The 72,089-nt window shown below is 39.9% G+C and overlaps 1 long non-coding RNA gene across 1 annotated transcript; it reads left to right on the top strand.

The window, feature by feature from the left end:
- The first annotated feature begins 262 nt into the window (after window positions 1-262).
- Window positions 263-23,357, top strand: LOC109275057 (uncharacterized). The gene is made up of 2 exons (XR_002083954.2): window positions 263-364; window positions 22,930-23,357. It is a non-coding gene; the product is annotated as an uncharacterized LOC109275057 (long non-coding RNA).
- Window positions 23,358-72,089: the final 48,732 nt, after the last annotated feature.

Below are 72,089 nucleotides of genomic sequence, written 5' to 3' on the forward strand. Positions count from 1 at the left end.
TGGGATATGGAGCATGCTAAGAATTGGGTCCTGAATTGACTTTTCCTGAGTTTCTAAATGAATAGGCTGCCAATGCCACTGGGAACAGTGGGGCTTCTGATTCTGGTTCATCCAGTTTTCATTCTAGCTTAAGTTTCCACTCTACGTTGATTGTTCTAGAATGGATAATCCAGAGACTGGTAGTTTTTTCCCTGTTAGAGGAAAGAATAGTGGTATGTGCCACATCCTGTTTGTCTTTTTTCAGGGCCTAGGTCTGGAGTTAGTGGGATCTGTTCTAGCTGGTCTCACAAGATCTTGGAAAAGAGAAGGCTTGTGCTTTATCCATCTTTGTATCTCCAGTTCCTACAAAGATGCCTGGTCTATAGTAGGTGCTATTTTTTTTATTACTATTATCTTTTTTAATTTTATTTTTTAAAATTTACATCCAAATTAGTTAGCATATAGTGCAACAATGATTTCAGGAGTAGATTCCTTAGTGCCCCTTACCCATTTAGCCCATCCCCCCTCCCACAACCCCTCCAGGAACCCTCAGTTTGTTCTCCATATTTATGAGTCTCTTCTGTTTTGTCCCCCTCCCTGTTTTTATATTATTTTTGTTTCCCTTCCCTTATGTTCATCTGTTTTGTCTCTTAAAGTCCTCATATGAGTGAAATCATATGATATTGGTCTTTCTCTGACTGATTAATTTCGCTTAGCGTAATTCCTTCTAGTTCCATCCATGTAGTTGCAAATGGCAAGATTTCATTCTTTTTGATTGCTGAGTAATACTCCATTTTGTGTGTGTGTGTGTGTGTGTGTGTGTGTGTGTGTATGTGTGTGTATCACATCTTATCTATCCATTCATTCATTGATGGACATTTGGGCTCTTTCCATACTTTGGCAATTGTTGATAGTGCTGCTATAAACATTGGGGTGCATATGTCCCTTCAAAAAAGCACATCTGTATCCCTCGGATAAATACCTAGTAGTGCAATTGCTGGGTCGTGGTTCTATTTTTAATTTTTTTGAGGAACCTCCATACTGTTTTCCAGAGTGGCTACACCAGGTGCTATTTCTTAAAATGACCTGAGCTCAGAAGAGCGCAAGTTATTTTACATTAACATATGAATTATGAGGTTTTAGAAAAAGGCCCATAGGACACAAATGTCTTCTCTTAAGGTTATGCCTTCTATAGCTTCTACACTACTGTGTACAATGCAATAAGAATAAAGTGTGTTGAGGCACCTGGGTGGCTCAGTTGGTTAAGTGTCCAACTTTGGCTCAGGTCATGATCTCATGGTGTATGGGTTGGAGCCCCGCATCAGGCTCTGTGCTGACAGCACAGTGCCCACTTCGGATCTTCTGTCTCCCTCTCTCTCTGCCCCTCCCCTGCTCGTGCTCTCTCTCCCTCTCTCCAAAAAAAAAAATAAACATTACAAAAAAGAATAAAGTGTGTTTAGACCTCTTTCAAGAGCTTGCTCTGGACAAAGCATCATGTGCTTTCGGTAGGAGACTGTCTGAGTTACCGCTGATGGTTGGAGTGACACTGACATATAAGTGACTGCATTGGTAATGCAAGTGAGGACATCCAACTAATAAAAGTGCTCCTGAGCCAGCTGCTGGGGAGACATATAGCCCTGATCTCACAGGGATTCCATAGTTGAAAAAAAAGGCAACCCAAATGAAAACTCCCAGCTTACATCAGGGAAATACTGCTGCAGAGCTTTAATGAGATCCCTAGGTGAACCAGTTTTTTTTTATACGGGCCTGTTTGACTTCCAAAGATATGTGGCTAGACCTTGATTGATTGTCAGGCTTTTTAAGTAGCATTGATTTTTACTGCTGCAACATTGAAATGATGAGGTCATTGTATTTTGCTACGTTATTGAAGTTCTTGTTAAAGCAACCTGGAGGTTATAAGCACATCTCGCCACTGGCTCTTTGCTTGTGCTAAGTTTGAGAGATGGGAAACTCAAGGTAAAGTAAAATGACAAAGGCAAAAAAAATTCTCTTCTCTGAATATGAGGGGGCATTTCAGGGTTTTTTTTGAATTATAATGATAATTTATAGATTAACGAAATTAGTCATGGATGCTCCTTTCTTTTCAATATTAGCTTTCATTTATCGAGTAAGTCCACAGGCCCAGGGACTGTCCTAAGCGTTTTATACACATGGGCCTTTTATTCTCGCTACACCTCCATGAGATAGGCGTTATTATCTCCACTCTGTAGATGAGGAACTTGAGGCTCAAACAGGTAAGGTTGCTCTCTCGGGGTTAACTAGCCAATGGCGGAGCTAGGTTTTGTATCAAGCTGCACCTGACTCCAAAGCCTGTGATTTGTATTGCTGGTTTTCTAAATGATGGGCGTATGAGTAGAGATTCCCTTTGGGTAAGATCAGAGAGCAATAGTTGAGGCTGTTGCCTAAGTGATGACATCTCTAGACTGTGTGGACCTAGGTTCTAGGGAAAACTGAAAATCACACAGTGCCGTAGGGCACACCATCTTGACTTTCCCCCCTTATACTAGGCGACAACCTAAACTTCCCTTCTGCCTGAGGGAGGCCATGGCTCTGAAGGGGTTTGCGAGGGCTTTGCACATTTTGGGATTCCTCCAGCTACCATATATTGATCAGTGGCTGCCAGAAGCTTTAATCCGATTAGAGTCTGTAAAACTGGTTTCCATCTCTGGCGCCTGACTCAGGTTTCAGAGCAAGGGGAAAAAGTATGACATCACCCCTGCTCGCATCTGTGCTGGGTGGCTAATGAAATTACGTGATGGATTTGAGGACCATTAAAGTCAATGTTGATCCTTATTATTATTAAGAGTACTTTCAAATTTACTGCACCATGGGGCAGGCTCGAAAGCATCATTTTTCATAGGTGTGTTCACTGCTCTGGATTTTAGCGCACGGCTCCGTGGGATACGGACAATGCTAGCAGCACAGAGAATCAATTCTGAAATCTGCAGGATGAAAGCGCACGTAGCGCTTTTGCTGGAGGGAGGAGAACATTCTGGGATTTTTCCATAATGAGGAGTCCTGATGACCTCGGACTGAAAAAGTCTAAAATGAAGCAAGACATGCTTGTCAAAGAAATATGAAGTACCACTGTCGCCATTAGCATCAGCAATAGCAATTTTTAAAAAGTTTAAGTGGTTAGTGTGTAAAAAGAAAAAAAGTGCGCAGTTCAGGTCACCGACTATTTACTGAGCATAGATACTGAACTAGCGCCAGAGGTATACCATGCTAAGGGGAAAGACATGCCTGTTTTGATCATCAGTGTATCTCCAGGGCCCAGCCAAATGTCAGACATGCAGAAATAATTCTCTCTTCAAAACTATGCATATTGTATAACATATATTCTGTCAATTGCATAGATCTTACATGTACAACTCGATGAATTTATACACATACTCATGGAACACTCAGCTGTCAACTATCACCCAAATTAATTATAGAGCATTTCCCATATGCTAGAAGGCTCTCTTTTGCCCTCTCACGTTTTTCCAACAGAGATAACCACTATTTTGACTTCTGTATCCACAGATCAGTTTTGTCTGTAGTTCATATACTTCACATAAATCCATATAAGTTGAATCTTCATATAAATGGAATCATACAAGATGTTATCTTTTTGTCTGGCTGTTTATGCTCCTCTTTATGTCTGTGAGATTTGTCTATGTTGCTGCATGTCAGAGTATGTAAAAGTAGTTTGTTCTTTTTATTGCTCTGCGGTATTCTGTGGCATAACTATTCCACCATTTATTTATTCCTCTACGATGGGGATTTGGATTGTGCCCAATTTTTCGCTGTTAGAAACAAAGCTATTGTGAACATTCTTATACTTTCAGGAGTCAAATTTAGTGATTCATCACTTACATGTAACACCCAGTGCTCATCCCAACAAATGCCCTACTTACTGCCCATCCCCCACCTTCTTGTACATGTCTTTTGATTGACTTTTCTTTGAGGCATGTGCACAGAACTGGAACTGCTGGGTCATTGAAAATATTTTTTGAGTTGTTGAATTAAAAAATACAGTACTTTATTTGGCTGTGGCTCACTCAGGACTTGCAAAGACCCATAGTCACCTGTCCTATGTATTCTCAGTGGAAAATAATTCAGTGATAACAAAGAATTAAATTAGGATATATAGAGATCACCATTATTTACTTAATACAATGACAGTGTGAGTTTACACATGTGTTTTTTTTTAAGATTTTATTGTATTATTTTTTTAACATTTTTTTTTTTTTTTTGAGAGACAGCAAGAGAGCACAGTCAAGGGTTGGGGGGGAGGGGAGCGGGCTCAGAGAGAAAGGAGACACAGATCCAAAGCAGGCTCCAGGCTCTGAGCTGTCTGAACAGAGCCTGACGCAGAGCTTGAACTCACGAACCGTGAGATCATGACCTAAGCCGAAGTTGGATGCTTAACCGACTGAGCCACCCAGGTGCTCCAACATGTGGATTTAAGGTATAAGACAGTACCAAAAAGTTGATAATCTAATAATTTTATCCCACCAAACTCAACATTATGCTTCAGGTTATTTAGTACCAGTACATAGCATATTCACTAAAAAAATTATTGAGAGCCCATCATGTGCCAGGCATGTTCTAGGCATTGAGGCTATATTTGAGAACTCACAGATAAGGAGAGGTATCTTCCCTTAGGAGGTTTAGGTTCCAGTGGAGAAGATAGACAATAGATACCAAACCAATAAATATGAGCTATAAAACATCGCCATTGAAACATACAATGTGAATAAGTTTTGGGGAGAATTACCAAGAACATCTGCATTAGCCACAAATTTATGGATGATTTGTATTTGAATTGCATTTACCCATAGCTTAAAGCCTGGTTATTGGAAAATTAGAGGCCAAAGATCCTGTTCATGTGCATACTAATAATATAATAGTAATAGTAATAATAACAATAATAGCTAATTTTGTGGTCTAAGTACTTTACATGGATTATCTCATTTAATCTTCCCAGTTCACTGTGATATAGGTACTATTCCACATTTTATTTTATAATTTATTTATTTTTAAAATTATTTTTTTATTAAAAATTTTTTTAATGTTTATTTTTGAGAGAGAGACAGAGAGACAGAACATGAGCAGGGGAGGGGCAGAGAGAGAGGGAGACACAGAATCTGAAGCAGGCTTCAGGTTCCGAGCTGTCAGCACAGAGCATGACGCGGGGCTCAAACTCAGGAGCTGTGAGATCATGACCTGAGCCGAAGTTGGACCCTTAACCGACTGAGCCACCCAGGTGCCCCGATACTATTCCACATTTTAATGGTGAAGACACTGATGCACAAGAGGTTGAATAACTTACCCAAAGTCACACAGTTGGTATGTGGTGATATGAAGATACAAACTAGGCAATCTGACTTTAGAGCCTGTATTCTCAGTGCCTGCTTTACCCTATCCTTTTCCTCCCGGTGAAAAAATATGCATTACTATACACTGGAAGGTTACCCAAATGACGCGTAATAAACTACACTGAGAAAGATACTACACTAACAATCATTTATGAAGTAAAAGCAAAAACTGGATAGCTGGGGTTGAAAACCATGACCGATTGAAGATAGCATCACTGATACAATATTCACAAATTGTCTTTCCTGAAAACTATTGAAATTCTGTCTTGTATGTTCATGCCCAATGAAAGTTTTGCAGTATTTCCAAAAGAGTGGCTGCCAGACTTAACAGAACACTGAATTCAGTAAACTCTCTTCATACACTGGACTTAGAAAGTACTGCTAATTCACTTCGGAGGTTATTAGCGAGTAACATTCGGTTGTAGGCAAAAGTAAAAGCTAATGGAAAGTGTGTCATTTGCTCTCAGTCTGAAAGAAAGACTTGCATTTCTGAGTATGTGGAGGACAATTGGAAGGGCTCTCTAAAGGACCGAGGTCTACTCTGAGAATCACTGACCAAAGTGAAAGGAAGTTATACAAAGAACATTTCTACGCAACATGCCGAGTGCTATGGCTAGCTGTGTATGTCAGGGTTTAGTGGGGGCCTAATGAATAGCTTCCTCATTTTCCTCTAGGGCTCTGAAGCAATTAAGAGATAATCCAGAAGGAGGATAGAGATGAAAATATTACTGTTGTTACTGATTAAACTGATAATGGAGAACTCTGGAATGAGACAGATTTGTGCACCCGGGCAGAGGCAGCGCTGGATGGACAGGACTTTCAAGTAGTTGACAGTGTGCCCCTTATGGCATTGAGGAAAGCAGGAGGAATTACGCGTTCTTTGTGGGCATTTAACTCCCTGCTCCTACTCTAAGCTGCTCCATCTCCCATGAAGGAGGAAGTGGGAGTAGAGAGAAGCCAGCCCTGTTAGGGTAGCAGAACTCCTTTACATGGAAGGAAGCATCAGGCTCAGAGAAGAAGATTTTCCTGTCCCTATAAAATACGTTCGGTATATATGCTATGGGGGTCCAAACCTGGAACAGGAGAAAGCACTCTCAGGAAAATAACCTGGGCTGAGTCTTGTAGGAGAGCCAGGAGCTAGCAAGATGGAGGTTGGAAGGGAGGATTCTTTAGATCCGGCTTTGGCCTGCAGACCAAATCTGGTCTGTTGCCAGTTTTTTGCAATAAAGATTTATTGGAACATAGCCACACTCATTCATTTATATGTGGTCTTTGCATTTGTGCTATAATGGCAGAAATAGAGTAGTTGTGACAGAGACCACGTGGCCCCCCAAAGCCTAAAGTATTTACTATTTGGCCCTTAACAGAAAAAGCTTGCCAACCTCTGTTTTAGGCGAGGGTAGCGGTCGGGGCAATGAAGGAGGATGGTGTGCTAGGGACCTGGCGTCAGGCACTTTACGTAGTTTGATAACACTGGGACATGAAGCAGGAAGAGTGTGGAGGGGTGGGGGTAGGGGTAGAGTGGTGAAGGATACTTGCATGTTCCGCAGAGTAGTGCCACAGCCGACCACGGTAAGAAGGCTGGAAAAAGTGATTAAGCAGGTGGATCCCTGGTTCTCTAGGACTTTACAGACTCCTTAATGATTAATGATGTTGAACATCTTTTCAGGTACTTATTTGGCATTCATATCTCCTCTTCGATGAAGTGTCTGCTCAAATCTTTTGACCATTTTGTACTGAGTTACTTTTATTCTTATTGATTTTAAGAGTTCTTTATATATTCTGGATTTAAGTTCTTTATCAGATATTTGGTTTATAAATATTTTCTTTCTGTCTGTAGCCTGTCTTTTAGTTACCCTTAGAATGCATTTCAAAGAGCAGATGTCTTTAATTTTGAGGAAGTTCCATTTATTGATTTTTTTCTTTTGTGATTAGGCTTTTGATGTTGTACCTAAGAAATATTTATCTAACCTAAGACCTCAAAGATTTTTATCACAGTTTCTTCTAAAAGTTTTATAGTTTTGAGCTTAGTTTCATACAGTTTTAGGTCTATGAACCATTCTGAGTTAATTATTGTATAAGTGTGAAGCATGGATTAAAGTTTTACCCCATTCTCCTTCTCCTCCTTACGCTTTGCATATGGCAATATAATGGTTTCAGCACCATTTGTTGTAAAGACTATTCTTTTTCCTCTGAATTGCCTTTTCATATTTTTCAAAAATCCTTGTATGTATAAATCCATTCCTAGAATCTTTATTCTGTTTCATTGATCTGCTTGTCTACCATTATACCAATATCACAGTATCTTGATTATTATGACTTTACAATAGTTTTGAAATGAAGTGCAGTTAGTCCTCCAACTTTGTTTTTTTGTTTTTGTTTTTGTTTTTGGTCACAGTTGTTTTGGCTCTTCTCCTTTGTATTTTCATATAAATTTTGAGCTCAGTTGGCTAATTTCTTGTTTTTTTGATTGGAGTTGCATTGACTCTCTAGATCAATTAGAAGAGAATTAGCATCTTAACATTATTGAGTCTTCCAACTCATGAATACGGTTTTAATTAGGTCTTTTGAAATTGGTCTCAGCAATGTTTTGTCGATTTAGCACATTACATTTAGGAGCTTATTTTGTATGTGAGAACTTTTTGTTGTGTGTTTTAAAAATGTGTTTTGGGGGAATCATGCAAGTGGGGAAGGGGCAGAGAGAGGGGGACAGAGGATCTGAAGTGGGCTTTGTGCTGGCAGGCTGACTGATGTGCGGCTCAACTCATGAACTGCGAGATCATGACCTGAGCTGAAGTCAAATGCTCAACTGACTGAGCCACCTAGGTGCCCCATGTATGTGAGAAATTTTAATGAGCAAAATGAACAGGCACATATCTATAGGTGAAAGATAACCTTCTATAGATGGTTTGATGTTGGCTTTTTTTTTTTTAAGGTTTTATTTTTAAACAACTTCTATATCCGACAGGGGGCTTGAACTTACAACTCTGAGACCAAGAGTTGTATGCTCTACTGACTGAGCCACCCTGGTACCCCTGAAGTTGGCTTTTTAAGCTGGTCATGGATGCCCTCCATGTGCTCTGGGAACGCCTCTGTGGTGCTTCTTCCAAAACATATGGTCTTTTGTAGAGAATGGGTTGAGATAAAATCATAATGAGTGATTACTCCCAGACAGGGTTCAGGGGAAGTCCATTAAAGGTGCCCTGTGGTGGGTAAGAATAATGAGGATTTGCGTAGACATGAAAAGTATGTCCAAAGACATTCCTCACATACCAGATGGAGGTAGGTCTGCAGGGGATGGCATGCCACCCTTGCAAATGGTCACAGGAGTGACTGACGGAAAAGACTTCAGCATGACGCAGTATTTCTTGTCCCCTATGGTGAGAACATTTTTCTAAACCACCCCCAAGAGAAAAGGCTGAAGTGGGAAGAGTGTTAGCTCTGTCTATGTGATAGCAAATATCTAGGTGGTAACTGGAGATTTTAGCATTTGGAAGTTTATTTCACGTCCTGGATTATTGCTATTAGGTGGATTAGATAAATGGTAGAAATGAGTTTGTCTCTTTTTAGCTGCTTATTTCATGTCAAAGGCATAGTTGTAAAATAAAAACAGCAGGCAGTGGCAACAGATTGGTTATGGCAAAAGGAGGATTAAAATGAGTCAAACAGGACTCCAGTGTTTCTCTTGTGGGGGTTTGATGATATTGTCTGCAGTGAGGAGTAACCCTGGCATGGAAAAGGAGATATACAGATAAGGCCTACATTAAGTTCATTTGGGCATTCGGTTTGTTTTTATATTAAATATAATTTATTGTCAAATTGGTTTCCATACAACACCAAGTGCTCATCCCAACAGGTGCTGTCCTCAATGCCCATCACTCACTTTGCCTACTCTCCCACCACCCATCAACCTTCAGTTTGTTCTTAGTATCCAAGAGTCTCTTATGGTTTGCCTTCCTCCCTCTCTGTAACTTTTTCTCCCCTCCCCCTCCCCCATGGTCTTTGTTAAGTTTCTCAGGATCCACATACGAGCGAAACATATGGTATCTGTCTTTCTCTGCCTGACTTATTTTACTCAGCATAATGCCCTCCAGTTCCATCCACGTTGCTAAAAATGGCCAGATTTCATTCTTTCTCATTGCCAAGTAGTATTCCATTATATATATAAGCCACATCTTCTTTATCCATTTGTCACTTGATGGACATTTAGGCTCTTTCCATAATTTGGCTATTGTTGAAAGTGCTGCTATAAACACTGGGGTGTAATGCCCCTGTGCATCAGCAATCCTGTATCCCTTGGGTAAATTCCTAGTAGTGCTATTGCTGGGTCATAGGGTAGATCTATTTTTAATTTTTTTTTTAACGTTTATTTATTTTTGAGACAGAGAGAGACACAGCATGAACGGGGGAGGGGCAGAGAGAGAGGGAGACACAGAATCGGAAGCAGGCTCCAGGCTCTGAGCCATCAGCCCAGAGCCCGACGCGGGGCTCGAACTCGCGGACCGCGAGATCGTGACCTGAGCTGAAGTCGGACGCTTAACCAACTGAGCCACCCAGGCGCCCCTATTTTTAATTTTTTGAGGAACCTCTGCACTGTTTTCCAGAGTGGCTGCACCAGTTTGCATTCCCACCAACAGTGCCAGAGGGTTCCTGTTTCTCCACATCCTCATGCATCTATAGTCTCCTGATTTGGTCATTTTAGTCACTCTGACAGGTGTGAGGTGGTATCTCAGTGTGGCTTTGATTTGTATTTCCCTGATGAGGAGCGACGTTGAGATTCTCTTCATGTTGGCCATCTGGATGTCTTCTTTAGAAAAGTGTCTATTCATGTCTTCTGTTGGGCATTCAGTTTTATTTATTTTTAAAGATATATATTTTTTAATGTTTTATTTATTTATTTTGACAGAGAGAGAGCGCAAGGGAGGGGCAGAGAGAGACAGAATTCCAAGCAGAACCCAATGTGGGGCTCAAACCCACGAACTGTGATATTATGACCTGAGGTGAAACCAAGAGTTAGATGCTTAACCAACTGAGCCACCCCGGTGCCCCTGGACATTCAGTTTTCAATAAGACTTGGTGGACTGACCAATTGCTTGATGTTCTATATTTGTTCCCTAGAGTCTGATTGTGCCGAGGAGATTCTTTGGGGCCACTGTGAGGGCAAAGATGGTGGATAAGCCAAGTGGGCAGAGATGTAGACCCTCCATCTTCCTCCATCTTATCCCCAACTGTTCAACCAAAGGACATTCTCCTCCTTTCAGAAAAAGAAATCTGTGTTATGTGTCAGGATTCCATATCAGAAGTTGCTTTCTAAAGACGTGTGTGTGTGTGTGTGTGTATGTGTGTGTGTGTGTGTGTGTGTGTGTGTGTGTGTGTGTGTGTTGGAGAACCACTGGAATAGACTAGATCAGTGACGGTGATCCATGATGAATGCCTTCCTCAGAAATAAGAAGAAAAATGCCACACAAAACTTGGGCTCTTTGCCAAAATTGAAGGGAGTCACTCCCTTTCTAGCATGAGGTTCTGCTACAGTGACAAGTTACTGATAGCCCAACATTAGGGTTGCCAGCTATTGCATGGGACATACTTATGCTAAAAATTATTCCCTCTTTAGCTGAAATTTAAATTTAATTGAATGCTCTTTATTTTTATTTTCTAAATCTAGCAGCCATAATAAATGCATACTTCATCTCAAAATAATGAATGGATTGATTCTCCAATATAATTTTCTTAAACACTGACCTCAAAATTCTCACATCTTGGTTACATGCATCATAATACATTAATCCTTTGGCCTAACATGCATGGATTTCCCAGCAGCCAGCAGTTTTTCTTTGCTGGAATATGGGTAAGGGAACCCGTGTTGTCAGTATTTTTAGGACAGAAGGGCCTCACTCTCCCCCAGGACATTGAGGACAAATTTGTCCAAACTCTGCCATTGGACTGATTTTTCCATTTTTGTTTTTTGTTCTTAAGAATCATTCCATTTTTGAAATGTCAAGTTGCAAGTTTTCATTAGAATATCAGAGATGTCTTGGAGCATTTCATCAATATTATTTGCTTTTTCCTCAACAAGATAACCTTAAAAATTATTTTTGTTGTCTTTGTCACTTTTTCTTTGCAAACCTCAGTTCATTTCACATGTTATCGTGCCAAGAAGTTGGTTAATGCTACTAAAAACAGTTCGCTCTGGTTTTGTATCCTTCTTGCCCTTAAGGATAGGGCAATTATCCTTCTTGGTTCTTAAATGTCTGTTAGAGATCTGAGCATATCAGAGGACCCCCTAGATAGCTGCACTAGCATTTTAGATGTCTTTTGCTTGTCGTTCTCATTTAAATATCATTACAATAAAGACTGTTATAAGAAAGCTTTCTAGACAATGAAATTAAATCCAGGTTTTGGGTGATTCATTATGTGAATGGTTAAAAGCTGCTTTCAGGATGCGCTAAGTATTGTACATTTATCCTCACATTCAATTCTCATAGCCCTATGAGATAGGTGTTATGTTTTCATCTTATAGAAGAGGAGGCTAAGACACAGAGAGCCAAAGCAACTTGCCTAAGGTCACACAGCTGGAAATTTGTAGGATATGGACCCGTACATCTGTCTAATTTCACATTTTTTACTTATGGTTGTGGTGTTATGCTCTACATACTGGACTTAGTTGGTCTGGCTTCAGTCATTTATGTGCAATAATAATTTGATAGAATGACTGTCTAGATTATAGTCACTCCAATAATAAGAGACATTGAATGTGTGCTTCCTGTTTGTGAATAAGGAAAGATAGCCGAGTTCCTCCTAGCAGGCTTATTCTTCCAATAGAAGCAGTTTTTCTTCAGTAATTCCTATTCTTTACCCAGAACTAGTCGTCTAATTGGGCCCCATTACATGTTCCAAATAATTAGTTACAAAAACCACATATGACAAAAGCCCGGCAATCTAGTGAGAGAAAAGGGGGTATATATGCGTTTCTGTATTCATGACATTTTTTTTCCCCTGCTGGGTTTAATTCCCTTTGCTGTGGATTTGTTAAGCACAAGCTGGATGTTGGCATTCTTTCTTCTCCCGATCCTTCAACCTGGAACCTGGTTTCTAGCAATGTGTTAATTTTAGCACCAATTTAGTTAATTAAAATAATTGGCAAGTTCCTTGAGTTCATCACAATGGGAGTTTACCTATTTTTAACTGTCTAAAACTTAATGTGGTAGTGTTATTTTTACTCAGAAAATAATTCTTCCTAAGTTATTTCTGAAAAATTTTTTTTCTCCACGAAGGAGGTCCATTTAACCATTTCTGATTCATAGTGAAGAGAAAGTCTCAGGGGCACCTGTGTGGCTCAGTCAGTTAAGTGTCAGACTTCGGCTCAGGTCATGATCTCACAGTTCGTGGGTTCGAGCCCCGCGTTGGGCTCTGTGCGGACAGCTCAGAACCTGGAGCCTGCTTCAGATTCTGTGTCTCCCTCTCTCTCTGCCCCTCCCCTGCTCTCTCTCTCTCTCTCTCTCTCTCTCTCTCTCTCTCTCTCTCAAAAATAAAATAAACATTAAAAAATTTAAAAAAAGAGAAAGTCTCTGTGAAATTAAATGATCTGTAAGGGCTTTTCCAGAAAGCCTTCCACTGAGTGTTAGGACCTGCTGCTGTCATTCTGTCCTTGGCAACAAAAAATTATTCAACCCGGAATATCTGTAGCTCTCAGCCCTGCATTCCACGTTGAGCGCCAGTCATTGTCTTTTATAGCATGAAGGACATAATTATCACTACTCAGGGCCGATCAGACTCTCCTTCTTCAGGATATGCCCCTCACGAGGAAGTTTGCTCAAGTGTTGACTTGGCTTGCCTCTGCTCCCCTCATTGTGCACTCCATGCTGGGATGGCCGAGTGAGCAAAGTCTCGGAAAGGCCCGCAAGGGACACCCTCTCTCCCACTCAACCATGGCACAGTGGCAGTGCTCCTTGTTCTCCGGGGTGGTTTCTTTGACCCCTTCAGTATTCTTCTTGCTGGAGTGGCTTCGCTGAAAGGCCTTCGGCTACTTGCTGAGGTTGGCGAACAGGCTGGAAGGAAGTGCTGCTTCCCTGAGCAGGAAGGAGAGGCTCATTGACATTCCACTAGTGAATTGTCCTTCACTTGATGTTGAAGGAGAATAAGAGACACTATCTGCAGCAAGTCTAAGTTAAAGTGGAAATGTGATGTTTGGAAAGGGCAACCCAATATTTGAACTTGGACTCAGTCCTGGGCACTCTTCTCTGTCTGCCCTCACATCTTGTCCTATGCCTCCAAACGTCACCTCTCTGCAGACGACCCCCAGTCTCTCTTCTGAACTCCACACCTCTGTGTCCAGCTGCCTATAGGACATCCCGCTTCTATTCATAAAAGGCACATCTCACTGGCATGTTCAAAAAAACTCTCGACCTTCCCCTCCAAAGCTGCTCTTCTCTTTTTCTTCCTTCTTGGTAGATGTCTACTTCAATCTTTCACTTACTTGGCCCCCAAACCTGGGCCTCCTCTGTCAGTCCCTTCTTTCTCTCACATTTCACGTCCAATCAAGCCTCACATCCTGTCAGCAGTACTGTGACAATATGTTTGGCATCTGACCAATTTTCATTGCCTCACGTCTGTATCACTCTAGTCCAGACTGCAGCCATCTCTTCCCTGTGATATTATACTAGCTCTCTCCTTGCTTCTCCCTCTGCTCTGCCAGGTCTCTTCTTCTCCATGTACTAGCTGGACTGATAGTTTAAAAAACATAGACTATGGTCCTTTTCAGTTGAAAGCTCTTCAGTAATTTTCCATCTTATTTGCTGTAGGATGCAAACCACGACACGAAGGGCCTCCCAACCCCCAGATCTCTCAGCCTCTTGCCCCTTGTTCCCCCTTCAGGGCAGTCACAACGGCCTTCTTACTTGGAATATGCCAAGGACACGCTGCTCTGTTTCCCGCATCTGCCTGGGACACTCTTGCTGTAGAGACCCACGTGACTCCTTCTTCCCTTTACATCTCTGCTCAAACATTATCTTATAAGAAAGTCTTCCCTGGTCTGGATAAAATGCTATCCTCATCGGAGAGCAGAGTTTTTTGTGTGTTTGTTTGCTTTGTGTACTGTGAACCCCCATTACCTGCCACCGAGCAGACGCCCAGTAAATACCTGCATTGAGTAAGTACAAAAAACTTTATCAGTTCCCAGGCAAGAAAATAGTTTTGTTGGTTTTCCTTGGATATCTTTGATTTAGTTTGGGGTTCCAGTGCCACCTTGATTAGTATCTTATAGGATCACGGGACGATTCCATATCCTGATTTCTTCATCTGTAAAATTCCTGGTTGGACTTGGTAGTGTAGAAGGCAAGTTGTAGCTACATTTTGCTGGTTTTGTACCTGTGTGATCTCTCTCAAGATCAAACAGTAGCGTATTGGGGGGGTTGGGGTTTCCTCTGTGGTCGTACACCTGTGTCTGAAATGATGGTGACAACCCATTCTTCCGCACTTTCTCTCCACTTTGTGAGTCTTTTCTCCTTCTCTCCACGAAGCATATTACGCACTGGTGTCACTATAACACGCAGTGTACAAGAGCTGCCGTGAGATGTGTTGCCAGGCAGCAGTTAATAGCAACAGATCATCAGAGTTTGCATATAATTTACATTAAGGAGTCAGAGTGGACTCCGGATTCTCTGTAAAATAATCTGACCTTGTTCGTCTATATGCTGCTGTGCTTCCTCAAGTGGGGGAGAAATGGTGAAGCATGGTGGGAATTATGTATAATCCAGTGAATGCTTCTGGGGAATGTCTCGTGTGCGAAGTCACTGATTTTATGTGTTGTAGGGGAAAAACAGAAATTTTAGAATCACTGGTGTTGCAAAACTTGCAATATAGGGGTAAGATATGTCTCTGCTTTCACAGATTTTATGGTCTAGATTAAAAGACAGGACCTATTTGTGCCGTAAAAGTGTGCGTAAGAAGGTGAGTTAGTATGTACATGTGCCAGATGTGTGGTGCGGTTTGTTCTAGGGCTTTAGGGTGACATCCTCTGGGCCAGATTGTGGGGACTGGTTCATCAGAGAGGGTAGATTTGAACTACGTTAGGAGGAGCTTCTCCTCCTCTCAAGGCACAGCTCTACAAGATGCTCTCCCTCCCTCCTTCCTGTAGCTGATGGTGATGACAACTTGGTTCCATTACTATTCCTTGTGGTCCTGCTTTGTCCACACTGTCATAAATCAACTCTCTAGTTGTCCTAGTTCAGGAGGGTCATCCCTTTCCTCTTGGAAATCCTGTTGGGATCCTGATGATACATTCAGATAACAAATTTTTCTTTTAATGGGAACAGACAAGAATTCCAGATTATGGCTATTTTTCTTCAGCGATATGCAACCTTACAGAAAAAGAAGCTTGATATCTGCACTGAAGGAGAATGTGTACCATTTCTAGCCTGCTGCTTCAAGTCCCTGGACTTAGGCACCCTGTTTGTTCTTGTCGATGCATGTGCTTCTTTGGATGAGCTAAGGAGGAATTTGTCCTTGGTATCCTAAATAAGTAGGTTGACACTATAATTTATTTTCTGAAGTGGAACACTTTTGAGAGTGCAAGGAGGTACTCTAAATAACTACTCAGAGGCAATAGGTGTAAACCAGGATTGTTGGAAGCAAACACAACTGAATGGTTGTTCTACAGATAGAGGGGTGTTGCAATTGGCTTTCGTTAATCTGGAATCACAATGCTGCCCCCTGAGAAAATAAAGGGCACCCCTTCCGTTTGCTGGAGTGACCCTTTTGGTCATCTCCAAGGGCCCTATCCTGGGCTGCAGGGAAGAGTCTTTTGTCGTCTATCCAGTTGTTGAATGAAGAAGCCAGCTCATGGATTCAGGACCATTTGGATGATTGAAGATTCTCACTGTGGGCAGAGGCCAGGTGGCAGCATGGGTAATATCTGGGCTCTTCCTAGCATTGCCTTTGATAGGGAATTAAGGTCATGTGACTCTTTTTGAGAGGTCTGTTTCTTAGTGTCTTCAAATTCTATGTCATTGTGATCAAAAGAATTGAAGCATGGTCTGGCAGGCAAGAAAGTGATTCTAAGTCTGGCAGACCCACAATAGATGAGAAGGATGCAGATCCTCAGAGAAAAGGGCAAGAGCACTTCAATCAGAACTAGCCTTGTAAGCAAAGGCTAAACATCAGGGTGCCAGCTGCTACACAAAGCAAATTAAAGACCTGAGCCACATCACCGATGCACCCGTGTGTTTGCAGGGCTAGGCTTATTTAGAGGGATACATTTTCTTTATAAACCTTTCATCAACTCAAAATGTGAAGAGATGCTTCAAAGCATCTGACTTCCCCAGCAGCCTGGTGTGTGCGTGGAAGCTAATGCTCCTCGTTTGGCTTTGTGCTGTTAGCTCAGAGGCAGTGTTTGGGATTATCTAGCCAATTACTACGCTGCTTCTGTGTCTGCCTCTCAAGGGATGTCCCTTGAGACTCTCTAATAGAAACATTTCGTTTCCCTAGAAGAACAGTTTGGTCACCCTTTGGGTAACCACCTCTTGTAATCTGTGCCAGAGTTTGTGTTTATTTCCACGGCTTGAACATACCCTTTTCCTCTCATTGTCTTAGTACTTGGTGTTCTTGCTGGTAATTTATGGAGAGCCCTTTGCATCCTGCTTTCCAGCCTGGTGATCATCATTTCTGTTTTTTGCAAACACAGGTGTTTCTTACAGTGGATGATTCTTCATGTGCATTCATGAGTTTGTATATGGATATTTTGATTTTGTAAAAGAGCGGGAAGCTATTGTGGTTTGTTGGAAAACCACTTGCAGGATTAAGTGATGTTCTGGTAACATCAAAACAGAAGCTTCTAGCATTTGGGGACTATTTATTTTTAGTATGACTCAGTGTGACACTTAGTTGAGTTAGAGTTTCAAGTATGCAACAGAGATAATGGTTAATTACCTCAGCAATAAATTATGCCTAGAATTCTAATAGCTGCCATAAGGTGAAATCACTGTGGTTGAGATTATAGGCCTAGTGGCTTGGGCCTTCTTAAGTATGGTTGATGTACAGAGGTTAGATAGGTGAGCACATGCTTTTAGTTCCATTATGCAATATTTGTGAGGCCTTAACAATGGAGGTAGTATGTGGATCATGACTAAATTGAACACAATTGCCTGTATACAAATTGGCATCTCTTTGGTTTTCCATCAATTACTACTGCATACTTTTGTTTCTGACTGTCTTCCTGGATTTAGAAAGCTTCCCAGGGTGCCTTTGTATTTTTTTGTCTGTGTTTTTGGACCCTTCACTGAAATGCTTCTGTAGGTGAACTTTTGGCTAGCTGCCTGCCCTCAGCCAACAAAAGCATTAATTTGCCTCCTTAAGCCTTGTAATTCACTCTAAGGTACAAAGACAGCTTGTTGCTTCTTTCCTGGTCAGAATAACAAGGACTCCCTGTGCAGTCTCTTCTCTCAGCTCAAATGAAAAGAGGAACTCAAGGACTCTGAGAGGAACTCTACTATAACTCACTCAGGAAGATCCTCTGATAGTCAGAACATATATCCTATGACCATCACTCTTATTCCTCTTCTGTTTTAGTATTTTTGGAAACTCATGAGGTTTCTAGCAAAGAAATGGGTGTGGCATTCAAAAGGAAGATCAGGAGTTCATTGGAGGCGTGCTACAATAGAAAGAACCTTAAATACTCAGTATGAATCGCCTCTGACTCATTTCACTTGTTCATTCATTAATTTATTTGTTCATTCATTCTTAGAAAACTTACAAAGTGTTTGCTAAGTACCAGGTAACTACTTGGTGCTAGAAAAATTGATAGTTGACACTACATTTGTTTTCCTTCCCTTTTGCTGATGATCTAATAGTATACACTGAAAATTCAGTAGGCTCTAGTAAAAACTCATAAGAATTAACACAGTTTTTTGTTTTTTTTTTTTTTTAACGTTTATTTATTTTTGAGACAGAGAGAGACAGAGCATGAACAGGGGAGGGGCAGAGAGAGAGGGAGACACAGAATCCGAAACAGGCTCCAGGCTCTGAGCTGTCAGCACAGAGCCTGACGCGGGGCTTGAACTCACGGACCGTGAGATCATGACCTGAGCCGAAGTCGGACGCTCAACCGACCAAGCCACCCAGGCGCCCCAAGAATTAACACAGTTTTTGAAAGTGACTGGATTCAATAATAATTGAAAATGAATTTTTCCCCCTCTGCACTAATAATAACACCTAGGAATGGAAGTGGGAAAAGTATGTCACTCAAAGGAGTGACATAAAATTACAAAATAATTTTTTAGTTTACATTTTAATTAGTTAATATACAGTTCAGTCTTGGTTTCAGAAGTAGAATTCAGTGATTCATCACTTATATGCAACACCTAGTGCTTATCACAAGAGCCATCCTTAATACCCATCGCCCTTCTAGCCCACTCATCTTTGACAAAGCAGGAAAGAATATCCAATGGAAAAAGACAGTCTCCTCAACAGATGGTGTTGGGAAAACTGGACCTTGGCATGCAGAAGCCTGAAATGGATCACTTTCTAACACTGCCCACACAAAAAAATTCAAAATGGATGAAAGATCCAAATGTGAGACAGGAAACCATCAAAATCCTAGAGGCGAACACAGGCGGCAACCTCTTTGACCTTGGCCAGAGCAACTTCTTACTAGACATGTCACTGAAGGTAAGGGAAACAAAAGTAAACATGAACTACTGAGACTTCATCAAGATAAAAAGCTTTTGCACAGTGAAGGAAACGATCAACAAAACTAAAAGGCAGCCTATGGAATGGGAGAAGATATTTGCAAATGACATCTTGGATAAAGGGTTAGTATCCAAAATCTATAAAGAACATATCAAACTCAACACCCAAAAATCAAACAACCCAGTTAAGAAATGGGCAGAAGACATGAATAGACCCTTTTCCAAAGAAGACATCCAGATAATTAAAATTACAAAATATTTGAAAAAATTACAAAATATTTAGAAATAAGTTTGGCACAAAAGGTAAAGGGCCCATATGAAGAAATATGAAATAAATCTGAACAAATACAAGTACATACCGCATTCTTGAATGGGGACACATTATATCCTAAAATGTTAAATCACTCTGGTTTCTCTTCAGATCGAATACATCTTTTGCCTTTTACTAAAATGTCAAGTCATCCCAAATGATTGTATGAATTTAGTGTAATTTCAGTGGACTCTCAAGCCATTTATAACTGAACAAAAACATCTCAAGTTTCATATAGAAAAATAAATGCACAAGAAAAAGTAAGAAAAGTATGAAAAAGAACAGCTAGGGGATACTTTTCTTACTAGATACCAGTATATTCAACAAAACCACTATATTAAAAACTAATTGGCAAAAAATAAATAAGCCAGTAAACTAGAACAGAGAATCAGGAATATATCCTGCATATATGAAAAATTACCATATGATAAAGGTGGTACTTCAGTAGGAAATTAATGATTCATTTAATAGATAGTGTTGATATAGCCGCTTTCATTCTAGAAAAAAATAAAGTTGGACCCTATAACACAAAATAAGCAAATATAAATTCCAGATGGCCTGAAGGTTTCAATAAACAATAAAATAATCAACATTTTAGAAGGTAATCTAAGAGATTATATGCAACCAAAGAATAAAAGAGACCTTTAAAACCAATTCAAGAAACCCTGAGGCCATGATATATACCATCATAGATGATTTAAACATGTAAAAACTACAACACAGGAGAAATATGGTAGATTTGGAAGGAATATTTGCCACAAGCATAGCAAACAGGTGCTATTTATAATGTACAAGTAGGGTTGAGAATCACTGAGAAAAAAACAAATGACCTCCCCTCAACATTTGGTCAAGAATATGAATAGGCCACTCTCAGAAGAGCAAAATCTAAAAGCCTAGTTGATTAATCAATGAAAAAAATGCTTAAATTTACTAGTAGTCACAGAAAAGAAAATGAAGGTAACAGTAAGTATCATGCACTTCAGTTAAAAAGAGCAATGGTGGGGCACCTGGGTGGCTCAGTCGGTTAAGCGTCCGACTTCAGCTCAGGTCACGATCTCACTGTCCGTGAGTTCGAGCCCCGCGTCGGTCTCTGGGCTGATGGCTCAGAGACTGGAGCCTGCTTCCGGTTCTGTGTCTCCCTCTCTCTCTGCCCCTCCCCCGTTCATGCTCTGTCTCTGTCTCAAAAATAAATAAACGTTAAAAAAAAAATAAAAAAAAAAAAAAGAGCAATGGTATCTATGGCTGAAAAGTAGGCAGGGAGAAGGAGTTCTCAAACTCATGGAAATGTGAATTGTTACACGCTTTCTGGAAGCATCCTGGCAGCATCTATGAAATTAACAAAAATATATATGTGTGTACTTTTTCAACCAACAGCCCAAGTACTGGGAATCCTGTGGATATAACAGCACCAAGAGATAGGTGAAATAATATTTAGTGCAGGATCATTCATATTGCTACAAACAGAAGAAAACAGAAAACAAACTGAATGGACATCAAAGGGGCAATGTTGAATTTATAATGATATATCTTCACTGTGAAATATTACATAACTATTAAATGTAATTGGAGCTACCCAGGCTGATTTGGGGAGGGATTGCTATGAAGTATGGAGTAGGAAGAACAAGATTCAGAGAGGATGACCTAATGTGGAAAATTCTGAGTGAGCAGTAGAGATGAGGACAGGAGGCGAGGGAAGAGAAGAGGCAGACAAGGAAGGAGAATACAACACACTAAGATGATCCATGGTGTGTGTGTGTAGGTGTACGTGTAAAAGGAATTGGAAAAAAAGGTGAGTTTGATTTATATAAACTGACTTGTAGGTAGGCACTTTGGAACTTAAGACTTTGGAGATGGAGTAGGTTCCACAGCAAGACAAGGAACAAGATATGGCCAAGGTGCAGGGGGACAAAGGGATGCAGAAGTGGAAGCCTGTGGACCCCAGGAGGTAAAGAAAGGGGCTGAACTTCACCGTATGTGTGGATGTTAGAAGCTGCTTGGGTGGGAGCCTGATCTGAGCCAGCACTGACGTTTTGAGTCAGAGGGCAGAGTTGGAGGGGACTGAAGCTTATACCATTCTTCAAGAGGATGGAAATCATGAATGCTAAATTAAGCATAAAAGAAAATTTATTTAGAATGAGAAAAGAATTGTAGCCAATTACAAATTTGAAAAAGCTGATAGCACAAACAGCAAAAATAGACTCTTTGACTTCATAATCTTTGCCTCTTCATATGACACCAGTTTTGTAATATCCTTTTCATAGAGGGGAAAGAAAGGTAGCTCATTTTTCTTAATAACATGGGTGAAGTTAAAAAATTATTGATAGAAAAGAATTTTTTTTTCAGTGTCACAACTTACTAGGCTCATATCACATAAATTTTTAGAATTGTTATCAAATTCAGAAAAATATCTATCAAGGAGAAAACTTCTGTTTTGATGAGGTGTCAATGAAATCTGAGTCTGCTACTGATCTTTTAGTAGATCTGAAGATTAGAAGAATTTTTCATAGACTGGCTTTTGGTACTGTTTATTTCAAACCGGGTTTCCTCTGGTCTACCCAGCACACTCCTGGTCCTGAAACACATGTTTACATATTCCCTGATAAGAAAGTCCAATGAAATGATGAATTGATGTTCCTGAAATACATGTTCATATTGAGGTGAAGTCTTTTACCCTGTACCTCTATGTCGCTCCGAGGCCATCTGAGTACTCCTGGAAGCCATTATTCTACCAGGACACTAGCAATCACATAACCAACACAGGAATGACTGAGAACTACGTAAATATATTTTACCCTTGTACTAAACTTACATGAAACATACCCTCAACTCAGCTTTCTCTTAGCTGGATCCCCCATATGCTCATGACTTATCTAATGCCTTCCAATACGGAGGGGAAAATTGGAGTGAAGAGAGACAGCGATTGTAACCATTTTGGTTAAAATAGCTAGGTTTTACAAACTTTATAAAAAACCTCTGACCTAGAGCTTTGGAACTTAAGCTTCATTAGTTTACTATTATGTTATATTCCCTCTTTTATTGGAAACCTTCTTGGTATTCTACTAGATATTATATTAAAGTCACTGTAAGTCCGTGTGTGTGTGTGTGTGTGTGTGTGTGTGTGTGTGTGTGTATGTGTATTTATAGCATTTCTTATTTTCTTGCATTTTTTTGGGGGTCACACTACAGCATAGGTCCATGTAACTCAGTCTTGCTTTTCTGGCTTCAAATCATTTTTTTAAACCCTGGAATCCCAATACAGGAACATTAAACACTATGACTGTAGTAATTTTAGAGTCAATGTCCTGAAAATGAGAAATTCAGATGAAATGATGTACTGCACAACATCGTTTCCAGCCCCCTGCACTACCACTGAAGCTTTGCATACATTTTCCTCCTTCATTTTCATACATATTATATTTACCATCAATCTTGTGGCAAGTTGCAGAACAGGGAGGTTGGGTGACATGGTTCTCTGATGGGGAGATCAATCCATAAATGGTCCTTTCCTGCTCAGGGTGAAAAAACTTGAGAACACAGCATTGCTACTCATGGTTCTTTCTTTTAACCCCACTAGGAGCTTCAGTCCTGGTAACGGTAGCAAAACAGTCAGCCAAAGGTCTAAAGAGAAAAACTAATCAAGAGGAAAGAAGAAAAACCACGAGAAGTGATACTGCGTTCACTTGGGGATTATTTGTGATGAGATTGAATATAAATGTAAGAATCCCGGAAATGTCAAAAGAAGGCCTTGGATAAAGCACTCAAAGCCCTGTTTATCTGTGGGAAAAAGATTTGTATTTAGTAGTGGCCTAGTTTTTAATTTTTCCTGCTCCTCATAAGGTTTTTGTCCCCTGCACATAAGGGTTTAATGCAACTGGTTTTGAAATATTTCCCATTTTGAATTTGGAAGGCTTATACTTCAGACCCAGGCTTTTCCTCTCTCTTCTTCCTTTCCAAGAGATGTCATTGTACTTCTGCCCAAACACTGCACTATCCAGAAAAGAAGTGTGTGTCCACGTGTGCCTGTGTAAGACCACTCTTACCAAACTTTAGAGTAGAATGTACTGCGCGCGCGCGCACGCGCACACACACACACACACACACACACACACACACACACACACACGGTTTTGACATTACTGGTTTAACCACACTGCAATTGCAATAATGAAAAGCAGAACGGGGCAGAAGCCCAGGGGCTCTGGGTGTGTTTTCCAGAATGGATTACACAAATCGGTGGGAGAGAAATAGCTTCATGTAAAGAGAGGTGTTTGGAAATACGGGCATCGAGTGCTTTCTGGAAGAAATGTAAACCAGATGGAGGAACCCCAAATTAAGGGTGATGATCAAAGGAAAGAAGTAGCTGTTTCTTAGAAGCAGTGGGGGGAATGGGTTAATTCTCTATCACCTGGTTGTCGAGATAATGGTGTGGGAGGAAGGGTGGTGCAGTGCAGACATCACATTTGGAGCTGTGAGGCCCAAGTTAATGCACCTTTCCGGATGTGAGTGACCCCACCTTCTGGGCCAGTGCCACATGCTCAGTGGAAACCATTGGCCACCATCTTTCCCTATTTCTTAACGCCGTCAGCCCTCCTAGCCTTCCCAGCGTGAGGGCCCTGCTTGTGCCTGACTACACCATGCTTACTGGGCAGGAATTACAGCAACCCCACCCTCCTGGCTTTCTACCATGTCCAGGTTGGAAGAATTGCTGAAAAGTGGTGTAAGACCTGACTATCCCAGGGGGCTGACTCCTAGAGACAGGAGACAGTAAGGACCTGGCAGATACTTTGTGCTCCCTCTCTGCCACAGGACTATTTTGAGCTGCAGGGTTCCATGTGGTCTCTCTGGAGAAGTCCTACCTGAAGAAGAAACCAGCTTTATTTTTTTGTGAGCCTATGGCCAGCTCAGAAATAGACTATCTTAGATTTGTTTTTCTTCCTTTCTTGCCTCCCTTCAGGAACTGTGGAGATTGTTGATTATTTTAAATATTGTACCATTTACTTAGATGTGAGACATCTATATGGTCGTTTAAACAGAACACCATAATTTAAAGCAGAGATAATACCTATCCTTCTCAAGCTATTCCAAGAAATAGAAAGGGAAGGAAAACTTCCAGACTCATTCTATGAAGCCAGTATTACTTTGATTCCTAAACCAGACAGAGACCCAGTAAAAAAAGAGAACTACAGGCCAATATCCCTGATGAATATGGATGCAAAAATTCTTAATAAGATACTAGCAAATCGAATTCAACAGCATATAAAAAGAATTATTCACCATGATCAAGTGGGATTCATTCCTGGGATGCAGGGCTGGTTCAACATTCGCAAATCGATCAACGTGATACATCACATTAACAAAAAAAAAGAGAAGAACCATATGATCCTGTCAATCGATGCAGAAAAGGCCTTTGACAAAATCCAGCACCCTTTCTTAATAAAAACCCTTGAGAAAGTCGGGATAGAAGGAACATACTTAAAGATCATAAAGGCCATTTATGAAAAGCCCACAGCTAACATCATCCTCAACGGGGAAAAACTGAGAGCTTTTTCCCTGAGATCAGGAACACGACAGGGATGCCCACTGTCACCGCTGTTGTTTAATATAGTGCTGGAAGTTCTAGCATCAGCAATCAGACAACAAAAGGAAATCAAAGGCATCAAAATTGGCAAAGATGAAGTCAAGCTTTCGCTTTTTGCAGATGACATGATATTATACATGGAAAATCCGATAGACTCCACCAAAAGTCTGCTAGAACTGATACATGAATTCAGCAAAGTTGCAGGATACAAAATCAATGTGCAGAAATCAGTTGCATTCTTATACACTAACAATGAAGCAACAGAAAGACAAATGAAGAAACTGATCCCATTCACAATTGCACCAAGAAGCATAAAATACCTAGGAATAAATCTAAGCAAAGATGTAAAAGATCTGTATGCTGAAAACTATAGAAAGCTTATGCAGGTAATTGAAGAAGATATAAAGAAATGGAAAGACATTCCCTGCTCATGGATTGGAAGAATAAATATTGTCAAAATGTCAATACTACCCAAAGCTATCTACACATTCAATGCAATCCCAATGAAAATTGCACCAGCATTCTTCTCGAAACTAGAACAAGCAATCCTAAAATTCATATGGAACCACAAAAGGCCCCGAATAGCCAAAGTAATTTTGAAGAAGAAGACCAAAGCAGGAGGCATCACAATCCCAGACTTTAGCCTCTACTACAAAGCTGTCATCATCAAGACAGCATGGTATTGGCATAAAAACAGACACATAGACCAATGGAATAGAATAGAAACCCCAGAACTAGACCCACAAACGTATGGCCAACTAATCTTTGACAAAGCAGGAAAGAACATCCAATGGAAAAAAGACAGTCTCTTTAACAAATGGTGCTGGGAGAACTGGACAGCAACATGCAGAAGGTTGAAACTAGACCACTTTCTCACACCATTCACAAAAATAAACTCAAAATGGATAAAGGACCTGAATGTGAGACAGGAAACCATCAAAACCTTAGAGGAGAAAGCAGGAAAAGACCTCTCTGACCTCAGCCGTAGCAATCTCTTACTCGGCACATCCCCAAAGGCAAGGGAATTAAAAGCAAAAGTGAATTACTGGGACCTTATGAAGATAAAAAGCTTCTGCACAGCAAAGGAAACAACCAACAAAACTAAAAGGCAACCAACGGAATGGGAAAAGATATTTGCAAATGACACATCGGACAAAGGGCTAGTATCCAAAATCTATAAAGAGCTCATCAAACTCCACACCCGAAAAACAAATAACCCAGTGAAGAAATGGGCAGAAAACATGAATAGACACTTCTCTAAAGAAGACATCCGGATGGCCAACAGGCACATGAAAAGATGTTCAACGTCGCTCCTTATCAGGGAAATACAAATCAAAACCACACTCAGATACCACCTCACGCCAGTCAGAGTGGCCAAAATGAAGAAATCAGGAGACTATAGATGCTGGAGAGGATGTGGAGAAACAGGAACCCTCTTGCACTGTTGGTGGGAATGCAAATTGGTGCAGCCGCTCTGGAAAGCAGTGTGGAGGTTCCTCAGAAAATTAAAAATAGACGTACCCTATGACCCAGCAATAGCACTGCTAGGAATTTATCCAAGGGATACAGGAGTACTGATGCATAGGGGCACCTGTACCCCAATGTTTATAGCGGCACTCTCAACAATAGCCAAATTATGGAAAGAGCCTAAATGTCCATCAACTGATGAATGGATAAAGAAATTGTGGTTTATATACACAATGGAATACTACGTGGCAATGAGAAAAAATGAAATATGGCCTTTTGTAGCAACATGGATGGAACTGGAGAGTGTGATGCTAAGTGAAATAAGCCATACAGAGAAAGACAGATACCATATGTTTTCACTCTTATGTGGATCCTGAGAAACATAACAGAAACCCATGGGGGAGGGGAAGGGAAAAAAAAAAAAAAAAAAAAAAAAAGAGGTTAGAGTGGGAGAGAGCCAAAGCATTAGAGACTGTTAAAAACTGAGAACAAACTGAGGGTTGATGGGGGGTGGGAGGGAGGGCAGGGTGGGAGGGAGGACAGGGTGGGTGATGGGTATTGAGGAGGGCACCTTTTGGGATGAGCACTGGGTGTTGTATGGAAACCAATTTGACAGTAAATTTCATATATTAAAAAAAAAAAAATAAATAAAAAAAAAATAAATAAACAGAACACCATAGGGAACGACCAGATTGGTTATCAATAGTTATAATTTGAGGTAAGAGATTACTATGAAATTTTCAACCACTACATTGTCCAATAATTGATATAAGTTTCTAATGAAACACTTGAACATACTCAGTAATACAAGGCAAACTTGATAATAAAGCTTTTGTAATTACTTTATTGAACATTCTGAACTTGGTAAAGGCACAAACAAAATGGTTTACTTTTGTCCAATTACTGCTATCAAATGTGTGCTGTTGAATCTCCGTGTATTAGTTTTCTACTGCTTTGTTACAAATGATCATAAGCTTATTGGCTCAAAATAACACTCATTTATTTTATCATGGTTTCTGTAGGTCAGAAGTCAGCCATGGCCCAACTGGGTTCTCTGCTTAGGGTCTTGTGCTCAAGGAATGGTATCCCTGTGCATTTATCTGGAGGATCTTGGAAGATCCCACATCCATGCTTATTTGGGCTGTTGGCAGGACAACCCTGTGGTTGTAGGATTGAGGTCCCAGCACCCTGGCTGTCAGCTGGGGACTGCTGTCAGTTCCTTTCCAGATGCCCTCTCCCAGGTTTTCCCCAGGCCCTTACACAACATCAAAGCTTGTGGCGGAATCCCTTACTTTGAATCCTCATCACCTTTAAATCTGAGTAAATCTGAGTTTAAATGTATTGAGTGAGTATAGAGACACCATTCAAATCCATCTACATGCTGCAATATTCTCTTGACCCACGAGAAACTTGTGCCAACCAGTGGGAGAGTAGACAGTTCAAAGGCTCCCCATTGTTTTGGGGTTTTCTTCTCCTGATGCTAAAATAGATATTGAAGCCCCATCAATGAGTCCACTGCATAAACAGATTTCCTACTGAGATATGAGATGCCAATCCACTCTTTTGTACTTAGTACCCCCAGTCTCTGTAAATGAGTCTGTTATTGGATTCTATAGGTGGGTGAATGGATGAAGGAGTGCCTCTGTGTTAGTCCAGTGTTGCAGGGAGTATGGCCAGAGTCGCAAAAGATAAGTCCGCAAAGTGCAGTTAAGTGAAGGTCCTCAGACTTGAGTCAGAATGAGGCCCTGACTCCAGAATGAAGCTTCTTTTTATTAGGATAATTGCTAAAGACTATGTGCATAAAGTCAGCTAAGCAAGTGTGTTAATCAATCTAATGGTTTAGCTTTTCAAGGTTGAATTTTGAGTTAATTGGTTTCTATACCACTAGGAAGGGTCAGGTGTGAAGGAGGATCCGGCCCTGGACAATGTTAATGGCTCTAGGCGTTCCTTTCGAGCCGCAGCCACTGAGTTCAGCTGTGTAAACATGTCCTAAGGCCTTGCACCTTCTCCAGCCCTTCCCTTTTGAAGTCTTTTCCTTTGATGCTCCTCTCCTGCATCTCCCACAGTCCAGGTCCTCAGAGATGCCAAGATGCGATGAGATGTGCGAGGGATTTACTGGGGGGAAATGCTTATAAGAGGAAAGGGGTGGGAGCGGGAGAAGGCTGAGAGAGCCACCAGATTGTTGTGCTGGTCTGACCCCTGTGGAGGAGATAGGGCAGAAAGGAAGGAAGGTCTTAGACTTCAGTGCAGTTCTAAGAAAATTCCATCAAGGCTCTCAGGAATGGGTCTGCCTTATCATCCTTGCCTCACTCAGTCATCGGTCTGGGAGCAGCTAATGACAAGCCTGATCTTGGCTCCAATGTGATGGTGGATTCCACTGTGCTGTAGCTGGGGCTATTGCTTATGCTCCATGCATTAGGAAATCTGAGTGGTGCATTTTCACAGCCTCAGCAACTGCCACCTATAGTGCTCTTCCTTAGGCCAGACCAATGAATCACGATTACAAAGGTACTTCTTAGGTCCTCTGCATCCCCCAGCTGTCTGCCTGTATACGCTGGAGAGAGGTGATCGGACAAGGGTGGCTGAGCCAGGTCAGTCTTCTCTCGTAAGAGGCTGCCCCCTCCCCTCACTTTATGTTTTTCTTTATGATGTGCCATCTTTACGGTTCACTCACTTTGGGTTTGGTAGCCCATTTTAGGAGCAACATGAAGTTACCCTCATGTTATTACATCTTCCAATAAAAGACCAAATAGAAGGAAGCCCCTGATTCACTTCTTAACGTGGTTTTGTTATCCTTAATGAGAAGGGTGTTTCTTCTTCCTTTCATTCTTATTTCTCTCATTCTTTCTTTCTTTCAAAATATCTTTCCTGTATAAAAGAGATTTCTTTTCTTTAAAGAAAAATAGGAAAATGCCAAAAAGTAGAAAGCAAAAAATTATACAGTGACCTATAATCCTAAGATAACAAAAATTCATATTGTAATAGTTTAAGTATTTTATTTTGGCCTCCCCCTCCCCCCATACAGTTTTGCGATCTGCTCCTCCCTCTCCCCATTTAAAAACTTTTAAATTTTCTCAAAAAATAACTTTTTGGTGATTATCAAAGTAATACTGGTTTGATGTGGAAAATTTGGTAACACGAACTTTGATTCCACAGTCAAATGGTACCCACTAGCAATGTTGTATTTCCTCCTAAAATATACATGTAAACTAACCTACAGTAATTCTACTTATGTTATTTTGCACCCTTTCTTTTCAATTAACATATCACGAGCGTGTTTTCATAATACGGACTAATCTGAAAGGTACAATTTAAATAATTGCATAATTTTCGGTAGTATGGGTTGTTCCATAGTAGATTTAGATGTCTAATTTTTCACCCTTGTAAATAATTCTGTGGCATTCATATTTCTCCACGATTTTTATTATTATCTTAGGATTGTTGCTTGGAAGTAGGGTTACTAAGTCAAAGGTAACGCTTATTTTGAAGGGCTTTGTTAAGTATGTTGCCAAATTGCTTTCCAGAAATGTACCAGTTTACACTTTTGTCACAGTGAAGGAGGCAATTTTTTCTTCTTAAATTCCCCCTTCTTATCTTGATCTCAACTTCCTGGTAGTTTCTTCCAGGTATTTCATTTCCTTTATTAGTTGTGAGGACGTTCACACTGGGGTGAAGGAGATGGTTTTCAGTGAGAAGGGATTTAGCTTCTCTTTACCATCTTGTTAGCATCACCTCCAACAATTGCCTTTGATATTTGTGTAATTTAATTTTTCCCTGAATTTAGAAGCTACCAAGAAGTACTTCAATTTTCCTTTGCATCTATGAAATAGAGAGACTTGAATACACCCATGTCTGGCTTGCTCTCATCATAGGAGGTTTTTCAGATTTTGTTACTTTTAATTTTTTTTGCTTTCTTAGAAGAAATCTTTTCTATCTGGTTCTTTATAGATAGCCTCCGGCTACTTTGTTCCAGCAACTGACTTCTTGAGAGATTGGTTCTGACACAGAATTTAAAGTGACAGTAGCTTTTTTAACACAGTAGATAATTGAACACAGAATTCACTTTATTACGTTTGTAGTTGCAAAATGTCTGGCTAGGCTTAAAGGTTTAGTCTCTTACTACAGAATAGAATTCTCTCCTGTGAGAAACTGGCTCATGTATTGCCCAAGCTTTGGCTTCATTGGCATTTGTTCTAACCAACAGAGAGCACTAGCTTTGCCTGGAAAAGACTTAGGGACACATTCATGGTTTTCTGGGGGATTGGGTCCTGTACTTGGGCTTTACAGACTGGGGTGAATCATGGTAGGGGTGACAGTGGAAAATCTTGTGAGTAGGAGGCAGACTTAAGTGTAGTCATCTGATTCAACCTCCACTGAAGTCTCATGCCCACCACGGCGCTCCACATTATCTGGGCCACGTAACCAGACTCTTGATTCAGGACCCAACTTCCCTGCGATGTCAAAGTTTTTTTTTTTGTTTTTCCATAGGCCTTTCTGTGTCTCCACAAGGCATGGGGAAAACCAGTCTGTTGGAGATTTTAATCTCAGGTTGCTATTAGTCTCATACCTGAAGCAGCGAATGCATTGCACTGCATTATAATTAGCTGAGTAACGCTTCATTCTTTGTAACTGAGGCCACAGAGCTCATTTGGGGAGTAAAAGTCACTTTGCTTATGACTGTAGTCATGGATCTCACACCTGGTGGGTAGCCCAGAGAGGACCATGGCAGGGGTGGCTTTTACTCCATCCCCCACTTTGGTAGACCAATGGACCTACCCATTCTCATATTCCATGGGATGAGCTCTCATTCCCATGTGTTCTCTTGTGAGCACCTGACCCACACAGCCAGTCTCAGACATGGTCATGTACATGTTGATATAAGAAAATGTTCAAATAAGCAATCAGTGGTTTGGAGATTAAATTAATTCTATAAAACACCTATTTTCTGCTCTTTGCCCCATGGCTTTCTGTGAGTTAATGTTTAGAAGATCTTGCACCTGTGACAGGACTGTCAGGTCATCTGGGAAGAATCTCCAGAGCCCTGCCAGACTATACTCTCTTTTGCTTACATCAACTAGACCAGAGGAAAAGAAGGTAAAAGGGAACTTCCTTCTTTTGTCCCAAGAACAAGGGTAGATTTGCTAAGTAAGAGATAGGGGAAAAGAATTAGGACAAGGGGCCATAGGTCTTGAGTCAGGACTCTTAGGACTTCTACTTCTGTCTTGAACCTACTCTGCATAAGTCAATACAGGAAAGCAGTGGGAGGATTACATAGGACCCCAGAGAATCCTAGCAGTATACATAGCCAGTAGGGAATATTTGGTTTCAAGACTGAAACAATTATTATTTTCAATTTCTCTCCTCTCCTCTCCTTTTTTAAAGTTAATCAGGATAAAACTCACTTCTGAATCACCTGAATAAACACCGATGGGAAGGCCTCTGGTGAAACAAGCCTGTGGGTAGCTGGATTGTAATTAGAAACAAAACAACTCTAATAGGAGGGAAAAAAAGAAAAAGTTGAAATTTGGAATGGGGCAAACTTTGGATCAGAGTATAATGCTCTGGTGGATATCAGATTGGATAATACAGAAAAGAGGACAGAGGGAAAGAAAGAAAATGTTTAAAAATAAATTAATTGCAGCCACATACAGATCCTTCAGCAAAATTAGAAGCAGCCTGAACTGAGACAGCACAACACAACTCTAAATTAATAGACTATATTCAACTTAATGGCTGTGCAAGCCAGGGAAGCAATACAATGGTGAGTCATTTAAAGTGAAGTATTTTTTTTAAATGTGTGTGTGAAACAAAGAAAGGAGAACAAAAGAAAGCCTGAAATGAAGATAAAAGTTTAAGTATGTAGATACAAAGTCCAGAGGAGACTAGAAGCATTCCAAAGCAAGACAAAATGAATAGTGACAAAAGAGAAGATTGTACTTAACAAAGAAATGGTTTTTGGTTTGTTTTATTTTAGGCTGCACAAAGGAACGTAAAAGACAAATGCTAGGAAAAGACATGATTCTATGGAAGAAAAAAGATAAAAACCAACATGCCCCAAAGGAAAATAAATGAAGATAAAGATCATTTCTCAAACAATACCTACACATCACAGTTGTGGGAAGTGGAAAGAGACAGAAAACTGCTAATTATTGCCAAAACTTAAAACATGTATTTAGGGAGTGATTATGTTTAAATTTGCAAATAATCTTATGAGTACATTTTTGTTATAATAATTTTAAGGATACAGTCAAAGGAAAGGTCTTCTGTTAGCCCCACCCAATCCTTCTTTCCTTTCTCTAAAGGTTATTAGAAAATCTAATAGAAATAACAAATCTAAAAGGTCATGATTTTCTCAATAAGAAAAATGTATGCTAGCTACTCATTGCTACTCTTATTATGCTCACTTCTGATCATCAGGCAATTTTGCTTTGAGTATAAAATTTCTAGTATTTCTATTTCCCTTTTGATTTTTGTGGTGCTAAAGTGTTCTCGAAATTAAAATGTTCCACCCCCTCCCACTCTTCAAATCCCCATCTGTTCCCTTCTGAGCACAAGACCCACACAGCTGGTCTCAGAAATGGTCACATCCGTGTTGATTTAAGAATATGTTCAAATAAGCAATTTGTAGTTCAGGGATTTAATTCCACAAAACACCTAAAAAGTGCCAGGTAGTATTTCTAGGAGCTGGAGGGACAAAGATAAATAAGACAGGGTCCCAGACTTTAAGAAAATCCTGGCCTAACACTAGAGAAAACTCATATTTTAATCTAGTAGGAGCTAGAACTGAAATGGTTAATGTCTAGGTCCCAGAGTCATGCAGATCAGGGTTTGAATCTCAGCTCTGACATCTATCAGATGGTTTTTGTTATGCTTTGCGTTTTCGTACCCTTCTACCCACACTTTATAGCAACAGATTCTATCCCTCTGGCCACATAGATAGACACAAGATAGATCAATCCTGGGATTTATCACCCCTGGCCATACTGATTGGTTCACAGATGGGCACGTGATCTAGTCTGAGCCAGTCAGAGTCCTTCCCTGAGATGTTTTTTTTTCAGTCTGGAGCTAGAAGGGAAGAATCTTTTTTTCTCGTAATGAGACTGTAAGAATGTAGTTTCAAAGGTATCTGCAACCATTGTTTTAGTCTTGTGGGAACAGTAAATAAAGCAATGAAAATATTTTATTTTGTTACTTAAAATAGTGAAAACAATATGTATATTGTACATATATTGTATGTACATTATATAGGTATGAACTATATAGATATAGTAATCCAAATTTTCTTGCCTCTTTTTAGAGGTAATTACAATCTTGAATTTTGTATTTATCATTTCTTTTTTAAAGTATAGTTTTATCACAAGCATATATACTATACCTAAAAATTTATTACTCACTATTAATTTTGAACTTTGTAAAAATGATGATATGCTGTATATCATTTCCTTCATTCTACTAGATAGGCAAAAATCAGAAAGTCTGACAATTTCAATTAGTTGGTGAAGTTTGAAGTAATGGGAACTCATATATCTCCTATTAGAGGGTAAATTGGAATGACCCCTGGCCTTATCTTGTGAAGCTGAATATTAATCCTGCGATCCACTTCTGGGTATATACTTCAGAAAAACTTTTGCATGTGTGCCTGAGCAGACATGTATAAGAACTCCTAGCATCTCTGTTCACAACAGAAGAAAAATTGAAGAAATAAAGGAAAACAAATGGTTATGGGAAGCCAGGTGGATAAACTGTGGTGCATTCACATGGCAGAGTAATGTGCAGGGGTGGATATAAATGAACTATAGGCACATGCAACAACGTGGATGGATCTTAGAAGCAATAATGAATGACAATAAAGCCACTTTAAGGAGAGAGTTGGGTTCTGGAAAGAGTTCCAGATGCCATCCTCCTAGTCCTCAGTTCAATGACTGGCCTTGACAAGAGCTCAGGGTCAGGCTGTGGAGCACGAAGCCCAGCCTGAAATGGGCGGCAGTCACCACTATCCAGGCCCACCACATGGGTTGCCTGAGGGGAGGGAGAGTAGCAGGGAGAAAAGATGTCTACCGTTGGTGGTGAGGTTGAAGGTTTCCCTTTGTCTGAACATCTGGACTCAGACTGAATTGCTTCAGGAATCAAGGGGTAGACAGTGAGGAATCAATCTTTCTTCTGCTCCAGGGTCAGAAACCTGTGACAAGAAACCTCTGACCTCTTTGCAGGTCTTATCTGGGTAGTCTGTATGTCCTGACCCCAAAGGCTTTGAATTACGGACTTACCATCATGGATGTCGTCTTTCAGATGAATGCATGTGGTTTCTGACAGTTTCTGGTATGAGCCCCAGCTACTAGGTCCTCCACTGGGGGCCTATGTAGTAGTAAACTGGTGATTTGGGGCTTTTCCCTGGAAGATGGCATAAACAGCCTCTTGTTTTGAGATCTTAGGTTCTATACAAAGGCAGCTTATACCTCATTTTCTATATAACATCTCATCAAGAGTTATTGTTTTACATTTTAACATATCTAAAAATAAGGATGTCTTAAAATTGACAGCTTCTTAATAATGATAAAAGGTAGTTTTTTTCTTTCTTGATGATGCATAAAAAATGGAGGTGAATCTCACAATCAATGGAATCTTAGACTTGATTAATTAGGGTATGTTTACCTAATACAAACAATCTCCTTTTGCTCTTTTTGAAAAAATCATTTATTATACATAATGACCTGCACACAAAAAAAACATTCACTCAACACTACTAAATAAAAGTGGAGTCATTTAAATGGTTCTGTAGTGGCTGGTAGTGGGGGGGGGGAAGGAGGATCTTCACAACTGTCTCCACTGTAGCACCCAGCAACCAGAAAGAAGCATTGCTAAATGAAGGGTGGGGGAGAGATTGAAAGAGTTGGAGGTGGACAGAAATACAGAGAGGTAGAGACAGAAAGAGAGAGAGAGACAGAGAGAGAGAGAGAGAGAGAGAGAGAGAGAGAGAGAAGCACATGCACGCCTGAGTGAGCAAGCGAGTATGCGAGCCGCTTCTTTGATTTCTGATCACTTTCCAGTCCCTCTAGAAGCATGATTGTATATCTTGCCCTGGGTTTCTTGATGTGTTAAAATAAATCCCCCTTTTCTTGGTTCCAGCAGATTTCTCTTTCCCACAACCTAACGATCTCTAATTAGGATGAGTACTCAACACCATACCCTCTATTTAATGAATGCTCTGTATTATTGTTTTATTGTGCTAACAGATTTATTGAGGTCTACCTAAAGTGCTTTGAGAATAGAAAGGGAAAGAGGAAGAAGTTGATTACTTAGTCTCAGTTGGGGAAATTGGTCTTAAAGAAGGGTGGGTGGTATTTGGGCAAGTGGGCATGGGAACCTAAAGACTGATACAGGAAGGATGGTCAGTAAAGACAAGGGAGGGGTTCTTTGAGGAGAGAACAACTTGGGAGTTGGAATAATGTGAATCATGGAGGGGAGGCTGGGCCTGGTTTGGAAGGACTCATATGGTACGTGATGGGATTTTTGCTCTATTCTGAAAGGCTTACAGAGGAAGCAAAAGGGACCAAAAGACACCTTTTTCTATTAAACATAATCACTCACACACCAATGGGTAAGATGAAGTGGAGAGAAATGGAGCTGTATTCAGAGGGTGTGGCATATTGGGTGAGAAGAAATGAAGGTGAAGTGAGGGGTTAATAATTCCTTTTCTGTGTGATGTTAGATGGTGCATGCAGAAGAGTGCACTTGTCACCAGCCTGTGTGAGCAAGTGTCATACTGACAATCAGAATGGCTCACAGCTGTGCAACCAGCCTCGTCGTCTTCTCCATAGGAGCTGCTTGATTAGCGGCTGAGTTGTGTCCTTTGCCACCTTCTCTCAACTCTCTTCCTGTTTGTCTACTACGTGGTCTTGCCCTGTTTCCTCCCCACTCTCAGGCTCTTTTATCCAAAATCAAACAGTAGACTTTCTTTTTCTTCCTGGTAGCTTTGCACATTGACGAGACCATTTCAGAAATTCTGTGTGTATGTGCGTGCGCATGCTCACGTCCCTCCCCAAGCCCCCAAGTAATTTGGGAAAAGCCTAAAACTAACAATTTACGCAGGCTGAGTTTGGACCTTTTCCCCTTTACTGTGGCATTTTGACAGCAAGAAAAATGACACCAGGATAGCACTTATTGATTCACAAAAGGCCTTCCTTGTGAATTTAGATACAGATCCATCTGTGCAGTCTAGAGAAATCTATGCCTATTTGGGAGGTAAAAAGCTATAGTGTTATAGATGTTGTCACTGAAATTGACCCTAAAGAAAGATTTGCTTTCCCATTGGATAGTGAAGAAGTAATCCATACACGTATTTGGCGCTCTCTCTCTCGCTCTCTCTCGCGCGCTCTCTCTCTCTCTCTCTCTGTGTGTGTGTGTGTGTGTGTGTGTGTGTGTGTGTATGTGTATTTTAAATTTTCTTTTTAGTGTACATTCTTGAGACAGTATGAGTGGGGGAGGGGCAGAGAGAGACACACACACACAGAATCTGAAGTAGGCTTCAGGGTCTGAGCTGTCAGCACAGAGCCTGACATGGGGCTCGAACCCACGAACTGCGGGATCACGACCTGAGCTGAAGTCGGACGCTCAGCCCGACTGAGCCGCCCAGGCGCCCCCCAATAAATATTTTTATAAATTATATTGAGGAGGATATTTTACATTTGGGGCTATTATTCTTATATAGTACAAATAAGGGAAAAATAATTTGGGAATACAGATCTTCTTTGACTAATGACGGGGTTACGTTGTGGTAAAGTGACAGGGGGTTGAAAATATCCTAAGTCAAAATGCATGTAACACACCTGACCTACCCAACATCACAGCTTAATCTGGCCTGCCTTAAATGTGCTCAGAATACTTACATTTAGCCTACAGTTGGGCAAATCATCTAACACAAAGCCTATTTTATAGTAAAGTGTTGACTCTCCTGTAATTTGCTGAATATGGTACTGAACGTGAGAAACAGAATAGTTGTCAGTATCTGGCTTGCTTACCCTCACGCTCTTGTGGCTGACTGGGAGCTGTGGCTTGCTGCCAGCGCCCAGCATCATGAAGAGAGAGGATTGTACTGAGTACCCCTAGCCCAGGAAAAGATCAGAATTCAAAATCGGAAGTACGGTTTCTACTAAATGCATGTAGCTGTCACACCATCGCAAAGTGGAAAAGTTGTGAGTTGAATGATCATAAGTCAGGGACTGTCCTTAAAGTGCTAATTTCTGGCCACGTGGTCATTTTAATGATGCAGTAAAAACAGAGATGGGGCAAATGAGTGCTTCTGTATGAGGATGAGGTGACTACTTAATGTTCCCAATCTGGGAAGATGGAGGGGGAGTGGGATGTCATTAAAGATGTCCAGTGTCATGAAGGGAATGAATCAGGTGAGTAATGCCTCAGAAAAATAAGGGACATATACTAAAAGTAGTTTAAAGAACCAAAGGAAGTGTGGTTTTATACATTTATAGTAAAATTATGAAATTCCTTCATCTAAGAAGCAGTTAGGTCAATTTAAGAAATATGCCCACACTCTTTGTTTTAAATCACAAAAATGACATATGGCCATCAGAGAAAAATTAGAAAAATCATATAGGCAAAATTGTTAAAAATTAAAAAACACCCTATAACCTCTTAGAATAGCTATTGGTATTTTGGGAAGTAGATTTTACTTTATTTTACTGTTTGTTTCTTTAATTTACCCATGTGGACTCAAGCTACCTGTATTGTCATGCAGTTTGCTTTTTCAACAGATGTGGAAGCTGCAGGACTCCTTATGACCTAACCCCAGAAGTTCTGCTAGGTTCTGTTGGTCAAGCAAGTTGCTAAGGTCAGCCCAGATTCAAGTGGAAGGGAATTAGGCTCTACCTCCCAATGGGAGAAACAGCAAAGAACTTGGAGTCATCTTTAATGTATATCAGTTATGGTTTATTATTTTTAAAACATGTTGCTGATTTCATTTGCTAATATTTCTTAAAATATTTGCATGAGCATTCCTAAGCGATGTTGGTCTATAGATTTCTGTGCTATATTTGCCAGATATTTGGTGCCAGGGTTATGCTAGTTGGTTTTTAAAATTGAATTGGAAAATTTTGATCTTTTTGCTGGTCTCCTTAACAGATTAAATAGCATTAGAATTTCCTGTTCCTTGAAGGCTTGCAAAACATTCTAGGCCAAATGCCCTCTATGATTTGACAGTTTCTCAATGGTATTTTTAGTATCTTTGATGGTATTAACTTATTTGTATTTCTTATCTCTTCTTGAGTCAATTTTGCTATGTTATTTTTTCTTAGTAAATAAGGTCACAACAATTTTTTGGGGGTCAAATATTTGTCACAACTTTCCCTGTTTTCCAGGGTTGACATTGATGTTTCCTCCCCGATTTTAATTTTCTTTGGCTATTTCAGTGGGAATAGGAGGAAGAAGGGAATTTGATGCCTGGGTTCAAATTGGCTTCTTATGAATGTTCTTATATTATGGTCCTTTTTTTTTTTTGAGGTAGGAATATCTTAGCATATGTCTGTAGTGTTGTTATCATAAGCAGAGCATTAGGCAGAATGATCCACAAATCTGCTTTTTGTGGCATTTAAAATTTGTATTTTGAACTAAAACTAAATGGGAGTTAAAAATGGTCTTATACTGTACTCATCGAGATGCCAAAACTGTCCCGACTAAGTGAGGGCTTTCGTCAAGATGTGTCAGTTCACAAAACAGAGAAGGAAGATGAATCCTAAATAACTGAATTCACATGTCTGACTATTGATCATCAAGACCAATATGAAGACAATTCACATGGATTGTAGGATAATCACTGGTTAATTTTCACTAGCAGGCTTCCACTGTGAATCTGTGTGTTCCGTGTATGTGCCTGTGCAAAACTCAGAAATTTCTTTTGGGAAGGATGATTAGATTGTGGGAAGGCAAGCAATATAGACTACTAGGAGCAGAGATGCAGGTAACTCGTCATTGGTACAGTCTCACTCTTGGAGTAAATCCCCCATTCTTGGGAACATTTTCTAGTAGGGGAAGCTGGTCTGTATTACCAACAACAAGAGGAGATAATAGAACTCCAGATAAGTCAGACTGGAAGCAAGTGGTTGGGTGGCTCACTTACCAGGAAGACTTTGAATTTGTGCTTCAAGGACAGGTTACAGAAACCATCTACTCGGGTAAAGCATTTCACTGTTGAGAAAGTCAGTTTTACTTAAGACGAAGTTATGGGTAGACCATGCAAAATGAAACCCAGAAATAATTGGAAAGGCGGCAGAAGAAAGATGAGAGAGTTTGAATGAGTCCTGAAAGCCCAAAGGCTAAGAATACCAGGATAATTTAAAAATACAGGGCAGATTTGAAAACACATGTAGCTGCAGGGAGGGTTGGCCAAAGAACAAAAACGGAGAAAATCATAGGAAATGGAAAAGAGGGGAAATGGAAGGGGATGAAGATGTTACCCTTACAGGAATGCAGACGCACGTGGAAAGATGCCAAAAAAGCCAGGCGAATAAGTGCTCCGGATGGAATTTAGTGTATGTAGTTGAGGAATGAAAGCAAAACCCACCGCTACACTAGTAATAGAGGGTGGGAAGACTACCAAAAACCAGGGGAGGACAATGTGGGTTTCAACAGGAGGTGATACCTTGTATTCACAGGCACTGGAGCATCCAGCATAACAATTAGACATTTGATCTAGAGAATGCAAGTGCAAAGGGCAGAAGAAGGAAAAGAATGTCTGGCCACTCTATATATAAACCTGTAAGTCTGAGCTCGATTCTTCTTTGTCTCCTCTGGTTACTGTTTGTGCCTCTGTTGACATGTAAAACATTTCCACAAGGTGGTTTGGGACATTTTCATGAAAAGAGGCTCAGGGTAGAAAACAGAACACCACGAGAGGATTTTATGATATCTGATAGTTGCTTTATAACATCAGAACAGATTTGTTTCTTGTTTTGGTTGTTTCTGTGTGCTTTGCAGATTCAGTCTTACGGTTTAATAACTTGACACCTTGGGCATCTCTGAATTTTGTGCTTAAATGCAAATAATTTAAGCAAGAGCTTTATTATCTCTTCTTGGAGCATCGTGAGCTTCCCTTTGAGGAACTACGTCTTCCAAGAATGCGGCTGACCGCATAGTCCTAAGCCTAGTGTTTTGGGGAAAAGATTCGATTTGTGGCTGCATATTTCTAGTTTTGTTCCAGTGGAGTTAGAATTTGCCTTGTCAGGAGTAAATACCCATCATCTGGCCCTTGGAAGATGGGGTTGCATTTTAACGGGACCAGAAAAGGGGTAGAGAATCTTTTACCTTCCTGCCTCCATTCCATCTCCCTCCTCTCAGTGGAGTGGTCTTTAAAATAAAAGAAAATAGGGGCGCCTGGGTGGCTCAGTCAGTCGGGCATCTGACTTCGGCTCAGGTCATGGTCTTACGGTTCATGAGTTCAAGCCCTGAGTCGGGCTCTGTGCTGACAGCTCGGAGCCTGGAGCCTGCTTTGGATTCTGTGTCTCCCTCTCTCTCTGCTCCTCCCCCACTCACATTCTGCCTCTCTCTTTAATTAATTTTATAAATTAAATAAACATTTAATGTTTAATAAATATTAAAATAATTTAAAAAGTAAATAAAGGAAAAGAAAATAAAACCCACCAATTAACATGGTAAGTGAGGCTCAAACCAACACAAAGAAAGAAACATATCTTTAAATTAAAGGAACTCATAAACTAAATTACTGATTTTTGTGGCAGTCTGTTGTCTCCCGGGAAGAGACAGGTCTCTAGGAAGAATAGTGTGAAGAGGCTGGAAGGAAAAAAGAAAAAAAGATGGAAAAATATCTTCTTAGTCATTTAACAAATATTTCATACACATTGAACTGTGTTCTAGATACTTTTTGCAGTGACATTTTTTGAGCTCCTCAACTAGAGTAAAATTTCCTGAGAAAAGGGATCATGTCCTTTTAAGTTTCTTAATACCAACCCCAAAGTCAAATAGCTAAATTCAAAAAATCTTATTCTCTTTAGCTTCATGACATCATTTGATTATGTTGAACAGTTTTCTTTCCAGATATTCTCTATTGTTGTCTCTTTCTCTATGGACACTGCCATGGGTTGTCATCTTCTTTCACCTGGTGTCCCATCAGTAGTCCTATGTCCCTACCCCACCCATTTCATCCACATTGTCATCAAAGTTAGCTTTGATTAATCCACATTCTTGCTTAAAAAACCGGTGATAGCTCCCCATTACCAACAGGAAAGGTTACACAAATCCTTTGCCTTGTATCCAACTACAAACCGAGTGGATGGAGGATGATCAATTCTGCCCTTTCAGTTGGGCCCAGTCTTATTCCTCCTCCCCAGAACTTTGTCTACAGCCACACAAGACAGCACGTGGCTTTCCAAGTGCTTCTTGTCACTGACTTGGGCCTTGGAAAGAGACTAGAGGGGTGAAGACTTGCATATCAGTTGCAGTGGAGAGCAGATGAAAGGTTGACAACCAAAGGGCCTTTCTCAACGATGGTGGTCTCAGCCATCTGGGCAGCGGGGGTTACCGCTCTGCAAATACAGCCATTGCTTTTGTGCAGCGACCACAAGTGGAGAAGTTCCCTGGCTTGGGAGCAGAGCAGAGGGCATTGGTTTGTGTTGGGCATGTCTGCTGTGTTGTTTCAGGGTGGAAGAGGGGGGATTGTTGGATATGGGGAGGCAGAAGGATGAAAGTGCAAAGGAAGTGACAAATGCCCCCATTTGTCTGAATTTAACTCTGAACCACTCTGATCACAGGAATCAAGTTTCCTGGAGAACAGGTTCATGGGTTAAGGAGAGGCTTTTGAGAGATTATTTTTGGCTATTATTGTGGATGCTGTTACCCCTAGTATGCTTCTGTATGTATCATAACCATGGTGACCATATGTTTTCCAGGTTAGCACATGTCAAGGTGGTAAATTTTAATATTTACTTGGGAAAATAAGCTCACCATAGCTATGGGCTACAGCGAAGATGGTTCTTAGATGACCAGTGTATGGGATGACTTACTAGGCAAACAATGAGGAAAAAATTAATATATTGAATAAAAGCCATGCAAAGCAAGGAGAGCCTAAATTAATTAGAATCTGATTTCTACCACCCCACATTCTCTTCTTTTGAGCAGTTTGGCAAATTTTGTCTTCTTATCAATAACCCTGAAGTGGGTGAGTTTCATTTCCTTGGCCCCCTCCCCGTGTGCTCACGGTGTGCTGGGTTCCTCCCTAAGCCGAGGGTCTCAGCTCCTGTCAGCTTCACGTGGCTTTGTCTCTGGATTCTGCTGCTTAGGCCCAGAGTGGTAACAGTGCCCTACTCTTCCTAGTTCTGAGGTTACACACCATTTCTAGTGTGTTGTTTTTTTTTTTCCTTCGTAAATAGTCCCTTAATTAAACTCTCCTCAAATTACCCAATTTGACAGTGCTGTTTCCTGCTGGGATGCTAACTGACACTGCGGGTTATTCTTGAATAAATGATGTTGGTTGAAGGGTCCTGAAGGACTTTATCTCGGACCCCTAGAGCCTGGCAGTAAGCAGTGTAACTAATGCACGTGTGTAAGTTACACCCAGATCATACAGGTGGGAGGGAAACTCGTTCTATGTGATTTCTTTTGCTGCATTCTGAGATGCTGCATGGGGTACCAGCACCCTTGCCCTGGGGGCAATTGCACCACAGGTCTGGATTTTATGTAGAGTCTGGGAAAGAGGAGGAAGCCAGTCTTCTTCATTAGTGCAGCTAGCACAGAAGGAGGCTTCTGAGTCAGCAAGTGAGAATAGACAGTGTGGAAGCATTGGCTGGTCTCTGGTGCCACTCATTTGTCTCTCCCCTGGTACTGGCAGCCCAGGTCCATACTGGCATTAGGAGTCAGCCAGGAGAGCTGCCCTGAAGCTTTGAGCCTCATGCCTCCCTCCTGCGGTCTTCTTTGGCATCCCTGTCCCCCTGCAAAGCAGAGCCCCATTAGCAAGTGAAATGTCATCATTTTAAGTGAACAGTCCCTGCAGTCAGTCTGCCAAGTCTGGGTGAAATCTCAAAGAAATGTTAGTGTCCTATGACTCCTTTGGGCCTCCTCTCAGGGTATTCAGTTAATTCTTTCATGACTGGAGCGGGACTCACCCTCTTCCCGTTTGCTAGCAGGTGGCCATCTGCAACCATAATGCCTTTCTGCCAGTGCCCCTGCCTGACCAAACCCAGTGAGATCCCAAGGAGCTGGGTTATCCTTCATCCGCTGCTGATTTAAGTGAATTGGTCACTGTTTGGGATTTAATCGATTCCTCACTTGCATTCTTTCCCCACTCCCAGGTTCCCTGAGGGAAGCCTTCCACTCCACTTGCCTTTTCTTGGCCAGCTCATTGGAAGAAAAACGCAGGGATTCCTCCAGATGGAGGAAAGGGGTCAGAGTCACTATCTCTTCCCAAACCAGCAAAGCTAACTTTATTGAATTTGGGTAGCGCAGGAGTAAGGATGATGCAACTCGAGTTGAGTTCTCTGGCAAAGAAACAGTAAACAGCAAAACAGTCATTTCAGAGGGCAAACTGTTTGCCTCTCTAATAAAGCATGGCTCATGATGGAAAATAACTCAGAAGAAAGTAGGGAGCAAATGGATTTAGTTGCTATGGGAACGCAGTTGGAAAAAAACATGAAATATGTAAATACTGTAATTTGGTATTTTAATGTACTTTTCTTCCATGAAGAAAATTCCCTGACAACTAAAACTAACAACTCATTCCTCTGCTATACACAGCATTGATTGACAGAGGTTGGGCAAGTAGGTTTCCAAATTCAATGTGCCCCTAGGAGCAAATTCATCTATATTCTCAGGCATGAAAATCAAACATCTGGAGCAGTGGTTCTCAACTCTGGCTGCCCGTGAGAATTTCTCAGGGAACCTTCGAAACACTGGCCACACCCAGGTGGATTAAATCAGATTCCCTTGGGGGAGTGGGGTGCAGGTGGGGCCTGGGCACTGATACTTTTTAGAAAGTCCCCTATCTTTTCTAATGGGCAGCTGGTGTTGTGGACACTGGCCTCCATTCCTGATTTGTTCAACTTGGTGAAAATACATCACTTTTTTGGCCATATGCCTCTGCTATATCTTATTTCCTTAGATTTTTTGATGATTTAAACATTTTAATACTAATAATGGGAAATGATTAGCAGTCGTCACTCTATCATTATTAGTGTTATTATTTTCACCATAAGAGATTAGTGCTTCTCTTAATATTTGGAGCAAACATATGATACCATATTATAAATCATTATCATTTAGCCACAATAATAACGATTGATTGCTGTTATTCAAAAATTATAAATTGATAATAATAATTTGGGAGGTTTTGATGTTGCTGTAAATGTTGCGATCAATTTATGTTTTAATAATTACCATCATAAATTACCATTAGCCATATAATAAATCAATAGAGAGCACTTCTATAGGCATAATTGTTTAACTTAATAATAGTCTGCGCTAGAGTTGGTAAGTGGCATAATTTCATTTTTCTCAGCTGGAAAATGTTACACCCAAAAGACATGTAACTTGCATTAATTTATGTGTTGCAGCCATAGCATATCTGAGCACAGAATTCCGAAATTTCAATGTTTTCTCATTGCCTAGCTCCTGTTTCCTTAGCTCTAACATGAAGCCTCAATCCTCCTTCTATGTGATTACTCCAGGAATAAAACTACAAGTTAATCCAGAGCTGACTGGTATCTAAAGAGAATTTGAATGTGTAAGGAAGGAAGGCTCATGAGAAAGTTAGTATTTATAGAAGGCAAGAATGAATTGTGAAAATCTCAATGATTGTCCACCATAAATTCAGGTGGTTAGAGATCTAAGAGGTTGCCTGGGATTCCAACCTATGGAAAGCTTGTTTGCTTCTGAAACATTCTCACTCTTTAATATTATCATCATTATGTCCAACCCGTGGAGGCCAACCGTTGGGTCCTGTCTAACTTCAGGTTTTATCATTGATGCATGCTGCTGGGTGTCCTGGAGTTAGGCACAGCATGAAGGTTCTTCCTGCAGCCATATTTTCTGATAGTCTTTGAGATGATCTTCCCTGACTCTCCAGACCAGGTTAGATTCTATGTTCTCTGTTATCTGTTCCCACAGCACCATCAAAAACAAATCAGCTTTGTAGCCCTTAGCACAGGTTATTAGTTCATTATTACTTATTTAATGCCAACCTTTCCAAAATTTCTTGGGGGCAGGAAACAATAGTATTCATAATTTTATTCCAATTAGCACAGTCCTTGGCACATAGTAGACATTTAATAAATATTGTTGACTAATCACTGATTTTTTCCTCCCTATCCCTATTAATTAAAGCTGACCTGTTTCAGATACTTAACAATTTTTATTAAAAACCTTTTTGTTATGGAAATTTTCAAACAAATTTTCTACAATTAAAAGTAGAGATTTTATAAAGAACTATAAATCTATCCTCAGCTTTAACAACTACCACATTTTGCCAATTTTGCTTAAATTTTTTTCTAATTAAAATAGATGATTTTTAGACTTTCAGTTTCAGCCCTGAAACCTCTTTAGATTAGAAGTCATCACTCCTATTCTTATAAGAAAACAAACAAACAAACAGTATTAGTGACTTTTCTCATACCCATGACAGGAATGAAGTTGCAGGAGAAATTATCCCCGTGAAGTCTGGAGAGACAGGTGAATCAAAAGAGCCACAGCTGAGATCTACATATCTGGGGTAGAAGCTGCTGGAGATTTTGGAAATTAAGTGGTAATTTTCATGAATTTCTGGGAGCTGAGTGTGGGCTAGCCTGAGTGTGAGAAACTACTTATGTTGTGGTCTTGGGGAGAACCTCACTCTTTTGTGGGTTTTACCTTCAGGAATACCACCAGGTTCTCATGATGAAGATCCGAGAAAGATCCTACGTGGCTTTGGCAGAGGGAGGGGAAGATTAATCACTGTGATATGCCAAGAGTATGTTCCCTAACAAAAGCCTATTCTCCATGGGAAAATACTTTGCCAAAGCCTTATCTCCCTGGGGAAAGGGCATTCTTTTTTCTCCAGCTCCTTCAGGCCATCCTTTCTGTAGGGAATGTGGAGAGAAGCTGGAAGAAACATTTGTGAAGGTCACAGTCCAGAGATATAGGCCCATTAAAAGATTGAGATTTGATCATTTGATGATAGGATGATATTTTTCTCTCATACTTTGCCACAAGGCTTGCCAAAGACAAGAATAAAATAGTCTGAAGACACAAAGCAAGCATCAGGACCAGACTTAGATGTGACAGATGGTGGAATCATCAGATACAGATTTTAAAGTAATAACTATGATTCATAAGTTAAGAGCTCTAATGGAAAAAAAGTAGAGAGCGTGCAAGAACATGTGAATAATGTAAGCAGGGAAATAGAAATTCTGGGAAAGGGTTAACGGAAATGCTAGAAATTAAAAAAAAACAGTGTAGCAGAGATGAAGACTTTCTTTGGTGGCCTTGTTAGTAGACTGGGCACAACCAAAGAAAAAAATCATTGACCTTGAAGATAGGTCAGTAGAAACTTCCTAAAATGAAATGCAAATTAAAAAAGAATGGAAGAAAATTGCCACAAAAAAATAGAACTTATCATCTAAGAATTGTAGGCATAATTTCAAAAGGTGTAACATATGTATAATTGGAATACCAGAAGAAGAAAGAGAGAACAGAACAGAAGAAATAATGGCCATGAACTTTCCAAACATAATGACAGCCATCAAAGAACAGATCCAAGAAGCTCAGAAAACACCAGCAGAAAAAATACCTACTTTGCATCTCATATTCAAACTGCAGAACATCAAAGACAAAGAAAACATCTTGAATGAAGCCAGAGGAAAGAATATCTTACTTGAAGCGAACAAGGATAAGAACTACAGTGAACTCATCAGTAACCATGCAAGCAAGAAGAGAGTGGAATGAAATATCTAAAGTGTAAACAACAGCGCTACCAACCTAGAATTGTATATACACTGAAATTATCCTTCAAAAGTGAAGAAGAAATAAAGACATTTTCTGATTTAAAAAAAACTAAAGAAACTTATGATGACCAGATCTTTGTAAGAAGTGTTAAAAGAAGTTCTGCAAGTAGAAGGAAAATGAAATAGGTTAGAAGCTCAGATCTATATAAAGAAAGGATGTTGGAAAAGGAATACATATTTTTTATTTTATTATTTTTAAAAAAGTGTATTTATTCATTTTGAGAGAGAGAGAGAGAGAGAGGAGAATGAATAGGGAAGGGGCAGAGAGAGAGAGAGAGGGAGAGAGAGAATCCCAAGCAGGCTCTGTGCTGTCAGCACAGAGGCTGATGTGGGGCTTGATACCACAAACCATGAGATCATGACCTGAGCCGAAATCAAGAGCTGGACAGTCAACCAACTGAGCCACTCAGGCGCCCCTATTTCTCTTATTCTTAATTGATCCAAAAGGTACCTATGTGTTTAAAATATTAATAGCAACAGTCTATTGGGTGATTATAATCATATTGATAAATGAAATGAATGACAGCACTGTCTTAAGAGATAGGAGGGAGGAATTAGGAATACTCTATTATAAGTTACTTGCATACCTAAATGCATTTGGTACTTGCATACCTAAATGCATTGGTACTTGCATACCTAAATGCATTCAAATGCATTTGAATTTGAAATTATAAATATCATTTATAGCAGCAAAAATTTCTTAGGCATAAATCCAACAAAATATATAGGAACTATATTCAGAACACAACAAAACTGATTAAAAAAACAAACATCTAAATAAATGTAGAGATAGTCTGTGTTCATGGAAGATTCAATATTGTTAAGACATTGTTTGTTTCCAGTTTGATTTAGATTCAAAATAATCTCAATCAAAATCCCAGCAAGTTATTTTGTAAATATAACAAACTGGTTCTAAAGTTTATATGGAACAGCCAACACAGTACTGAAGAATAGATACAGAGATCGATGGAGCAGACAAGAGCCCAGAATAGATCAAAACAAATATAGTCAACTGATCTTTAACAAAGAAACAAAGGCAATTTAATGTAGAAAAGATAGTATTTGCAACAGATGGTGTTAGAACAATTGGATGTCCATATGTAAAAATATGAAGCTATACACAGATCTTATACCTTTCACAAAAATTAACTCAAAATGTATCATAGACCTAAGTGTAAATTGCAGTGCTATAAAATTTCTGGAAAAAGAATGGGAGAAAAATCTAGGTAACTTTGTGTTTGGCTCTTAGTTTTTAGATACAACACCAAAACAATCCATGAAAGGAAAAAAATGACAATTTGAATTTTATTAAAATCAATAATTCTGCTCTGTGAAAGATGCTATTAAGAGAATGAGAAGACAAGCCATAGACTGGCAGAAAATACTTTCAAAACACGTATCTTATAAAGGACTTGTATCCAAAATATGCAAAAACTCTTAACACTCAACAGTAAGAAAGTAATCCAATTGAAAAAAATGGAAGTAAGTTCTGACAGATACTTCACCAAAAAAGTATAGATTTTAAGCCTATAAAAAGATGTTAGACATCATTTGTCATTAGGAAATTGTAAATTAAGACAGCAATGAGATAGCACTCCACACCTGTTAGTTTTTTCAATTTTGACCATTCTAATAACACCAATTGCTGACAAGGATGCAGAGCACAAGGAACTCTTATTCATTGCAAAATGATACAGCCACTTTGGAAACTAGAATGACAATTTCCTACAAATTTAATTATAGTCTTGCCATGTGATCCAGCAAGCATGCTTGTAAGTATTTACCCAACTGATTTAAACCTTATGCCCTCCCAAAAACCTGTACACGAATGTTTTTAACAGCTTTATTCATAGTCACTTCTAACTGGAAATAACCAAAATGTCCTTCGGTAGGTGAATAGGTGAACAGACTGTGTTATATTCATACAATGGAATATTATTCAGTGATAAAAGAAATGAGCTATCATGTTATGAAAAGATGTGCATGAATCATAAATGTATATTGCCAATGAAAGAAGTCAGTCTAAAAAGGCTACATATGGTATGATTCCAATGATATGATATTCTGGAAAAGGTAAATGATAGGGTTGGAAAAAACATCAGTGGTTTCCAAGGATTTAGGGGTGGGGAGGGAGGGTTGAATGAGAGAATCACAGGGGAGTTTTTAAGGATCGTTCCAGCTGTTCCATTGGTTACTGTAATAGTGAATTCATGACAATATGCATTTATTAAAACCTATGGAACTTTAAAGTACAAAGAGTAAACCTTGATGTATTAAAATAAAGAAATAATTTAGGAAGTCAGGGGATCTCAGGACGGCATGGAGAATGTGACAAAACAATCTAGCTACATAACAGATGTATGAAAGAACCTCACTGGGTTGGGGTGGAGAGAAAGGTACTGACTTAAGTAACTTTGGGAATGGTGTGGTCTGTAGGACTAAAGGCACATGAAGTGTATATAAGCACTGTACTCTGGTTGATGATGTTTCCAATGGGAACGTGAATTAACAATTCTGATTCTGCTAGAATGTGTAATGGGATTAAATGATCAAGTAAATGGATGATGGATGGTGGGGGCCAGGTTCTTCAGTGTTGGAATGGGGGTTACAGATAAGCAAGGAGATGTTAGACTAACGCTTATAGGTGGAGATTTGGAGATATCAGTATGAACTCATAGCCTAATATGTTTAGGCTGATATATGGTTAAGTGTAGAAATATTTATAGATATGATTATATACCTGGGTTAGTACAGGCACATGTATTTTGTTGCTCTGTCAGCTGAAGATGCTGTAAGCACCATTACCGCCCATAGCAAGCAGAACAGATAGGAACCATATCTTGCTTATAACATCATTCTTCAATCCTCCAATAAATGAAATGAAGAAATAGCACCTAGGAGTGGTGCAGGATACACACAAGATGATCCTGGAGCATCTTGTAGTACCAGAAAGTAAGGACCTTAAAAAAAGCCACACCCCAAACTCCAAATCCCCCACAACAATCAGGGTGTGTATAAAAAGGACACAGGAGACAAGGGAAAAAGCTTTCAATGGCAAAAGCTGGAACAATTTGAGAAACAAGATAAATAAAATATTTTTGGATCATAACCTAAAATATGAAATAAATATCCATGAGTTCATACTGATCTAAATAAATAATTGAATATATACATAAACGGGAGAGAGTGGAAATTTTCCATGTAGGAGAATTCCAAATAATTTATGTAGATACTCGGATCTCAAGGAGGGTGAGCATAACTCCCCACACTTAAGGTTGAGCTATGCATTCCAAAAAGTACAATATGGAAAAGGAGAATAATTTGTAATTCCACAGTAGAGAAATCTGACAAATATGACCCGAGCCAGGTGATCAAGATTAACATCAATAATGATAAGTTATGTTGAGAGCAGTTATCCTTGGTATGATATGATTAAAACGGTACTTTATCTGTGGGGTCTTCCTCTCAAGAACATATATCTACAGTCTAATTATGAGACAGATCTCAAATGAAGGACATTCTATAAAATACCTGCTAGGACTCTGCAAAGCTGTTAAGGTCATCAAAAATAAGGAAAGTACGAAAAACTGTCAAAACCAAGAGGAGTCTGAGGAGGTATGACTATTAGATATAATGTGGTGTCTTCGATGGGATCCTGGAACAGAGAAAAGAATCAAGTATGGACTTTAGTTAGTAATAATAATAATAATATTGTGTAGTGTTATAAAAGTATGTATCAATATTTTATATATCAGGGTATTGGTTTATTATAACAAATGTACCATATTAATGTAAGATGTTAATAATAGGGGAAATTTGGTGTAGCGTATATGGGAACTATCTTTAGAGTTGTTTTCTGTCAATTTAAAACTGTCTAAAACAGTTCATTTTTTTTCTTTTTAAAGATAATTTTTGGAAATGTCTTATAGGGTAGAGAGATGGTAAATTCAGGCCCATAGCCACTGTCTAACTTACTCTGGAGCCTGAGAGGAGGTACTTTACCTCTAGGAAAAGAGTATGTACTGCAAGGTTTCAGAGCCCATGGCGTATTATTCAGGCTCTTGATGTTCGCGTGAAGAAGTGAAATGGCCTCTTAATTGCCTCTGCCATCCGCACTCAATGGTACTGAACTGGGGTGAAGCCACCATGTTGGGAGTGTTTTTATTTTGTTACAGTAATCGGGGGATGCACAACTGGCACTTAGTGGGCAGGAAGTAGTAAATGTTTAATGTGCTGAAATGTGTAAAACAGCCTCATACAGTGAAGAATTGTCCCACATCCTGCATGACTTTCTAAAGTGACTTTGTCTTTTATTATGCAGTGAATTTTCCAAGAATGTCATATCATGTAAATTCAAGGAGACTGTATCCTGTTTTGTCCAAAAGTGTTGTTCACCTCTTTGGAAAAATTACATCTCTGAATGTAATGTGGCTTTTGATATTTGAGTCACCAATTCAGCATGCTTGAAGGAAACTTTTGTTTTTATGGTGTTTTACATATAAGTAGCATAATAGTATAACTTATTATCCACGACAGACACTTTTCAGGGTAGAAGGGGGTGCTTTTAATAATTATGCCAGGGAAGTGGGCATAGACCAGAATTGTCCCAGAAAAACTGGGTCATACATGTAAATCTGGGAAATGTAGTTTTAGGTTTCTAGCTTCACAGTATAGGAAGACATACTAAAGTTTGATTAGAATAGATGTTTAGTGGGAAAATCCATATATCCTTTGTAATATTTTTGTCTGTTTGATCTGTCAGTCACTAAGAGAGGTGTATATAGTTTCCCTCTATAATAGTGAAATTGTCAGTTTTTATGGTTTCTTTAACTTTTGCCTTGTATCTTTGCCTTACATCTTATATCATGGATTTTATACCTTCGTAATGAATAATTCTTTTCTTTTTTGACTTAAAATGTATTTTGTCTGATAAGATTATCTCATCTTTATTTTAATTAGTATTTACTTGGCATATTTCATCTTTTTCCTTTCACTGTTTCTGCATTCTTATTTTTTATCATTTTCTGTTTTTTTATAGTTAGTATATACCTTGATTTAAAACTGACCAGGGGCACCTGGGTGGCTCAGTCGGTTAAGCAGCCGACTTCGGCTCAGGTCTTATCTCGCAGTCCGTGAGTTCGAGCCCTGCGTCGGGCTCTGTGCTGACAGCTCAGAGCCTGGAGCCTGTTTCGGATTCTGTGTCTCCCTCTCTCTGACCCTCCCCCGTTCATGCTCTGTCTCTCCCTGTCTCAAAAACAAATAAAAAAACGTTAAAAAAAATTAAAAAAAAAATAAAACTGACCATATTTACTTTTAATTGGAGAACTTAATCTCTTTACCTTAAATCATGATTACTGTTTGATTTGGGTTTGTTTTTATCTATTATCTGCTTCCCACCCATGTTTTCAATGTTTATTTCCTTTTGTTTTGTGTTGATTAACACCAGTTACCCTATTTTTCTACAGTAGTTTGGAAATTATAGACTCTATTTCAGGGGTTTTAATGGTTACCTTAGAAAATTTAACATATATATTTCATTTAACAGTGTCTAAAGATAATTACTATCTTTATTCTCCTTATATATAATACAAGAAATCAATGCCTTAACTTCAGTCTTCTTCTCTCTCTTTTATTATAAATTATTGCTGTGACTTACTGTTTTAGTTCTACATTGATCTTTTAGCCTCTCAAATGGCTATAATTGTTATTATTTATATAATTAATGTTTATTTATGTTCACTCCATGTTTACTAGCATTTACTTTGTTCTCCAGTCCTTCTTGCATCTAAGCTCTACTTTTTAGGATAATTTTCTTTCTTAAAGACATCTTTTAGAAGTTTCTCTAGTGGGTTTCTGTTAGTAGCATACTGTTAGTTTTGATTGTTTTTGAAAATGTCTTTATTACACTCTTAGTCTTTAAAGTAAATTTCATTTGGTAGAGAATACTAGTTTGACATTTGTTTTCTCTCCGCACTTTAAGGTTATCATTTTCATTGGTTTCTGGCTTATATGGTTGCAATTGAGAAATCAGCTGTCAGTGTAATTTAAATTATTTATAGGTAATCTTTTTTTTCTCGCTGCTTGTTTTAAAGATCTCTTTGCTTTTAATATTTACAGATGCACTGTAATGGGTCAAGGTTTGTTTTTTTCCTTTTTTCTTTCTTATCTCCATTGGGCTTTGTTGTACTTCCTGAATCTGTGGATTTTTCCCTGGAGAAACAGTCATATTGCTTGTACCTCATTCTGTTATCTTGTTTTAGACCTCAGATTAGACATGTATTAGACCTTCTCAGTCTATCCTTTGTATCTTTTTGTTTTCTTCAAATTTGAGAGAGAGAGAGAGAGAGAGAGAGAGAGAGAGAGAGAGAGAGAGAGAGGATACATGCATGTGTATGAGTAAGGGAGGGAGCCTGATGTGGGGCTCAATCCTATGACCCTGGGATCATGACCTGAGCCAAAATCAAGAGCCAGACGCTCAACCGACTGAGCCACCCAGGTGCCCCTCTCTTCTGTATCTTTTAACCTCTTGCAGTTTTTTCATCTCTGTATCTCCATAGTGTGTTTTGTGTGTTTTTCCAACCTATATTTTAAATATATTTCTTCTCTTTCCATTTTATATAGTTTCATTCATCAACTGAATTTATAATTTCAATTTTTGTATTCTTTTATTTGTAAGCGTTCTATTTTCTATTTTTCCAATCTAAACTATTAGGTTTGATAAACTTTCTTTTTCCTTTGTCATGGTCTCAAAACATTAAAAAATTTCTCTAAACACATTCAATAAATTATTTAATATTCTCTTTCTGATAATGATAATATCTGTGATGTATATGCTTCTGATTCAGCAGTTTTCTTTTTCTTCTGATTCTTTATCATAGTAGCTTCTTTCCTTGTATGTTTGATGATTTTCTATTTTGAGCTGTTTTTTCTGGAAACTTTGTGATAAATCCTGAGGCTTGAGTTTAAAGTGTGTTCTTCCAGAGAGGATGTGCTTTGATTTTGTGCAACTAACTCAAGACATTAAAGTGAAGACATTCAACTTAAGTTTTTCAGCCCACATATAGAATGAATATTTGTTTCAAAGAATGTGAAGTTGCATTGAGGGTGTTATTGGGGAAATAATTCTTTTTCTGTTCCATCCAGAGTCTAGTTTGAGTTACCCATTATCTTTTTGGTACTAACTTCTGTCATTCTTTTCTTTTTTTCCTGAGGACTACCCTTTTGGAATCCTGACTTTATGCAGTAATCTCAGATCTGATCTAACCCTACACAAGCCCAGCCTTACCCTTTTGTTAAAATCCAGGCTCGAAGCTACAAGGAATTGGCAAATTTCCCCAGGATTCTAGTACGTGCTTACCCTATATATCTGAACTGTTTTATGTGCCTAGTGCAGAAACCTATGTTGATTTTAATTGCATGAGAGAGAGATGAGATTTTTTCTATGTAACTTTCTAAAGTGTAACAGGGGGAGGATAGGCTACAGGAAGGGATTCAGCTCAGTGTAAGGAAGACTGCTCTCAAATAAAGTGAGCTGTTCCATGAGGTAGTGAGCTTCCTGGTCACCGGAAGGATTCAAACATAGGCTAGACAGCCACCTACTGGGGATGCTGAAGGGGGACTTAGGTATGAAGGGGTGTACTGGTCTGGACAAGCGTGCTGCCATCCTCTTTCGATGTGCTTGGTGCCACAGCCAAAGCTGTGATGCACTCAAGAAGAAGGCTTCTCTCCCTGGCCACCTGAAAGTTTAAAGTAATGTCTTGCCAGGTCTGCTGTCTGCCCGTAAATGGCTCCTGGACACCTGGCAGCAGAGCTGTCTGGGCCTGTCTTTGCCAGAGCATGTGATGCCTGGGCTGCCTGGGTCTGCTGTTCACGTGGTCACATCTCTGGGCTATGTCGGGTGGCCATGGTTTGTCTTGGCCATGGTGATGTCAAGGGGGAGGTGGTCTGGGGGCAGGATGAGTGAGCAACAGGTGTTAGGAGGAGTCTAGACAGAAAAGTATCCTTATACCCAGAGGAGCATTTGTTTAAAATAGCTCTTTCCCCAAATATTCTTCTGATGGCACTGGGCCCGTCTGTGCTGTGGTTTAAGATCATTTGGCAACTCTCATTCTTGCAATCAGAGAACGGCTTCTGGGGCTATAAAATCATCAGTGAGCTAAGCCAATTAGCTCAGCCAGGAGAGGATTATACACACCAGCTCTGGTACCAGGGCAACTTGACACAAGCTGATTTTACAAAGTTTCAGTGTTTTTGCTTGCCCTGTTTTCCTCCAGGGCAGTCATAGTTCAACTGGGACTCAGCCCCGGCAGGTGATGCCTTTGGGAACTTTTTTTATTGCCTGTGGAGAAACTGGGTGAGAAGTATTCACACTCTCATGCTTGGGGTATTGAGGAAAGGAGAACTGTCCTGCAAATGTGGGCAATCTTTCTTTCTTTCTTTCTTTCTTTCTTTCTTTCTTTCTTTCTTTCTTTCTTTCTTTCTTTCTTTCTCTTCTTCTTCTTCTTCTTCTTCTTCTTCTTCTTCTTCTTCTTCTTCTTCTTCTTCTTCAAGGATTTTTAAAAGTTTATTTATTTATTTTTGAGAGACAGAGAGAAAACATGAGTGGGGAGTGGGAGAGACGCCGAGAGAGAAAGGGAGAGAGAGGTTCCCAAGCAGGCTTTGCAGGGCTCGATCCCACGAATCGTGAGATCATGACCTGAGCCAAAATCAAGAGTTGGACACTTAATCGACTGAGCCATCCAGGCGCCCCAGTGGGCAATCTATTTCTATGAAGAGAGTAGTAAAACTTTCCCAGTTGGGGGGTAGGGAGTTGGATGCTCCCACAGAGCTCAGTCATGAGGGACTATCAAGAGTTGATGGCGGTCCTGTTGCCACTAGTTGGAATAGAGGCTGGTAATGAAGTTAGCACCAAGGGGTATGTTCTGTGTTAGTGCAAATTAGTGTTCTGGGTTACATGTGAGATCGTGGATAGATAATGTAGTGTTATTCTGGCATGCAAAGGACAGTGAGTGCATAGGTGAACTTGAGAAGCAAGACCTCAGTTTGTAACTGGATCCCCCTTCCAATCCCCACTTTCAGTAGTTTTTTTGTTTTGGTCCTTGCTACGATAGAGCCTTCAACAGTGCACAGAAAAAAAAAAAAAAGATAAAAATAAAAGAGTATACAAAAGTCCACCCACCTAGAGAAAACTACTGGTAACATTTTGATGCATATTTTTTCCAGATCTTTGTCTACATATATGTGTGTATGTGCCTCTCTTTACAGAAATGGAACCACACTCTTGTGTTATCTGCCTTTCCCACTTCTTATATGATTCAATCAGCAGATGTTTAATGAATGATTACCATATGCCTAGCCCTGTTCTAGACATTAAGAGTACGTTGATGAACAAAGCAAAGCCCTTGCTTCATGGAGCTTATGTTCTAAGAGTATGTGTCCCCGGCCATGCATTCTGTAGTGAGCATGTTTGCATATGCATAGATCCCTTTATGGAACAACGTTTTGGGAGGCTACATACTATTCCATGATATAGATGGGATTTCATTTATTTGTACACTATTGTTGAAAATTCAGATGGTTTGCAACTTTTTTGACGTTATAAATAATGATCTGATGAGCATTTTTATAGCTAACGTGTGTGTATAGCCTTATGAGAGATAAAGACTATAGTGAAAAATTAATAAGACTAAATGTTCCCTCAGGTAGAGGGAATAAATGTGTACTCTCTGGCTGTGACCTGCAGGCAATTAGTCTCAAAGACACTTGAGCCCAGAGGGTATTGCCGACAGACTTGGCTGACTGCATGGCTTGGGTTGGGGCAGGCGAGCCAGATGACCCAGGTGAACTGCCTGGCAGTCCTTGTACTGTGGATGAATTAAGGACATATAAGAATTTCAGGAGTCTTTAGAGGCCCAGCTGCTTTCTTTTTTTCCTTTTCCTTTTTTTTAATGTTTGTTTTTATTTTTGAGAGAGAGAGACCGAGTGTGGTAGGGGTAGAGAGAGAGGGAGACACAGAATCCAAAGCAGCTCCAGGCCCTGAGCTGTCAGCCCAGAGCCTGACACGGGGCCCAAACTCATGAACCACAAGATCACGACCTGAGCCAAAGTTGGGCGCTCAACCGACTAAGCCACCCAGGCACCCCTCAGCCCATTGTGGTTTAAGAAAATAAAGATATGCTGCATCATGGTGATTAACTACCTGAAGCCATACTTTAGCAACCCAAAGGAGAGGATTCTGCACAGCACACACAGATGAGTTCGGTACAGCCTGCATTTGGGCATGGATGATAGGTTGTGCAGAAGGACCAGCTCTCATGGAGGTCTTGCTTTGTGCTGAGCCCATGTGAGCAGAAAGATGGAGCAATGAGAGGGGGTGAATCTTAAGAACAACTAAAGGTTGCTTTTTCTGGGCTCCCTTACTTTGTAGATAGGCACTCACAGGCTTTAGATTATCCACACGCTTCCATGATGTGTTGTGATGTTCACTGACGGGAGAGTGTTCTTCCCTTTGCTGAACAGTTGGCTACTGTCTTATAAGCCCAAAATACTGGAATGGTTTTAAATCTTTCCTCCTTCACACCCCTTCTCTTCACCAGATTCTGTGTAATCTCCCAGACAAAATCTCTTGAATCTGTTGTTTGAGCCCCAATTCTCTTTCCCTTGAACAACTACATGAGCTTTCATGGGTATCCTTGTTCCCACTTCCTTCCCATCTACTTCCAACACAGTGACCTAAGTAATCTTCGTCACACGAGCTTTGCATCTCATCACTGCTAAGTTAAGAACCCTGAATAGTTTCCTATTACCTGCACAGTGAAATCCAAACTCTTGAGAGACTGACAGACCTTCTAAGCAGCCATAGCCTACCTGACCAGTTGTGTCCCCGGCCATACTTCACACCTGTTTTCTAGCCTTGAACCACTTGGAGCTACCTGGGGGTGCCATGTTCCTTCAGGCTTCTGTGTCTCTGCACATGCTATTCCCTTCTGCTATGAAATGTTTTCCCTCTTTTGTTCCTCTGTATTCCCGGTCCTATCAAGGCACCCGCTTCTTTGTGACCCATTGCCTTGTGTCCGTCTTTGTATTATAACTTGTCATGCTGCTCACTTACTTGTCTAGTCATCTCTCTCCTTTCCTGGACTCTGAACTACTTGAGGATGAAGACTGGCTCTTATTCATTTTTGTATCTCCTATCCCACAGCAGTGCTCAACATGTATTTGTTGCTGAATGTGGGAGGAGTTGGTACAATCTGGACTGCAACATGCTGTCTTTGATGTGGATCAAACCAGATAGAATGTGTTCACAGTACTTAGTTCTGACTTACATTTTCAGACATCTTTTTACAGGTTTTTATTCTGAAGACAACTTTGTTACATAAAGGATGTTTATTAGATAGGGTTCGTTCTTCGACATGCTTTCTCAGACACATGATTTGATGCTGCAAACACCTATACACAGGTTTTTCAATTAGTAACTGATAAGTTCAAACACAGGGACTCTTGGACTCTAGAGTGTGATCTTGACTTCTGTGCTTTAATGCCTGGGGGTCCAGGTATTTTGAGTCCACGATACTTAAATGAGAATGAAGAGAAAGGAGAAATGGAGAAGAAAGGGAAAATTGAGAGAAAGGGAAATGTGGAAAAGACCATTCATGACTATCTGTGTGTTTATATAGAAGTTAAACAATAGGTAATTGCTTTCTCTTGCAAAGACTTAGTTTCCATATTTGTCAAATGTGAATAATAATATTCTCTTTATAAGGCAGTGGTTAAGACTAATAGGGTAACGTATTATATATAGTAAATGCCAAAAAAGTAGCAATTATATATATATTTTTCTTATAATTCCTGGCTTTCTCTTCTTTTCCGTGCTTAGAAATCTGTGAGTGGGGCCTACAGAGAAGTCTTTGCAGAGGAAAACTTAGGACTGTTTGATGAGAAGTAGACAGCTATCAAATATTCCTTCGGGAGTTTCTGAAGACCTCCATGCCCCTCATTCCCTGCCAGTTCTCTTATTCCCTTCATGAAATCCTTCAGTCAGATTTCACCTAAGGCCATGTTTGCAGAAAAAAATCTGTGAGCTGATACTCTTACTAGAGATAACAAGTTAAAGCTTTTACTTTATACCTTCATTGGGATTGAGTTTTGGGTTCCTTTCCTGAAAGAGGGTTTTTTTTTTCTTGAGCGGGAGACCTGAAACTAGGTTTGGGGAAGAAGTATCTGATGAGAAGACTGAAGAAAGGAAATAATAGAATGAAAAGTTCTGCAGAAAACTACATTGGATATGCCATCCAAGGTTGGCTATTGACCTTTCTTCTTCCTGATGTCTTGTTCAGGGTTGTCTCTTGAACTATTTCCTTAATATTTTAGTTCAGTCTTTTGATATAATTCTATTGGTCAATTTACCTCCCTGGTAGGTGTGTGGGGAAGAGGTGTGTTGGGGAAAGGATGAGGAAGAAAGGCCCTTCTTGCCCTGACTACATTCTGGAGACAAATTGCTGAGCTCACTGGTAGACCTGGGTCAAGGCATAGCCTAAGGGGCAGAACTGATGGGAGATAAGATGACTTCACGGCCTGGGGGATATGGTTGAGAATTTGACTTTCCCCAGCTGCTTTTTTTTTCTTTTTAAAATTGTGGTAAAATATACATAACCTAAAACTTAACATTTTTAAACATATGGTTCAGTGGTGTTAAGTACATTCATATTGTTGTCCAACCAACGGCACCGTCCATGTCCAGACTCTTTTCATTTTCCCAAAGCAAATCCTTTGCCCTTTAAACAATAATTTCCCACCCTTCCCGTTTCCCCAAACCCAGTCCCTGGTGACCACCATTCTATTATCTGCCTCTACGAATTTGACTACTTCAGGTTCATCATCTAGGTGGAATCATGCAGTATTTGTCCTCTTGTGACTGGCTTATTTCACTTAGCATAATGCCTTTGTGGTCCATTCATGCTGTAGCCCCCCGCTGCTTTTGGAAACTGCTTTAGAAATGGGAAAAGGAACAAGTTGACCACTGGCAAGTGGATTTAGGCCCTAGGCCTGAGTTCAGAAAGGGGTGCCTGGATGATCATTTCCCTTTCAAGGAGATTAGTGATGGCCTTGTTAGCATTTCCTGGACACTCAGGAAAAAAATCTGCTGGCCATTCGCATTGCCTGCTGCCTTCCCCTTTTCAGGGGCTATTAACATCCAAAGCAGCCAAGTATTCCCACTGAAAAGCCTCTGCAGGCTTGGCAGTGAGGCTGGGTACTATTGGTAGCCAGGACAGACTCCGCTCCTGTTTAGGAACTAGGCCACAATTTACCATGTTTGGTTCCAATTCACACATTGAAATGGACTTTCCTTGCCCCCAGTGGCTTCTGCCCTGCCATTCAGTGAGTGACTTCTGTGGTGGGCTGCAGGGAGACTGCCACTTTCTTTGCTGGTCATGCTGACAGCCACGTGGGGGTATTGGCAGAACTGGCCAGTGACTGGCAGTCTCCTGGACTGTTGCCTTGTCTACTGCTTGGAAGTCTTGTCATGTCTGATATGGCAGGGTCTGGTGTCTAGAGGAAAGGTTTCTCTGGGATTTGGATGAAATCTGGGCTGTCCTGTCCTATCCCCAGAAAAATCTGAGCAAGCAGCAACTGTAATTAATACTTGGTGAATCATGCCCACTGGAGGGTTAACTCCTGACAGCCCAATGTTCTGAATGAGTGGAACACATGGTGTCCGTTGGGTCCTAGCCATGCTTGCTAATGAAGAATTCACTTTACTTATTTTGGCCTTGGGGTTAGTCGAGGATAGAAGCCCAGAAATAAGGTAGTGCCCTAAAAGCTGCCTCCTGCAGCTCTGATTGCTTTTCTTCCTCCTCCTCCAGGGGACTCAACTCAATTCCAACTTGCTTCGATATATTTTAACTTCCCAGTAAGACAACTCTTAAAAATTTTTGAATTAGAGTATAACACATATAAAAAGTGCACAAATCATGAGTGAACAGGTTAATGAATTTTCCCACGTAAAACCCATGTACCATACAGATCAAGGAATAGAATATTCCCTGAGTCCCAGAAACCTACTCATGTTCCCTTCCAAGGGAAACCACTACCTGACTTGTAATACCCAAATTAGTCTTGCCTGTTTTTGAACTTGAACTTTGCCTGCTTTTGAATCCTCAGTACATACATTTTTGTGTCTGGCTTGTTTTACTTACCATTATGTCTGTGAGATTCATCCATGCTCTTGTATGTGCTTGTAGCTCACTCATTCCCATTGCTGTATAGTATTCCACAATTTATTTGTCCATCCTTTAAATTCTGTGTTGAGTCATATTGCAGCCTGAGGCAAAAGCCTGATCATGCCTGTTTAAGAAAATGTGATATCCTGTTCATCATGGATGTTTTGTATAATTTTGATTGAAAAAATGTTGCATTGAAATATTGTGTATCTTGACTATGAGATTTTTTTTTTTTTGGCACTCCTTTAAATTTTGCTTCACTTACCTCACTCTTGTCCCAGTCCTGTCTGCTATAGATGGACGTGGCAGACTATGCATAGTGTTGGCAACTGTACCTTTTTGGCAACTCTGAATGGTGTTGCTCTGAACATTCCTGTACATGTTTCATGGTGAACATATGTACGCATTTTTGTTAAGTATATACCTAGGAGAGAAATTTCTATAGGCAACTTTAAACATTTTTTTAATTTAATTTTTTTTATTTTAGAGAGAGAGAGTGAGAGCATGAGTGGGGGGGAGGGGCAGAGGAAGAGAGAGAGAGAATCCCAAGCAGGTTCCATGCTCATCACAGAGCCCATTGTGGGGCTCAATCCCATGACCCTGGGATCATGACCTGAGCTGAAATCAAGAGTCGGACACTCAACTGACTGAGCCACCCAGGTGCCCCTATAGGCAACTTTTTGATGGGAGGATTGAATGTAGGGCCAGGGAGCCTTTATTTTCCCTTCCATGTACCAGCCTTTCCTACCAAAGCTGTTTTGAGAATGTATTCAGCCTTAGTGCCTAAGGCCAAATATGTCTGAGTACGTGAGGTTGAATGTTGGCAAGAGGACAAGCATGAGGCTCATTGGCATGTGTGTACATCAGAGCAGAGGAAACCAGGAAATTTATGATGTGTGAGTATTTTGAAAAGTACAGTGTGGGCTCCTTACTAGGGAGAGTCTTTCAGAAACAAGTTTCCCTGAGGCTAATTGGTTAAGTTTTGGTATCAGTTAGCTAGTTTCAAGCACTAAATTGGGTATCTTTCCACCTTTTCATATCTGCAAAAGTCACTGTTTATTGAAAGTTTGAGAGAACTTACTAACAAACCTGCTTTGGAATGTAATCATTCAATATGCATATGTAAACCTTTCCCCCTGTATATGCGTTTATTCATGTTTGCGAGTTGACAGTTTTCTCAGAAAAGGTTCACTTCATTAGGATTTTCAAATGTGTTAGTACATTATTACTTTCTTCTCCCTTGAAAATATTCTTCTCTCTTCTCTCCTTTATTCTGATGATCCTGTGTATATGTGTGTCTTGGAGGTTCTTTTTCTCTTATTCTTGAGTTAATAAAATATATTATCCTTTGCAAATATTTCTCAGCATTTTTGTTATTTTTAAAAATGTTTTTGACTGATAAAATTTAGAAATTTTATTTGATGAAGTGTTTTAATTTTTTTCCTTTGTGACTTCTTCTATTGTTTCTGTGTTTTGAAATTCCACCCCTATTTTAACATTAAATATTTATCTATTTAAAAATTTTCTTGTATCTTTAAATTTTTTTAAACATTTTTATTTATTTTTGAGAGACAGAGACAGAGCACCAGCGGGGGAGGGGCAGAGAGAGAGAGAGAGAGGGAGACACAGAATCTGAAGCAGGCTCCAGACTCTCAGCTGTCAGCACAGAGCTGGACACGGGGCTCAAACCCATGAACCATGAGATCATGACCTGAGCCGAAGCCAGTCACTTAACAAACTGAGACACCCAGGCACTCCATTAAAATTTTCTTATACCTTTATCTTTTATATTCAATTATCTGGAATTTTCTTTGATCTAAGGTAAATATTTAATTGTCTTCTCACCAAAATTGCTAGCTATTTTTAACATTATTATTTTTAACTTCCCATACTTTGTCTTTTGGTTTATATGATTCCTTTATTATATACTAAATTCTTATCTATACAGGTATTTTTGATTTGATGCAATATGTGTTCCTGAAAAACCTCTTGTTCTACAAAATTGTACACTAAAAATTACAGGACTTATGAGAAAAAAAGGTTTAAAGGCTAGCCACTGAAAACCTAATGTACTTCATAACAAAATCATTGTAATTATCACGAAAATTCTCCGATGGCGTTTGTATCCATTGTCATAGGCAGTCCATTGTTTTCAGCTGTAAACCTTAGGGCTTTAAGATACCTATCTTTGGGGATATTTACGATAATAGAGACAAGTTTTATCAAAATTAAAATATGATAAAGGGTGTAGCCTTAAAAAATCAGTTTTATTATTATTTTTTTATTTTTATTTTTTAAATTTTTTTTTTTTAACGTTTATTTATTTTTGGGACAGAGAGAGACAGAGCATGAACAGGGGAGGGGCAGAATCGGAAGCAGGCTCCAGGCTCTGAGCCATCAGCCCAGAGCCCGACGCGGGGCTCGAACTCATGAACCGTGAGATCGTGACCTGAGCCGAAGTCGGACGCTCAACCGACTGAGCCACCCAGGTGCCCCTATTATTATTTTTTTAAACACAAGGGAAATGACATTGTAGTTTCTATAGTTTCACCAAAATTGTCTTGTTGTAGAAGACATGGTAGGTCTGGAAGCCATCAAGACAACCAAGAATCTCAGTAAAAGAAGATGTTTCTGCAGAATTTTCAAGTCGTTTCTGGTGTCCTACATATATTACTAAGACTTTCCTTTTTGTGATTTATTGTGTCAGAAGATGTCTATTGTATTGTCCTCCTTATGCTAATTACCAGCTCCTAAAGTTTTAAATTGTATTGATCTTCTCGTTTATTGGTTCTTTGATTACTCCCTTCACCTTCATGTTAGTTTATTTCTTAGGTGGCTGTGGCCTTAAAACAATTTTGATTTACTCAGCTGAATGCTTAATTCATTTATTTGCAAGCTTTTTTGTTTAATTAGTATTACACTATTATACTAGGCTATGTATACTAGCATAAAAGTTACGGATTTGCCTTTGAGCACAACTTGGCTATAATAATTTTTTTTAATGTTTGTTATTTTTGAGAGAGAGAGACACACACAGAGCATGAGTGGGGGAAGAGCAGAGAGAGAGGGAGACACAGAATTGAAGCAGGCTCCAGGCTCTGAGCTGTCAGCCCAGAGCCCGACGCGCGGCTCGAACCCATGAACCGAACTGTGAGATCATGACCTGAGCCGAAGTCAGATGCTTAACCAGTGACCCACCCAGGCGCCCCTATAATAATTTTTGATATTTAGTATTCTCACTATTTGAAAAATAGTCACTGTGCTCCCCCCTTTTGACTCCATATTACTTAGGAAAGTTTCCTCTTTTTTTTCAATCTGTAAGTGTATAACAGTACTTTGCGTTGAATTTTTTAACTCATTTTGAGCGTTGCTGCTTTGTGAATTTTATAGACTGAGTCTTTGTATGCTAATTATACTTATATTCTATTACACAAAAATAGATGAAAAATTTGAATGGATCTTTGCTAAGACTTTTATGTACGCTTACCAAAGCATAGAAGGTATTTCAGAACTGTCCTACCAAGGGGTGAACTTCTAACTCACTGGTTGAGGGTTACTCCTGTGTGTTACGCTGGCTGATTGGTGGAATGCCATCCCCTGGCCCACACATGTCTTTACATGGTGAGATGCAGGAAACTGTTGGAATGTAAGGAGAGAGTCTGTAGAAGGCCGAGGGCATATTGTGAGGGTACTGATGGGGTCTTCTAGGCTTCCCAGTGGTCCCAAAGTTTGAGTCAGATCCAGTGGTTAGAAATGGCAGCAAAGAGGTAGGACATTCCAGACAAAAGGAAAAGAAAGTACAAAGGCTCAGAGTTAAGAAGAAAGTAGGATAAAATAAGTAACTTAATGATGAAGCTTTTTTTTTTTTTCAACGTTTTTTTTTTTTTTTTTTTATTTATTTTTGAGACAGAGAGAGACAGAGCATGAACGGGGGAGGGGCAGAGAGAGAGGGAGACACAGAATCGGAAACAGGCTCCAGGCTCCGAGCCATCAGCCCAGAGCCTGATGCGGGGCTCGAACTCACGGACCGCGAGATCGTGACCTGGCTGAAGTCGGACGCTTAACCGACTGCGCCACCCAGGCGCCCCATGATGAAGCTTTTTTGAATGTGAAGGGGTGTGTGTGGAAGGGAGAGGGCAAGGAGGAGGATGTTTATTATTTTATTTATTATTGTTTTTAATATAATTTATTGACAAATTGGTTTCCATACAACACCCAGTGCTCATGCCAACAAGTGCTCTCCTGAATGCCCATCACCCACTTTCCCCTCTCCCCCACCCCCCATCAACCCTTAGTTTGTTCTTAGCATCCAAGAGTCTCTTATGGTTTGCCTCCCTCCCTCTCTAACTTTTTCCCCCTCCCCCTCCCCCATGGTCTTCTGTTAAATTTCTCAAGATCCACATATGAGTGAAAACATGACATCTGTCTTTCTCTGACTGATTTATTTCACTTAGCATAATACCTTCCAATTCCATCCATGTTGCTGCAAATTGCCAGATTTCATTCTTTCTCATTGCCAAGTAATATTCCATTGTATATATTAACCACATCTTCTTTATCCATTCATCAGTTGATGGACATTTAGGCTCTTTCCATAATTTGGCTGTTGTTGAAAGTGCTGCTATGAACATTGGAGTACATGTGCTCCTATGCATCAGCACTCCTGTATCCTTTCAGTAAATTCGTAGCAGTGCTATTGCTGGGTCATAGGGTAGTTCTATTTTTAATTTTTTGAGGAACCTCCACACTGTTTTCCAGAGTGGCTGCACCAGTTTGCATTCCCACCAACAGTGCAAGAGGGTTCCTGTTTAGGAAGGAGGAGGATGTTTGTTTGTTTGTTTGTTTGTTTATTTATTTATTTATTTATTTATTTTTTCAATATATGAAATTTATTGTCAAATTGGTTTCCATACAACACCCAGTGCTCATCCCAAAAGGTGCAAGGAGGAGGATGTTTAGAGAGAGGTTAGGGATGGGGCACAGGCCAGAATACAAGAGCTTTATATTTCACGTTAGTCATTTTGAACTTCGTTTTGGTGGCAAAAGGCAATATCTAAAGAGTTTTAAAAGACGAGGGATGTGATCAGACTTACATTTGTAGAAAGAGTACTCTGAATGTGGTGTGGAAAATAGATTGGAGGGTGGTAAGATTGAAATCATGAAGACCAGTTAGGAAGATGTTGCAGGAACTCAGGTAGAGGGGAATATAGCAGGAGGATATATGTGGGAGGTTTGGACATTTTGAGTTTGAAGTGTCAGTAGGTGATTCAAGGGGGCAGTGTTTAATAAACAATAAGATAGAAGGTCTTTAGTTATTCTGACAGATCTGATCTGCAGATTTAGATTTAGAGGCGGTCAGCCCAAAGACAATAGTTGAAACAATAAGATCAAGTGTGATGGCCCGGGAGAGTATATAGAATGAGATTTATGAGAGGAAGAGGAAAAAAGCTGTGGAAACATGAATCCTACCAGGGCTGCCATTTCAAGTGTGTATTGCTTTTTCATCTGGCCATGAATGAACCTCCTGTCTCCGGTCAGAAAATGGCACACAGAAAGGCGGGTAGCAAGCTGCATGCACGTGCGTGCCTGAGGCCAGGTTTTCCTGATTAAAGCTCTCCTTGGGTTTGCGGTGTTGCATCTGTGGCTTTCCTTGGCTTGACCTTTTATTTTGAGAGAACGTTTTTGGAGTGACTGATCTTTTCTTCTCATTTCTCCTCTGGTTCAGCCTTATGCTATAATATTTATGTTGGCCACTCGCCTCTCTTTTACCAGTTGGGACTAGTTGTATCCCCATAACCATATCCCCTCTGTTTTAGAGAAATAAAAAATGGAAATGCCAGGTCTAAAACAGAGAGTTTGCCAGAGATGTGCCTTTCTTTCGCTGACATGAGAAAGAAAGCCCACCTATGACACATCAGCCTATTCCTAAATCTACTTTGCCCATTGGCTGTCGTGGCTGTGGTTCCCTTCCCCCACTTTGTGCTTCAATAATACCTTTTTAGCACTTCTCCTTGGTTAGTGAAATTCATTTTCCAACATGAACTGCAAATTGTGAATTATTAATAGCCTCCCCAAGGTATTCCACTGGCTTCATCCATTCCTGCCCTGTGTAAATTGGTTTTGATTCTCATTTAGAAGAAACTTTTGCCGTCTTTGAGACCAGTCCATATCTGAGTTAACGCATGGATCTCTATCCCAAAGCATCCTAAGCTGCCCATTCGATCTTTGGAGGAATCTGTTGAAAGTTCTCTCTTTACCCCCTGACTATGACTTTGTTTTATGCTTCAGAGTCATGCAGAATAATTCTCATGCCTATTCCAAAAGACAAGTTTTCAAATATTTAAATTCATATATTTAGACACCCTTATGGTGGTGGCCTCCTATTCTCTGCACCGCACCCCCCTTAAATTTCCCTTTTCTTCTCTCCTACAAGATTTACAAGTGGCATGTACAACTTAGTGACTGTCTTTTTGGAGTTAAACCAAATTTAAGTCTTTTCAGTTTAAGTTCTACACTTTGAGGGGGGAATTTAATAAATGATCACACTTAAAACTCCATTTGGGGCACCACATTTCTATGGATGCAGCGTGGGATCCATTTGTTTTTTGGCAGCCAATTCATACTCTTGCCTTTTATTCTATTGACTATCAAATAAAACTTCATGGGAACTGCTATCTCCCTTATCCAGCAGTTGTGGGGAGGATCTTCCATTTCTTCTAGTTAAGTGACTTCTTGCTAGACCTAGCCCATTGTTTCAGTTTATTTATCTTGTTTTGAATCTTCATTCTGTCCTGCAAACAATTAGCAATTAAGCCTCAGGATATTTTTCATATGCACACTTGCACACAATTTCCTCTTTCAAATCATTGGTTAAAATAAAAGCTGTTTTAGAAAAATGTCAAGGAAGGAAAACTGCAGCAAATTGCTGGACGTCTTTGCCTACATTGACTTTTACTCTATTAGTCAATACCCTTTGGTTAATATATAACTCCGCTAAAGCATAGTTAGGTTATGCTGTATTAATAAACAACCCCCAAATCTTAGTGCCTTCCAACAGTGAGAGTTTATTTCTCACTCACAGTTTATGCTGACTACTGCTCAGTCATGCCTCTGCTCCATTTGTCTTCATTTGCAAGGCCAGGAAAAAGGAGAAATCCTAATGGGTGATTTCATGTCAAAGGGAGAACGAGAGATATTGCTAATCCACACACAATGGTTCTTAAAGCTTCTGCTTGCGTGTGTACGTGCCATATCCCCTCACATACAATTGGTCAGAACAAGTCACACGACCAAGCCCAACATCAGTAGGATGAGGGTGCGTACTCCTTTTATAGGAAGGTTCTAGAAGTATGGCAATGGGTGGCAGTGAATAATTAGAAATAATCAACAATCATTTGGTAAAAATATTTAACATTGATGTGTCAGTTCCAAAATTTTTTTTTACATCTCTATGTTAATTCCCACGACAATCTCATGAGGCTAGGTTGGTTACCTCTGTTTATAAAATGAAGTCCTGAGAGGCAAAATGCATTGTTGTTGATAGTAAGTTAGGAGTTAATCTCAAATATTCTTTTTTAAAAAATTTTGTGTTTTTTTATTTTTTAATTTTTTTAAATATAATTTATTGTCAAGTTGGTTTCCATACAACACCCAGTGCCCATCCTGACAGGTGCCCTCCTCAATGCTCATCACCCACTTTCCCCTCTCCTCCACCCCCATCAACCCTCAGTTTGTTCTCAGTATTTAAGAGTCTCTTATTAATCCCAAATATTTTGAAGCCCACAATATTTTGAAGCCTTTCCACTACTGATGATGATGACCACAAATATTACTTACATTTACTGGGTATACTTCATTTGGCAGGTACTGTGGTGAGTACTTTATTATCCTCTTGGGCAGGATAATTAGCTCTGTCTCAGTAGACAAACCTCAAAATCCCAATGTCTTCATTCAATATAAGTTTATTTCTCATTCATATCATTTTCCAATGTGGGCTGCGTAACTCTTCAGGGTAGCTCTTTCCTTTAAGTGATGACTTGGCAAACCAAGCCATTTCCATCTGGAACATGTGATCTCCAAGGCTGCCATTGCAAAGGGAGAGGAGAGGGAGTGAGTGAGACAGGCAGAGAGGGAAAGAGGGTGACAGAGAGAAAGGAAGGGAGGGAGAAAGAGAATGGAGGAAACCAATAGATGTTTTTAAGGGCCAAGATGTTTTTAAGGGCTCACATCTTTGTCTTCCACTCACATCCCATTAGCCTGTATTAGTCATAGGACTTCATCTGGACCCATGAGGACCGATAAATTAGCAAAGAATTAGATATTTGATGAACATTAGTAGTCCCTGCCAGAAAGTTAAAATTATGATCATCCCCATTTTTATAGATGAGAAAACTGAGGTGGGGAAAAATTAAGTACTTTCCATTGGGCACATCTACAGTAGTGAGATAGATGGAATTTGAACCTGGGCATTTAGATTTCAGAATCTATACTCTTAGTCACTGACATAGACTGCCTCTCATCTTTATCATGATTAGCTAGGTTAGAAATAGATTGACTATGCTGGAATCTAGCCACATTTATCCATTTTTTTCAGAAACATCATGAAACCTTTTAGACTCTTCTACTGAAATCTTGATACCCTGGAGACACCATGATCATAATGCTATGGAAAAAAAAGGTGCAATAAACCTGGTACAGCAGAATTAATTATCAGTGATTACTGTTTTTTTTCCCCTGAAAGATTAGCATTTTGGGACCCCAAATGGCCACAAGAACACGAAGTCTTAGAGGAAACTAAAAGAGCATATTTCCACCTACACCCCAGTGCCCTACTCTACCTGTCTCACATCTTGGTTCTATATATGACCCAAGGATCAGGGAGTAATGTCAGAAAACCCTGAAGTTAAAATTTTCCATTAGCCTGGAAATGAGCACTCACACTGAGAAATTCAGTAGTTGTGAAAACTCAAGAAAGTTAAATTTCTTGAGTCTGTGGCCAGAGACTGAATAGCTACTACATACAAAATAAATCTAGAGTTTTGCCCATATGGTGCTCAAATTCACCATTCTCACATTTGTGAATTCTCTTTCTTTCCTGTGCTTAAAAATGGGACTGACTGGCTGTGTCCAGCACCCCTCCTGTGATTTTTCTGTGAATTCTCACTAATTACTGATTATGACCAGCCATTTCATCTGCAGATTTTCAGAGGTGGTAGGTGACGTGTCAGAGCCAGGGGACATGACTATTTTGAATATCTAGGTGAAAACCACAGCTTTTCATTTACCATGGGTTTTATTTCCTCCTTGGTCCCCATGTCCAGAAGATATTTTCTGATAAGCTGGAAGCAAAACAGAAGCTAAAGAGTCATGGTTTCTGACTGTCCTTCATTAGCCCAGCAGGAATCTCAGCTTTAGCTGAGAAGTTAGATATGAGCTTGCATGCCCAAACGATTATGGACCCAGAGTGACAGTGTGTGTTCTTTATTTGAAGGTCTGAGGATCTTCCAGAGATAGAATTAGCAGAAAAGGCAGAGGGACATGAGAGAATTCTTGGAGGCCAAGAAGGTGTGGTCCAAGGAGGATGGGCCAGTTATCAAAAGGAGAGGCAATTCTGAGCACAGTCCCCCATGTGTCATTTCAGTTGTTCTCTGCCCTAGCCCTCCCCCCCAATTATGCCCAAACCCAGGGTGAGCAAGCCAACATTAAATGGCCATTTCTTAGTAGCTTTTGTGGGCCATTGAGAGCACAAGCTATGAGAACTGGTGTTATCAGCAGGAAAGATGTTGACAGAGGTGATGGCTTTTTAGGCAACAGCAGTTGCTGCTGCCTTGGGTGTGGACCGTAACTGAGAACTCTCCATGGAGAACCAGCACAGGAAAGGAGAAAAATGGCAGTTATAGCAGTGAAAACTGGATGACTTGGTATTATCTCTATTTGGCTTTGGAAATTCCAACAGCCATATAAAAGGAACTTCTGGGGTGTGTGTATGTCTCTGTGTCGGTTAGAAGTTCAGCAGAATGGGTAGGGTTGAAGCCAGAGAAAGAGTATTTGTGTCCATTATTACCGCCTATTGTTATTTCCATGTTTGCATGCACTGGGAAATGCAAATTATATTAGTTTTACTCCATTTGCCCCAAATAACGCTTACACCTTTCTTGATCTTCTCAGTGTAAACATAAGGAAAATGGTTCTTTTTGTTGTCCTTCCAAATGATGCAGGCCTCAGGTCACTTTTGGCTTCCACTTCCTGACCAGGTATTTTAGCCTTTGGTATTTTAGTCTTTTCGTATTCATCTTTGGATGTGTCTTGTCTTCATCTTCTGAATTATCTCTACAGGCATGATATCTTAGCAAGTTCCTTTTGTATCCGTATTGTCCTTTGTAGTTATCTTTTCTCCCTTTTTTCTCTCTCGTCCTGAGTACTTGCTTTTCTTACTCCATCTTATTTTTTTTTCTTTTTTAAAAAAATTGTCATTGAA

This window comes from Panthera pardus, unplaced genomic scaffold (assembly GCF_024362965.1).
Source record: "Panthera pardus isolate Hobbes unplaced genomic scaffold, ASM2436296v1 HiC_scaffold_2, whole genome shotgun sequence".
Classification (NCBI taxonomy): domain Eukaryota; kingdom Metazoa; phylum Chordata; class Mammalia; order Carnivora; family Felidae; genus Panthera; species Panthera pardus.